Source organism: Camellia sinensis, unplaced genomic scaffold, assembly GCF_055761805.1.
Source record: "Camellia sinensis isolate YWXY unplaced genomic scaffold, ASM5576180v1 Unanchor1, whole genome shotgun sequence".
NCBI classification, from domain to species: domain Eukaryota; kingdom Viridiplantae; phylum Streptophyta; class Magnoliopsida; order Ericales; family Theaceae; genus Camellia; species Camellia sinensis.
This window is the reverse complement of record NW_028128987.1, coordinates 19,086,495-19,158,583: the sequence shown is the minus strand read 5'-3', so window position 1 is coordinate 19,158,583 and position 72,089 is coordinate 19,086,495. Positions and strand designations below refer to the sequence as shown.

General features: G+C 38.1%; 3 protein-coding genes and 2 long non-coding RNA genes across 5 annotated transcripts; all 5 read right to left on the bottom strand.

Moving 5' to 3' along the window:
- Positions 1-29,248: 29,248 nt before the first annotated feature.
- On the bottom strand, positions 29,249-32,454 carry LOC145814119 (zinc finger BED domain-containing protein RICESLEEPER 2-like). Its single transcript, XM_082910648.1, has 4 exons — positions 32,437-32,454; positions 31,128-31,190; positions 30,406-30,531; positions 29,249-30,136 (listed from the first exon to the last, which is right to left on the bottom strand). Exons 1-4 carry the CDS (start codon positions 32,452-32,454, stop codon positions 29,249-29,251), a joined length of 1,095 nt encoding a protein of 364 aa, XP_082766774.1.
- A 3,827-nt stretch (positions 32,455-36,281) lies between these two features.
- LOC114309326 (uncharacterized) lies at positions 36,282-36,879 on the bottom strand. The gene is made up of 2 exons (XR_014357559.1): positions 36,640-36,879; positions 36,282-36,523 (listed from the first exon to the last, which is right to left on the bottom strand). It is a non-coding gene; the product is annotated as an uncharacterized LOC114309326 (long non-coding RNA).
- An 836-nt stretch (positions 36,880-37,715) lies between these two features.
- LOC145814219 (uncharacterized) lies at positions 37,716-38,387 on the bottom strand. The gene is made up of 3 exons (XR_014357558.1): positions 38,296-38,387; positions 38,103-38,198; positions 37,716-37,988 (listed from the first exon to the last, which is right to left on the bottom strand). It is a non-coding gene; the product is annotated as an uncharacterized LOC145814219 (long non-coding RNA).
- Positions 38,388-38,578: 191 nt separating this feature from the next.
- On the bottom strand, positions 38,579-40,573 carry LOC114309336 (uncharacterized). The gene is made up of 4 exons (XM_082910778.1): positions 40,453-40,573; positions 39,175-40,354; positions 38,840-39,084; positions 38,579-38,670 (listed from the first exon to the last, which is right to left on the bottom strand). Exons 1-2 carry the CDS (start codon positions 40,561-40,563, stop codon positions 39,644-39,646), a joined length of 822 nt encoding a protein of 273 aa, XP_082766904.1. The 5' UTR covers positions 40,564-40,573; the 3' UTR covers positions 38,579-38,670; positions 38,840-39,084; positions 39,175-39,643.
- Positions 40,574-40,652: 79 nt separating this feature from the next.
- On the bottom strand, positions 40,653-42,044 carry LOC145814218 (uncharacterized). Its single transcript, XM_082910777.1, has 2 exons — positions 41,072-42,044; positions 40,653-40,962 (listed from the first exon to the last, which is right to left on the bottom strand). The coding sequence occupies exons 1-2, from the start codon at positions 41,926-41,928 to the stop codon at positions 40,653-40,655; spliced, it is 1,167 nt and encodes a 388-aa protein (XP_082766903.1). The 5' UTR covers positions 41,929-42,044.
- Positions 42,045-72,089: the final 30,045 nt, after the last annotated feature.

Sequence of the window (72,089 nt, the reverse complement as noted above, 5' to 3'; positions counted from 1 at the left end):
CGGTCATGAAGACCAGAGATCAGATATGATAACCAACACTATAATAAACAGGAGTTCCATGAAATGCTACTGACATAGATTCTTTGTAATCATATGAACAGGTGCTAGGGTTGCCACATTGAACAACGCAACCAGAGATAGAATCATCATTCATCAATATAAGAAACATATTAGAGCAATGCATAACTTTGAAGCAGAGAAAAGGTAATTTAAATTAAACATATGTTTACAACATTGTTACTCACAATGGGTTCCGTGATGCAGGTGACTGGAACGTGATGTTTGACCTACACAGACAGATACAAGCATAACACACTTAATTTGTCATGCACCCAACTAATTAGTTTCATTTCTTGGGAATTGGTTGGTCTAAATATTGTTTACTCCTTTTAAATGCTTATGCAACCCAAATGGGCATTAATTACGGATGTAAATCATGCTAGTGGAGGCCTGGGAGTGGGGTAAATAAAGCAGAAAAGTGAAATCGAGACTGCCAAACAGCCGCACGTACGGAGCTTCTTGGCTGCACGCGCAGGACCTTCTTCGCACATGCGCTGCACGTGCGCCACCAAGTGCCTTTTACGTAGAATGTCCCCAGCACCTTCCCTATTTTCCGTACGTACTGGCCTACCCGCCGACTTGCGCTAGTACTTCTCGTACGTGCGGGCTCTCCAGCCACACGTGCGGTTCTGGGTATTCCCAAACCAAATTTCTGCTATGTTTTTGGGGTTCCAAATTCCTCAAAATCAAACCCAAAGTCAATTAAATTAAAGGCCAAAAATTAACAACCATAGTATGTAAACAATTTCCAACTTCAAATCAAGGATAGAATCTCAAATTCAAACTCAAGTTCCACAATCTCACAAACAATTTCAAGATTTAAGAGAAACAAAACTCTATGCATATGGAGATTCTATATTACACCAAAACCATGGAAATCTAGCTTAGAGTCATGTAAGACCAAGTAATTCAAGAAAAGACATGGAAGAATTCCTCATTTTAAAGTTTATAACACAACTTACACTACCCAACTCCCCACTCTCTCCTTAAATTCCATGAATTCAAGATGAAAATTAGTCTCATGCAAGAAATTAGGAAGAATTTTTACCTTAATATGTTAATTGATGAAGTTATCTCATATTCTCTCATTCTTCTTGATCACTCACTCAAGCTCAAACCCTAGAACACTCTGTCACTCTCTCTCTCTCTCAGATTATATCTCCCTCTCTCTTTTCTAATTAAGGTCACACATATATATAAATACATCTATAGTTTAATTTAGCTTAATTAAGTGAGAGCCTCTTTACATACATTTACTAGTGAGTTAAATTATTACTTGACCTAATTAAGGTTTATCAACTTACCCACTTAGTCCACTAACTGATTTTATAACTCTACGATTTAATGAATCAGACAGGTCATTTCATAAAGAAACATATCTGGTAACAAACATAATGCACATAAATAATCATATAAGGCACAGATAAATGCATAATTCAGATTAATCATAAAAGTAATAACTAAGAAAAGGTGGGTGTTACAGCTCCACCCGACCAGATAGTTTTGATGATGTAAGGACCAGTCCAATTGGGTTTGAACTTGCCCCCAGGGTCATGGATGGGAGTTCGGTTGTCTTTAAGCACCATATCTCCCTATTTGAGATTCCGGGACTTAACCTTCTTGTTAAAAGCCCTAGCAATCCTACGTTGATAGCCCTGAACATGATACAATACTTTCAGCCTTCTCTCATCGAACAACATCAACTCTTCAAACCTGCTCTGTTGCCAGTCCGCCTCTACTATTTGACATTCAGCCATAACTCGTAGCAACGAGACTTTTATTTTAATAGGTAGAACAACTTCCATCCCATAGATGAGAGAATAAGGAGTTGCCCTTGTGGACGTTCAAATTAAAGTTCTATAGCCCCAGCGTGTGAATGACAATTTATCTGGCCAGTCCCTGTAGGTCTCAACCATCTTTTGAAAAATATGCTTGACATTCTTGTTGACAGCCTCCACAGCTCCGTTGGTTTGCGGCCGGTATGTAGATGACTTATGAAAAGTCACATTGTATTTCTCCAACAAGTCTATCACTTCTTTCTTGAAGTGGGAGCCATTATCTGAAATGATCTCATTTGGGACCCCATAACAGCAAATGATGTTGTTTCTGATGAACTTAGCCACATGCACTACTTTCAACATTGCGTAAGACTGAGCCTCCACCCACTTTGTGAAGTAATCAATTGCCACCAGAATGTATTTATGCCCATTTTGCCCTTTTGGTGTGACTGCGCTGATGACGTCGATTCCCTAAACTGAGAAAGGCCATGGCAAAGTCATAGTGTATAGTTTTGACAGCGGGATGTTCACGCGATTAGCATGGATTTGGCATTTGTGGCATCGTCGAACAAAACCAATCCAATCCTCCTCCATGGTAGACCAGTAATAACCTTGCTTGAGAATCTTTCGGGCTAACATCACTCCGTTCATGTGCACTCCGCACTCTCCTCCATGGATGGCCTCCATCAGGCGCTTTGACTCCTCTTATTCGACACACAACTTGTGCATTCCCAAATGACCCCTCTTATACAATTTACCTCTACAGATGATAAATTGAACGGCCATCTACCATATTGCCCTTTTCTCATTAGCATTTGCCCCTGGTGGATAAATCTCCTTTTCCAAGAAGTTCCAGATATCATAGTACCAAGGGTTTTGATCTTGTGTTTCATCGATTACGGTAATAGTCTCATAGGCCAACATATATCTCTGCTCAATGATGATCGTACGCATCCGGACTCTAAGCGGGATATCTATCATGGAAGATAGAGTTGATAAAGTGTTAGCGAACCTATTGTTCTCTCTCAGTAGATGCGTGAAAGTCAGCTTTTCAAACCTAGGAATCAGAACATCCAAGGCTTGGTGATAAATATTAATCTTTTCTTCCTTAACTTTCCAATCTCCATTTTCTTGAGAAACAACTAGGTTCGAGTCCCCAACAACATCAAACCTTTTTGCCCCTAGTTCCAGGGCGGCTTCCAAACCAGCGATACATGCCTCATATTCTGCTTCGTTATTGGACACCTTGAACTGGAGTTTGAAGAATAAAGGTATATGGGAATTGTCGGGTGTTATCAGCAACACACCTATCCCATAACCATATTAATTAGACATTCCGTCAAAGTACATTGTCCAAGTCTCCTCCTTGACTTGCAGAATGGCTTCATCTGGGAACAGATATTCCACCGCTTCATCCCCTTCTACTGGGTGATCTGCCAGGAACTCCGCTACAGCTCTCCCTTTGACTGACTTGCGAGTAACATACTTGAGATCAAATTCGGAGAGAAGAAGCAACCAACGAGCTAGCCTAACCGTGAGCGCTGGTTTCTCAAAGAGATACTTGATGGGATCCAATCTAGAAACCAGAATTATGGAATGAGCTAACAAGTAGTGTCTCAACTTCCTGGTAGCCCATACCAAGGCTAAGCAAACTTTCTCCAATGGAGTATAGCGGGTCTCGTAATCCAGCATTTTCTTGCTCAAGTAGTAGATGGCTTTCTCTGCCCTATCCTCAGATTCCTGAGCAAGCATGCATCCCATTGTTCTGTCTGTTACTGACAGATACAGAATTAAAGTCTTCCCCGACTTTGGCGGCAATAGCACAGACAGATTCTGAAGGTACTGCTTAATCTTCTCAAAAGCGAATTGACATCGATCATCCCATTGAAATTTCTTTCCTTTTTTTAGGAGACCAAAAAGTGGTTCACAAGTCAAGGTTAATTTGGAAATAAACCGCCTTATGAATTTCACTTTACCTAGAAAGCCTCGTACTTGCTTTTCAGTCCTTGGTGGTGGCATTTCTAGGATGACCTTGATTTTGGAAGGATCTACCTCGAAGCCCCTCTATGTGATGAAGAAGCCTAGCATTTTCCCTATTGTTATGCTGAAGGTGCACTTCTGCGTATTCAACCTCAGTGTATATTCTCTGATCCGTTGAAAGAATTTCTTCAAGGCGGTGTAGTGGTCCTCTCTTTTTTTGGACTTGACAATCATGTCGTCCATATACACCTCGACCTCTTTGTGGATCATATCATGCAAAATAGTGATTACAGCCCTTTGATAGGTAACCCCGGCATTCTTTAACCCAAACGGCATCACCTTGTAACAGTAAGTACCCCACGACGCAGTGAATGTAGTTTTCTCTCTGTCCTCAGGTGCCATTAGAATCTGGTTATACCCAAAAAATCCATCCATGAAGGAAAGCAATGCATGGCCTGCGGTGAAGTCTACCAACTCATCAATATGTGGCAAAGGGAAGTCATCCTTCGAACTAACCTTATTCAGATCCCTGAAGTTGACATAGACTCTGATTCTGTCCTCTTTCTTTGGGACTGGAACAATGTTGGCCAACCACGTTGGATACTCAAACACAAGCAAGAACCTTGCCTCAATTTGTTTGGTAACTTCTTCCCTAATTTTCAAAGCCTAATCCAGACGTATTCTTCGCAACTTCTGCTTGATGGGTCGGGCCTTGGGGTCAAGAGGGATCCAATGCTGTACAATCTCAGGATCGATTTCAGGCATGTCTTCGTAGGACCACGCGAAAACATCTTTGAAATCTTTTAATAAAGCGACTAAGTGCTTGCGCTCCTCCAAAGACACGTGGACCCAATTTCGACCAAACGCAGATCCTTTTCAGTACCCACATTAATAGAAATGATTTCATCTGCGCAGGGTTTTACAAACCTCTCCTCCTCTCGATTAATCAAAATTTTCAAAACTAGAGGAATTCCTTCCTCATCGTTTTCATTAAAATTCTGAAAATTTTGGTCAATGCAATAAACAAACGGCACAGAGAAATACTCAGAATCAGCAACAGCATTCTCATTCATAAAGTCCAGCTCATCAAGCTTTTCGGTTACAATCGACTCAAAAGCAAAAGAAAAAGAGGACCTGGACAAGACCTTGGCATCCGGGTTATCACCCCCAGGAATACCGAACTCAGACTCAGAAGAACCAAAATCTGATTCAAACTCCACAAACTCTGTGGAATCAGATTCTAACTTATTACCCAACTCAGAACTAGACAGGTAGCCCTTCTCCAGCTGCCAGATAGGAGATGGTGCTTCAGATGCATCCAAAATGCTGCTGGATGGGTTCACACCCAGTTGGTCCCCAATCATGAAGATGATCAGATTATCCCCCAAGCTCTTTGAGTCTACCGGAGGATTTGCAATGAGACATGCCAGTGCTACCCTTATTCCAAGCTCGCTGTTGTCCGAATCACTTTCTATGCTTTGTTCAGCTTCAGCACTTGGTCAGTCTTTTCCTTGGCATCACTGTTTTGTAGCTGCAAGTTGAAGAAGATTTCGAAGCCAGGAACACGCTGTTTCATAGAATTCATCAAGGGCTTAGGAAAGTCGCAAAAGGGAAAATCTTCTCCGTCCCAAACAAAGTGACCATTTAGCGTTCCCTAGATTGGCCTGTGAATGAGCTCATAGCGTTTCCCAGCCTGCTTGGCTCTAGCTCTGCCTGTTATCTCTTCTCTTTTTTCTGACCCAATCACCTTTGGTGGGCATATAGCCAAGACCAAAGGCATGCAGATTATGTGGCACATCGGCCAATGTTGTGATGCTTTTTCGGTCACTTCTTTTAAGCCCCATTCTTGGCACGTGTTGGAGTTTGTTCATGAAATAGATTGATTAGGCACTAACATACATGCCCTCATTTGTTGCCAATATGGTTTACTGCCCGGGCCTCAGCTAGAGTAAACCCTGAAAGGAAGACGTCCTCCTCGCCATGAATGATCTCTAACACTGGTGTAGTTATCTCTAGCGGGGGATGAATAGACAAATTGTCGAAAACAATAGCCACTCCCTTTTTGTGAGGGTATTTCAGCATTTGGTGGAGAGTAAAAGAGACTGCTTTCACCAGGCGCAGCCAGGGTCTCCTTAGCAGTAAGTTGAAGGTGGCTGGGACATCCAGGACATGGAACTCGGCATCCTACTGAGCTAGGCTCACTTGAACTCTGATTTGTACTGTGCCCATAACCTTCCTGCTTGTATTATCATATGGTTGAATCACTTGGGCTGTGGGCATGAAGTCTGCTGGTTTAAGGCCGATGGCATAAGCTGTGCGAGAAGGATAGACATTGATAGCTGACCCAGTATCAACCAACACCACTGGCACCCATTTTTCTCCACACTCAACAGATATGTACAGGGGTTTGTTATGTGTTGAGCCTTCTGGAGGCATTTCTTTATCAGAAAGGTTAGGGTTGGCCTGGCACCACCTGGGAAAACTAATCCCACAAGTTGTTCAGGGGTAGTGTCAATGGATAGTTTGGCTTTGTCCATTGTTGATATTGCAGCCTGTCGATGCATGCGGGAGGCCATAAAGAGACCCCAAATTGAGATGTCGGCTTCAATTTTCTTCAGTTGTTTCAATACTGCCTCTTCCTCCAATTGCTTTTCTTTCTATTTTTCAACTTCTCTATCTTTCCCGGAGGCCTCAGCTTGGTCTAAGTGTGGTGGCTTGAAATACTGCCCACTTCTTGTTATGTGGTCAATCTCCTCAACGTACCATGTGTTATCTGGAGGGGTCTCATACTAGTCTTCATCGGTATGAGCCAGATGTAGATCGTCGTCCTTCCACCATACACATCCGGCAACTGACAAAAAATTGTCCGGCTCCGTTCTGATCACTCTCACATCATGAGCATCCCCTCCAAGGTGTTGGGCCATTCTAGCTTTTTGTTTGTCTTCAGCCCTCTCTTGTTCAAACCGCTTCAACACCGCTTCCTGTTTTGTGTCCGTAGTACTCACAACCAATTCCTGAGCTGAATTATTCACGTCGGTGTTCTCCGGAAGTTTCTTTTTTTCATTGGCCATTTCGGCCATTGCAGCAATTCTTGCTTCCTTTTCCTCCGGTTTTGTTTCAGTTCCTTCCTCATCATCGGGTTTATCACTCAACCACCCAGAGTTGTCCGTCGACCCATTCAAATCGAACCAGTCAATCTACATATCCCCTTGATCTTGTTCATCGAAGAACTGCAGGTTGCTTAACTCCTCCTCTAGTTTCGCCAAATCATCCAAACTTTGGCTCGGGTCATCCTCCCTAACCACATTGACCTTCGCTATAGTTGGCAATATCACTTTCGGCTTGACTTAATCAATTGGCACAATGTAGCAGCTTGGATCATACTCCTCCTCAGACAAGTCCGCAGAGCACTCAGGCAACGAACTTGTACTCTCTTCTAGGGTCAACCTCCCTTCTACTGCAACTATTGCCACCACAAGCTTAGGTTGAAGTGCAGACGTGTCCATCATGCACAAATCTGTACTTTCAAGAATGAACACCATCGGTCTAGATAGGTGGGAAGGGGTAATATATGCGCTGGGGTCGTAGAGGATGGCCAGTGTATGGATTAGGTTTAGGTTCCGAGGTGGAGGAACTTGATTGTGGACCAGGAGAGGGTTGGTAGTCACATTTGGTTTTTGGGGTGGAGCGATCACTTTGTTGTCAATGAGGTCTTGAATCTCATGACGTAGCCTGAAGCATTGGTTAGTATCGTGACCGTGCTGTTGGTGAAATGCACAGTACTTGGTTGGGTTGTGTTTAGGTAGGAAAGGATCGGGTAGTAGGCGAGGCTCTAATGGCTTAAGGTGCCCCTTTTTGATCAACACCCTCATGGCTTAAGATAAAGGCATGTAGGGGTAAAGGTCCTCTGGGATCGGGCTGGGTTGTTTGAAGTTTGTGGAGTTTTATTGGCAAAGGGATTGGTGGTCTTGGTTGTGGTAGTGACAACACTCCCGTCAGACGGTCGTGCAGCTGTGCTACCACTAGTGATCGCATTGGAACTACGCACAAAAAGCTTCTTGGCCTGCTCTTTTTCATCGGTTATCAAGCCTTGTTTCATGGCATCTTCAATCTAAACTCCCATCTCATGGAGCTCGGTGAATGTGAACAAGGATAGGACAATCATTTTCTGCAACAACTTCCCCGCGCAGGTTGTGAACTACCATTCTTATTTGATCTTTCTCAGAAGGTCGTGTGGTCATCATTGAAGCTTTGGCCCTCTACCTTGTCACAAATTCTGAGAAGCCTTCCTTTGGCTCCTGGCGCGTTGCTTCGAGATCACGAGTTGTGACCTCGATTTGTATGTTGTAGGAGTACTATGCAATAAAGGCCTTAGCTATTTCCGTCCAACTCTACTTCATAGAATCCTCCAACTTCGCATACCATATTACAGCTATACCAGACAAGGTCTGGCCAAAGATTGAGAGTTTCTGCAATCTGGTTAGGCCTATCGGCCGCTGAATGTCTAAAAACAGCCAAAGATGAACCATGGGGTCTTTAGAGCCATCAAACCGATCGATGTGTGGCATTTTGAACCGATCTGGCAATGTCACTGCAGAGTCAGTATACCTGTCTTCTATGTTGGGAATAGAATTAACACCCTGTGCCCTCTTGAAGAGCTTCTCAAGCTTGTTAACCTTAAGCACAGTCGGGTTAACCTCAAACTCAAATGGAGCCTCGATTTGACACACAGGCATTTTGGAGGCTTGTGGTGGGATCAACTCTACCAGGTTGCCTTGATTTTCAGCTTGGGCATTAGTAGTATGAACTGTGGCTCTGCGTGCTGGGATACCCGTAGAAGGTGCATGAGATGCAGAAGCCGCTGCCAATGGTGGTTGTTGTTGTTGTAGCTTGTTTATTACCTCTGCCTAACTTGCTGTGACCTCGACCTAGCAACACGCATGGTTTCAACTATTTGCTAAAGATGGTGGATTAGGTCCTCCATGCTAACCGGGGGATATTGTGCCATTGGAATGGGCGAATGATCTCGTACTGGACTGGATATAGAAGACTGAGCTTGACCAGATACGGTGATTGCTGGACTGGTGAATTATGCCTAACTCTTCTCCATCTAGTAACTGGTGGGAGTGAAGTAAACACAGGTTGTCCCCTGACAAGATCTCCGGATCTGTAAAGCCTCCTAACACGGGTCCAGAGCACTTGGGGGTATCTGAACTGTTCAAAGCTATGGTGTTATACTACCTAGCAAAAAGAAATAAAGCAAAAAGAAAGCAGTAATCAGAAACCGCATAGCACCTTAGCTCAGATGTTAGCAACAGATAGATGTAATCAAAGCTGTAGAGCTGCCTTCAACACTGAATTCTGTCCCCAAAACTGGTACCCAACTTGCAACTGATACAAACTTTCCTATACAGTTTCACTGTAAAACACATACCAGTTAAGTGAGAACCAAAACACCCCTATGAGGGTGAAGGGTTACCCTGTCCTAGTTTCGTCAGGAACTAGGGTTCACTATTCAAACAAAGTAATTTCACGCAATCCTGTATTCGGGTGAGCATCCTGTCCTAGTTTGGAACAGTCTCTATGGCTTTCGATATGCAACTAGGCTAAATGGTCAAAAAAAGGATATCTCAGCAAGACTACCTAATATACCTCTTACACCTAACACCGAGAAGTGAAAAGAGGATCAAACGGTATAGCGGTAGTCTAGATCCAAGGGTTGTGTTCCCATCATGGAAGAGCACATGACCGGTTAGCCTTTTGGCAAGCTTTTTAGGCAAGCCTTCGGCAAACTGTCCAGGAATAACAGATAGCAAACATAGTGACTTAAGCGCACCAATGCAAATGCAATGCAAAGAAACATATCAGTGTAGATAAAATTTCATATCATGAGTTCGAGTCAAGTTCTCTAATTTCCCCAGTAGAGTCGCCAGAAACTGTAGCTCGACTTTTTCATGCCCCCTTTTCGGAAGTTCGAAAAAAGCCTTACAGTTCAGACTCCCGTGGTTCTGAATCTAATCTCACAAGTGCAATGTGAAATTGATAAACACCAAAGAGTCCAAATTCGACAAATCTTTTGAAAAATTGATTTTGAAGAAAATTGCCAAAAATGGACTGCTTTGCTAGATACAGAGTCGCCACCTAAATATTTTGAAAAATTTAGGAAACCCATGACTCATGCCAAAGGCCACATGTCCGTCATCATCAAGATTGTCTCGGTTCGGGAACTTAGGTACTAAAAGGGAAGGTCATGAATACATTTGAGTACTCCCGCTCACCCGATCAAAGATCGGCCTCTACTAATCATGATATGAATCTTATGTACATTATATACTCTTGTTCCAGTTATTAGGCTCGCATTATTATGTGGTGCGCACACACACACAAGTATAGACTAACTTGCAAGAATTGAAACATTTGATACATGTTCGTTTTGCAAAATTATTTCGAAATATGTACCACTTGAAAAAATTATCGTATATGAACATTGCTCAAATTATTCCAATTCAAGCAATAAGCCTTTATCCACGGGCATTCAAGCACTTTAACACTTAAGCATTTAGCTTCATGGCAAGTATGCTAAACATGGAAAAAATAGCAATCACGCTCATGCAATTATGCTAAAACGAATAAAAACTCACCTAGTACTCCAAGCCAAAGTAAACAAAAGAGTTAGAAAAAATGCATGATTCCTAACTATGCAAGATGACTAATGCAATACATGTGACATGCAATCTAAATAGGCTTGGCTACTTAACATGGCATATGAATTGATTTGATAACATGCGGTTTAAGCACGTATTCAAATAAGCATTGAAACGACAATGCAGTTAGAATGATGCGCCGAGTCTTGGTGCATGCAATACAAATGGATGCAAACATGGAGTATGCTAAACAAAACGCGATGTTCCTAAACTAACCATCATAAGCTAGTAAATAAAAGGCAGAAAGACGTGGGGTTAGAAGGCATACATATTATTACATTATGCTCTCACGAAGAAGAGTCCGAATAAACTAAGCTAATTAACTAACTAATTAAAGCTAAGCTAATTAAGCTAACGATTACAAACCATAACGAATAAACTAGCTAAACTACTTAACTAATTATTACAACACTTGAATTAATTAACTAGTTAACCAACTAATTAAATAATTACAACACAAGTGCAATTCAAATAAGTAATTAAACTAAACAACCAACTATTACAACTCGGGAAACGAGGGATGTTCATGCGCATGCTCCGTTTCCACCAGAATAAACCACCGTTTTGCTTATGAAGGTCTCTGTTGGCACAGTTGAAAGCTTGCTTGTTTTCATTTTTCAGAAAACACTTTTCAGAAAATTCTACTTTTTTATTTTCCGTGTTTTTTTGTTTTTACTTATTTTTTTTATTATTTTAAGCAATTTTTTTTACTTTTTAGAAACACCTAACATAAATGCACCTAAAAAGTAAAAAAAAATAGTAAATTTTTTTTTAAAAAATTCACTAAATACCAAAAATACAAAAAAATACAAGAATTCAGTACATTTTTTTTGTATTTTTATGTATTTATTAATTTTTTAAAATATTTTTTCACAAATTTTTTAATTTTTAGATACATCTAACTAAGGTGCATCTAAAAAAATAAAAAAAATGTTTAAAATTTAAAAAATATTCACTAAAAACAAAAGAATACGAAAACCAAAAAACTCAGTTTTCAAAAAACTTAATTCAGAAAACTCAAACCAAACACACTGAATACTGTTGCCCATTCTGCTTTGCCTTACAAACTTACTGCTTAATTTTGCACCAGTGGCCGACCAACTAGTGATGAGGAATGCTGGCCACTAGTGATGGTCGGCCGGCCATCAAAGGTTTTCTGCCGGCCATGGAAAATGGCCTGCCTGCCACTGCTGCACAGGTTTATCTTGCTGCAACAGAGGACAAATAGAGCATATACAGGGTATTTCAAAAGTTTGTTTGCACAACTCACCCCTCCTTTTCATGAACAAATCCAAGAAGTGGTGAACTTAAGCCACAAACCACCAACTCAAGCAATTTCATTGCATGATGGCTTGTGAGCCAAAGTGTGCAAGTTCAATAAATGCAACAAGAAGAGACACTAAAGACCATCTCCCTAACATGGATGATCAAGGGAAGTGGTGACCTTGGAACCTTGAATCATTTCATCACTAATGAGTATGAAATGGTTCAAGTTCCATGTGTTCAATTAACGTCTGATTGAACACAACCAAATTATTATCTTGCTCACTTTTATGTCCAAGTTTTAGTTACTCCATTTTAGTTACCTTTCCATCCTTTAATCAATTAAGTCCAAAGGGTGAGATTAAGTCTTCTAATGGAAAGAGAACTCAAACCAAAAGTTATTGTAGGCACGAAAGAGACATCATACCATTGGTAATGAATCCCTTAGGGGATTAAACCATTAAGCATGACATCTCAATCTCATGCTTTAAATGAACAAATAGTTTGAACCACTTTCAAAGTAAAATAAAAAGCCAAGAAAGGATAGAGGTTGCAGAGATGATTAAGTGCTGAAAATGAGTGAGAAAAGCATAAATAAATGTTATTAACTCAAAATAGATGGTGTCTAAGGCGTAGAACACCAAACTCATGAGGACTATTACACTATAAGCATGCAAAGCAAAGCTCAAATGCAACTAACAGCCTAAAATAGTGCTAAAACAGGTTAAAAGCAGTCCCAAAACATGTTAGAATTGAGCTAAACATAGCTAGATTAATATTGAAAAATATGGCACCAACTACGCCAGTAAGTATGATAGAATGAGGGGAAGCTAACCCCTTCAAATTTGAACTCCAAAATATGATTTTGGCATTGAAAAAGCTCTGAAAATCAGTGTTTAAAAGCTTGGAAAAAGGTAGTAATAGGATGGGAAACACAAGGGCAAAGGCCTCCAAAACAAGGTACAAAGAAGGGCTATCAACCCCTCAACCTTAAATGGCCATAAACCCAAGCTTCAACCCAAAAAACATAGAGTTTTGACAGCCCAAAACAATGGAAAAACAGTAGGAATAATAATAGAGAAAGCAAGCAAATAGGTAAAGCCTTATACCTCTTGAAGAGTAGAAGCAATTCCAAGCAACAAAACCAAGTAAACACACCCTCTAGAGCTCAAAACAAGCTCAAAAGTACCTCAGCTCAAAGATGGTGAGATTTGGTTAAGGGTGTATAGGCAAAGGTTGAAGATTTATAGGCAAAAGTGTAGAGATTTGGTAAAGAGAGAGGAAAATTTTTGATCTCCAAATTTTCTAACCCTAAAACATGAGAGGGGCCTCCTATATATAGAAAACATGAAATTCCCTTAACGAGATCTAGCCTTACATGTGGGGATAGATGCATGTATCTGTGCAAACAGCTAGCACATCAGACATAAAATATCTGCAAAATATACTAGTGGCCGACCGACCATCAGTGGTGGCCGGCAAGCCACATTAGTGGCCGACAACCCAAAAGTGATGGCCAGTAGCCTCTAAAAGTGGCCGGCAAGCCACCAAAAGCTGTAAGCTTGAAGAACCAAGGCTTGGTCCAAAACTGAGGCACCAAAGGTACAGGGTTTGAAAGGCTCAAAGTTGTAACATTCTGCTGAGGACTTCGAGCACTTGGCGAGCATATAAACTTATCATCGGGTGTACATGCAAGGATGTCCAAGTCGTAAGGGCCGTAAAAAATAGGGTGTCTACAAACCCTAAAAGTAGTAAACAACGCACTTATACTAAATAGAGCCGCGAAGACCATTCAAGCACTCATTTTACTACTCAAGCGGTGTGACAAAAGGCGGTGTCAACTGCTCAAGTGCAACATTTATTGCTCGAGTAGTAAACAATGTTTCCCGAGAGTTTAGAATACCAACAAAAATATTGGATGAACCACTTCACTGCTTAAGCGGTTAATCGACTTTGACTTCTTTCTTGAATTCAGAGGCACTGCCCCTCGACCCTGCCAGGAGCGTTGCCCCCTGGACCCTTGCGAGATGACCAGGCAGCTCGATCCTCGTATTTAATTAGTGGCGTGGCAAATAAGTGTTGGTATTTTTCCATAATAATACAAGAAAAATATATAAAATAAATTAAATAGAAATGACAAAACAATTTTATTTTTTTATTTAAAGAATGAAATACAGAATGAACTACACAACTAAAATTACAAAAATGAATTAGATTACATTACCAATTAAACAAATTATTAACATGGATAACTAAAGATTAGAACTCATCTTTGTAAACTAAATATTGAAAAATTTAAGAACAAATGATAAGAAAAGAAGCAAATCGAAACCTGCACTAGACAGTTTCCTTAAAACAGATTCACTGCCTCCTGACGGATACTGGAGGTACGCCAGCGTCTGTTTCCCAAGATACGACAGTCGAAACCAGCTAATGCATAAGCATCTTCTGAATAGCTTTGACGAACTTGAAAATGGATGCACTTTCTCTAACAAGAACCAAAGAAAGGACTAACAAAAGAAGATAAATTTTTTTTCCTTGGTGTAAAAAGTCATCTTCAACTTTTTTATCTCAAAACACCATCTCCATTTTTCATCAAAAATCTCTCAAAAACTATTCTTCTAAGTTGGAGGGGAAAAGCCGTTTTTATACTTGTAGAGAAGGGGTCATAGCCATGAAAGCTACCATAAAACCTAGCATCAATGGCCATCAACTCTAGCCCTTAGGGCTAAAGTTACAAAGGTTCAAAACTCCCATGGGCACAATATGATCATCAACTCTATCTCAAAAGATGAGAGTTACAAAGGTTGAATAAATAAATAAATATATATATAATGCTATTTAAATAATCCAATTAGATAGGTCGCAAAATGAGTATGGGTGTTGGGTCACAACCCGATCCAAACCTAATCTAAAACATATGCACAAGAAAAGCCCAGTCCGGCATAGTACAATCTAGCCCATGCCCAAGACTAAGTCTAACACATGCACATACACAAACCTAGGCCAGTCCAAACCAAGATCAAAACTAAGTCCAAGTCCAAGCCTAGGCCCAAGCCCAACTTCTATTGATGCTCACTTTATGAGACAAATCTTATTCACAACTCAATTGTTTCGGCCCATCATTTTTATATTGTAATCTTCTCGCTTGAGAGAATACAAAACCGTTTAGACCTACATCAACCGGTGGTTGGGTCTCACTTTAATTTCGAATTAAAGTTGTCGAAAAATCATTATTTTCCAAAGATAAAGAATACTCAAAACAAGATATAGAATGTCAGTACAAATTCCTCTATTCAAACACAACTCAGGTTGGATTCGAATCTAAAGTCTCATAACTCACAGATACAATAGAGCGAATAAAAATATAAGTAGATAGAATTTTGTCCAACGGAATCGCCAACTACCAAAAACCACACTACAACATATAAGAGTTTTAGAGACCAAATTTTTTGGTCTCTAAAAGTGAAAATTTTGTTACAAATGACATTTAGGGACCAATTTCTATCGTCATGAGAATAGTCGTTAAAAGGTCATCCCGAAAAGTTAAAAATAAGGCTTTTAGCAACAAAATTTTGAAAATGTCACTAATAAATAGGCTTTTAGAAACAAAAATAATTTGGTCTCAAAATGATTTATTTTTTGAGGAAAAAATTTTTGTCCCAAAAGGATAATAATTCATCACTAATGTCCAATTTTTGTTGCTAAAAATATAATTACGACACTTTTCGCAACAAAAATATTTGATCTCTAAAAAATAATTTTGTCTCTAAATTTTGATTTTTAAAACCTTAATTTTTTTGTAGTGCTAACAATAACATTTGTGTGGGTGAAAATCTGACCACACTGCCTGCTTAGTGATCAACTGGAGAGCACAGGCAGAATAGATGGCTTCAGCAACCTGAAACAGAAAGAAAAGGTTCCGGCGGTGGTTCTTCCACCCGGGGGCACTCCGACGATCAAGTCAGTATATCTCTCAAAGATAATCAAGTGCAAAACTTAAGACTCAAAACATAAATTGCATACCTTAGATCCACGGGGGTGCCTCTCTTTTATAATATATTCAATCCAAGTCCTACTAGAAGTATGACTTCTATGAACTCCAATTTAGTGCTTACTTTGGACTCTTTAAGAGATAAAGATAAACTCCCTAAGAGCTTTATCCTTATCTTGGTTAAGTCCCCTCTTCGTCTTAGGACTCTTGTTCATTATTCGCTTATCTCGGATTCCGATATCTTCGGAGTTAACCTCGGCCTCGCCGAGAACATCTCGGCGTCACGACCAAGACACGTGGCACCTCGGCTGACACGTCGGCGTCACCATGCCACATGTTGGTATTCAGAAAATATATCCCCACAACTACCCCCTAGGTTCTATTACCTCGGCATTCTGAGGTGATGGAACCTATACCGATATTTCGACGTTTCTTTTCTGAGTAATGGCTCAAAAAATCGTTTAGCCGAGATAATCCACTTCCAGCCAATGTATTCTCTTCGGAGAACAAGGTTTCGAACGTACTCTCCCACGCGCATGAGCTGTCATGCATATCTAACCGTTCTTTTTACGTGTATTGTCTTCATTGGAGCGTGTCTGTGACGCGCCTAAAAGCCGTCTGTCATTTGCCTGCGCCGTCTGACGCGTGCGTTGCTCTAGGCGTAATAAATGCCCTATTTTTGCCGCCGTTTCACGTTTTTGACAAAACTTTTCCTTGCCTCTTTCTTTCTTCACTTTTTCATTCTGATTTCTTGCTCTTTCTCTCTACAAAAGCTCTTTCGAATCTGCCATTGTTCTAACTCGAAGTTCTGCAATTTTTTGTCCCTTCACCTTAGCAAAGTTTCCTCCGTTCCGTTGTGCCTGCAATCGTTACTATTTCTCGGCGTCGTTCTTTCCGACTTCATTTGTTCTGGTAAGGCCCTGTTTCCTTTACTCCCAATTTTTTATGTGTTTTTACCATTACTGCTTTGTTGCTCGATTTCTCTCATATTTTGAACATTTGCACTGTTTCAACATTTTTCTTGCCATAATTCTTGACCTTTATCCCTTTGTATTCTTCGTGTTTCTGATAGTCCATCTTTGTTCTTAAATCTGAAACTTCGTCTTTGTTTTCTCTTTTTGTATCTGCCCCAGATCTGTGCCTTCGATCTTGATCTTTATAGTTCTTAGGCTTGGGATTTGTGTGTAGAACCTTCAAATTTTAAGAAAAACCGAAACAAGCCTTATCAATCCTTTCCTAGGCCTTTGGCGAGGTTTTTGCAATCCTTCTAAGACGCTCATCTTCTGAAACATACTCCTTTTTGTTTAGGCTGACGTAATGGGTATGTGGAGGCATAGGGTAAATACCCCAACAAAACTTGAATACTTTAGGCAGGAATTCTCTATCTCAGCCGATGTTCACCTTAAGCTAGCTGGGGACGATGATACCATCATGCCCACAGACCATACGATGCCCTTTCCTATAGTTGCCTTTACTGAATGTGGACTTCGGCTTCCACTTGATCCCTTGTTTCGTGAAGTTCTTTATTTCTACAAGCTGAACCCCATACAACTTACCATCAACTCCTATAGGGTGATTAACAGTATTATAGCTTTAGCTAGGCAGGAGAATCTTAGGATCACCCTGGCCGACCTTCAGTACTGTTATACAATGTGCCCCCTCAACCTGAAGGAAAGGGGCTTTGTTTATTACCTTAAGCCGAGGTCTACCAAGTACAAAATTGTAGCCGACCTCCCAGACTCCAACAAGGGGGCTGGGGATGACTTTGTTATTGCTTCGGGAAATTGGGAATTTGGCCCAGATGAAGATGTCCACCTCTACCCTCTTCCTCGAACAGTAAAAGAGGGCAAGGGTAAGAGCCCTGAGCCAACACTTAGTTGTTTTTATTTAAGCCTTTAATACTTTCTGTTTCTGACATCTGTTTCTTTGTCCTGCAGATCTTCATCAGCCACCGAAAAAATTCCGTCAATCCTTCTTCCCAGGAACAGATCTGAAAAAACTCCTTGACCTTCCAATCCATAAACGAAAAGCCCCACTGTTACTAAACTTCATCCCTACATATAAATCCACCTTACCCGACATCCCAAAAAGGAAGAAAAAGAGTCTCTCTCCACCTACTGCTACAACTGTAACCGCTTTTTCATCCCGAACAGATCAAGGATCCACCTCTGACCCAGCCGATCTTCCATTCACTTCGACCCCCTACTTAATACCAATTCCAGAACGTAAACGTCGACGAAGACTTGTGAAGACTGCCGAGATGGTTCGTCCAAGGCCTGTCGCCCAAGATCTGCTTGCCGACCTTCCAACCGACGCCGATGTTGTGCCAACGCATGCGATGCCCCCACCAAAACCGAAGAGAGTAAAAAAGGCTCAGCCCAAGGCCAAGGCTACTGATGCCGAGGCTGAGGATGCTTTGCCTATTTCTCAGTTGGCAGAAAGCAAAAAATCAACCTCTACTTCCACCAAGAGGTCTGCTGAAGCCCAACCCTCAGGGTCTTCACAATCAAAAAAGCCGAGGTCATCGTCTGCGACGACCTCGGCGTCCAAGAAGGCCGACCTTCCATGGGCCCCTGAACTAACTCTGGAGGATAGGCCTATTATGGTCAGCGAAAGCGCCGATGATATTAACGTAGGTGTCGCCGTCAGCACTGCTCTTCTCCTTCCGAATGATTTGGAGCGAAATGCTAAGCTCAGTGAGTATGAGAATTACGCTCTCATGCTCCAACACTCCGTTCAGGTAAGTGTTCCTATTTGCACTCGTAATTTTTTTCTTTTCTTTCTTACTCTGAATATTCTCTAACACTTCTGTTTTTTCTTCAGGCCATCCAACACGCCCATTCATTTTCAATGCAATCTTTTGAAAATAGGCAAAGATTGGTTGATATGAAGAGGGAAGCGTCTTCCCTAAAGAAGGAGATCAAATCTCTTGAATCAAAGATGAAAAAACTGGAGGATCAGGCCGAGGCTGCAACTAAAGCCCAAACTTTAGCTCTTGAGAAGGCCGAATCCGCTGAGGCCGTTAAAAAAGTTGCTGAGGCTGAGAAAAGAGAGGCCGAGGCTAAGAAGGCCCAAGCGAAGAAAGAGCTCCAGCAAGCTCTGGCCACCAAAGAGGCCGAAGTCAAAGAGGCCGATGAAAAGGCCTATGCCCAGGGTATGGCCGACGTCACAGAGGATTATAAACTTCAAGTCAGGCAGGCATGCAACAGGGGATTTTCCCTTGGTTGGATGTCCTTGATTAAAAAACTTGATCTTCCTGTTGACTCACCCTTTTGTAATGCCGATGTCATTCCTTTACCATTTCCTCCTCCAAGTCAGACTGAAGACGAATCAGAGACTGAGGCTGATGCTGAGGATGAGGATGAAGAGAAAAATGATGATGAAGCCTTGGTAAGGAAATCCAAGGATGCCGCTGAAGCCAAGTCCCCTCCTCCTGCTGAGCAGGTTATGGACTTAACCTTGGATGAGGAGGGTGATGAGGTTGAGGAGGCAGCCAAGGAAATTGTCACTGGGCAGCTATCGTCCGATCTTCTCTTGGTAGAAAGAAGTGTTGAGAAAACATTAGCAGAGATTGATGCCGAGATACAAGCGGAAAAAGTGGCCGACGAGGTTCCACCAGAATCGTCCGAGGTCCCAGTCCCTGCAGCTGCTAATACTGAAGAGTCTTGATTTAAAATGCCTTTTGTACTTTTTGCTTCTTTTTCTGCACTTTGCACTCTGTACTCTCTTTTAATTTTTGGATAATGTAAAACTCCTTCTTATGGCCGACGTAACTTTTTCAATATGTTACTGCAACTGCACTTTTTATAGATGTTTTTTAATCTTGTGATGTTCCGTTGATTGCTTCTGCGTAATTCTATACTTAGAAATTTTTGCATGCTTTTCCATTTTTCTTCCTTTGTGCAATCTTCTCGAGGTTACATACCTCGGGTATAACTACAAAACTTTTACTTCGGCAAGATACTGACCTGCAAACCTTGCATAAATTTTAACAAGTATAAAGCATATACTACTCAATGTAAACTCTGCAAGCTTTTTCTCAAGTTTCAATTAGTATTAAACAGTGATCTCGGTCTATCCTACTTGTAAATTGCTACAAATTTTAACAAGTAGTAAACAATATACTTAGCCTTTACTTCAACCTGTAAATTTCTGTATACCTCAGTGGGTGATCACATGTCGGTTTAACATAAACTTGTAAATTGCTACAAATTTCAACAAGTGTTAAGCATCTTCTTTAGGTTTAAGTAACCCATATATTGCTATGAGAACTAGAGTTATAACCTCGGCTTAACTTCAACTTGTAAATTGCTACAAATTTCAATAAGTGAAGATAAGGAATCAGCTTAATTCCAACTTGTAAATTGCTACAAATTTCAACAAGTGAATTAAGGAATAATCTCGGCTTTTTCTTTGCCCCCAATGTGAACCTGAGTTTGACTTGGGTTTACATTAATTATGTCTTCAATAAACATCAATGTATAACTTTATCAATCATATGTGTTGAAAGAATTCTGAAAAGACTTTATTGATGATATCGGCCAAAAAATGATGCACATCTAATGATAGAAAAATTTCAAATTACAAGTATTCCAAGGTCTGGGCAATGCTTTTCCCTCATTGTCCTCAAGCCGATAAGCTCCGTTGCCTAATACTGAAGTAATTCTGGAGGGTCCTTCCCAGTTTGGGCCAAGCTTGCCTTCCCTGGGATCCTTCTTGTTCCCGACGACTTTTCTCAGGACTAGGTCGCCGACTTGAAAATATCTTGGATTGACCTTCTTGTTGTAAGCTTTGGCAAGCTGTTGCTGGTATACTGCAAGTTGAATTGCAGCTTTCTCTCTTCGTTCTTCCAACAAATCCAGATTTCGGGCTAAGAGTATGTCATTGGTGCCATTCTTTACTCCCTGGGTTCTAATCCCTGGGATGCCGATCTCCAATGGGATGACCGCTTCTGTGCCATAAGCCATGGCAAAGGGGGATTCTCCTGTTGATCTTCTTGGCGTAGTCCGATATGCCCAAAGTACGTTGGGCAACTCGTCTACCCACTTTCCTTTTGCAGCCTACAGTCTCTTCTTTATTCCATCCAGAATTACTTTGTTGGATGCCTTTGCTTGCCCATTGCTTTGAGGAAAACTTGGTGTTGAGAAATAATTCTTGATTTTGAATTTTGCACAAAAGTTCTTGATGAGTTTGCTGTCAAACTGTGTTCCGTTGTCGGCGATTATTGCTCTTGGAATCCCAAATCTGGTGATAATGTTTCTCCATATAAAATTCTTGACGGCCACATCTCAGATTTTGGCAAGAGGTTCTGCCTCTATCCATTTTGTAAAGTAGTCTGTTGCTACCAGCAAGTATTTTCTCTGCCCAGTTGCCTGGGGAAGTTGTCCGACCAGATCCATGCCCCATTGGACAAACGGCCAAGGGCTGGATACTGGGTTCAGGTCAGCAGCTGGCTGATGTATCAAAGGTGCAAACCTTTGGCATTGTTCACACTTCTTCACGTAGGCTTCGGCATCCTTTTGTATGTAGGGCCACCAATACCCCTGGGTAATGGCCCTGTGGGCTAATGATCTGCCCCCAGCATGGCTTCCACAAATTCCTTCATGAATTTCATAAAGAAAATCTTCAACCTGCAAAGGGTGTACGCACCTTAAGAGCGGACCAGTGAAGGACCTCCTGTAGAGATGGCCTTCTGCTGTTAGATTGAATCTGGCCGACTTCAGCCTGATTTTATGTGCTTCTTTATGGTCTTCTGGCAGCTTCCCCTCCTTTAGGAATGCAATGATTGCATCCATCCAGCTTGGTCCCAAGTCCACGCACATTGCTTCTTGTTCGGTGCTCTGTTTATCTATGCTCGGGGCCGACATGTAGTCGATCATAATTGTCCTTGTTTTTTCGGTTTGAATTGAGCTGGCCAGGTTAGCCAATGCGTCGGCGTGGGTGTTGTCATCTCGGCTAACTTGGAGCAATCTGCAGTTCTGAAATAGGGCTGCCAATCTGATGACTTCCTTTGCATATGCCGACATTCTTTCGTCCCTGGCTGCAAATTCTCCTGTTGACTGGTTAACAATGAGTTGTGAATCACAAAAAACAATTACCTCATCTGCTTCTGCTGCTGCTGCCAGCTTTAGCCCTGCAATTAATGCTTCATATTCTGCCTCATTGTTTGAGGCTTTGAACCCCAAACGGATGGACTGTTCTACTATTTCTCCATCTGGAGATATCAGCAGTACTCCTGCCCCTGCACCCTGGCGGTTTGAACTTCCATCGACGAATAGTCTGAATGTATCGCCGATGTAGATGATGCAGGGTCTGAGCTTTTCCTTCTCTTGCTTTTTTGTCTTTAGCTGGGATTCTTTTTGCTTGTTGGGACAATGCTCATCTTCGCTCGACGGAGCCCAATGTGCGATGGTTTCAGGTGTGAGTTCTGCGACGAAGTCGGCCAAAACTTGACCCTTTATTGCTGTTCTCGGCCTGAACTCTAGGTCAAACTGGCCAAGGGTTACAGCCCATCTTGCTATCCTTCCTGTTAAGTCTCCTTGTTGCAACAAGGATTTCAATAGGTGCTCTGTTAGGACCACAATCTTGTGTGCCTGAAAGTAATGGTTCAACTTCTTTGAAGCCATTACTAAGGCCAGCATTAATTTTTCCAGTGGTAGGTATCTTGTTTCTGCGTCGGCCAAAGTTTTACTTACATAATAAACAGCCTTTTGCTCCCCTTCTTCCTCTCGGATTAGCACTGCACTGATTGCGTGTTCTGAGACTGCTAAGTACAAAAACAGTTCCTCCCCTGGTACTGGGTTGGAAAGAACCGGAGTTGTGGTCAAGTACTTTTTTAGGTCGGTTAAGGCGGCTTCACATTCTTCTGTCCATAGGAAGTATGCGGCTTTTTTCACCAGTTTGAAGAAGGGTCTGCACTTATCTGAGCTTCTGCTGATGAATCTGTTTAGGGCTGCGGCCCTTCCAGTAAGCATTTGAACTTGCTTTGCCGATGTCGGGCTCTGTAGTTCCGTGATGGCCTTGATTTGGTCTGGGCTGGCCTCAATGCCCTTTCTTGTTACCAAATACCCCAAAAATTTACCTGATCCAACTCCAAAGGCGCACTTCGAGGCGTTAAGTCGGAGCCAATATCTTTTGAGTATGTTGAAGACCTCTTTTAGGTCGGCAAGATGACCCCTTGATTCCTTGGTCTTCACGACCATATCGTCGATGTAGACTTCTACTGTTTTGCCAATCAGGTGTTTAAACATCTTTGTCACTAACCTCTGATAGGTTGCTCCTGCGTTTTTCAACCCAAAAGGCATTACCTTGTAACAGTACAGGCCTTTAGGGGTGATGAACGCGGTCTTCTCCTCGTCTGGAGGGCACATGGCGATCTGGTGGTACCCTCTGTATGCATCTAAAAAACTCATCCTTTCATGTCCTGAAGAAGCATCTACCAGTTGGTTGATCTTGGGCAGAGGAAAGCTGTCTTTGGGACAGGCTTTGTTGAGGCTGGTAAAGTCTACGCAAACCCTCCATTTGCCATTCTTCTTTTTTACTACTACTGTGTTGGACAGCCATGTTGGGTACTGAACTTCTCGGATGGCCTTAGCCTCCAGGAGTCTGTCTATCTCTTCTTCTACTGCTTCGACGTGCATCAATGTCGGTCTTCTGGCTTGTTGAATCACAGGTATTGCCGACCTGTCGACATTCAGTCTGTGGCAGGTGACCTCGGGGTCAATGCCAGGCATTTCGTAAGGTGTCCAGGCAAACACCTCTATGTTTGCCCTCAAAAAATCTTCCAGTTCTCTCTATTCTTCTCTAGTTAATCCTGAGCCGAGAAGAAAAAAGCGCTCTTCGTCGCCCTCTTGGATGAAAACTTTTATTAGCGCCTCTTCGCTCTTTTCAGTTGGTTCTTTCTCGACGTCTTCTTGGACCTCCATGTCCTCATCTTCAACTTCTGCTTTCCTTGGCTCCCGTATACTACATGTGGACTTCATTGCTGTCATGGAGCAATTTTTTGCTTGCAGTTGATCCCCTTTGACTTCTTCAATCCCATGCTCTGTTGGGAACCATAGTAGTTGATGCAACGTTGAGGGAACTGCCCCCATTGCATGCAACCACAGCCTTCCCAAGATTATGTTGTATGGTGAGGGCGTGTCAATTACCAGAAATTCTGTCTTGATTTTCTTAGTGCCAGCTTGTACTTCCAAGCTTGTTGCGCCCAGTGGCCATGTCGGCGTTCCATTGAAGCCGACCATCGGGCCATTGGATTGTTCTGAGTCATCAAGGTGAAGGCCCAGCTCCTTGTAACATCTGACATACATGATGTCACAAGAGCTGCCTTGATCTATTAGGATGCGTTTCACTTGGTACTCCCCTACCTGGAGGAATACTACCAAGGCATCATTATGCGGATGTTGGACCAATTCCAGATCGGCTTTCGTAAAGGCTATTATCGGCCCTTGGTGTTCTTCTGGCCGATGTCTCTTCTCCCCGACTTGGTAGACATGCTGTAAATGTCTTACCCTCTGGGTCTCCCCTCTGACTTCGTTTTCGTTGACCCTTGAGTGGATCACATTAACCACCCTCGGTCCTCCTGCTTGTGGTAGTTGTGCTGGGGGAGGCGGTGCTGCTGGTGCTTGAGGCAACCTTGCCTGTTCTTCCCTTGTCCTGGCCTCATCGACCAGGTCCCTCAGAAGGCCTTGTCTTACCAGGTCCTCCAAGTGTGCTTTCAAGGCTCTGCAACCTTGAGTTGGGTGCCCTTCTTCATTGTGGTAGGCACAACGTCTACCAACGTTCCTTCCCATGAATTCCCCTGGTGCTCTTGCCGGAGCCCTGGAATAAGGTTGATTTCGAATTTGATCTAGGACTTTATGGATTGGGATCCGGAATACCGTTGTTACCGCCTGTTTACTTCTCAACTCTGTTTCTTGTTTGGTCGGCCCATTGTTGCCTCGGCTTCGCTTCGGCGAGCCGCTTCCCTTTTCTTGCTTTATCTCTTTGTTTCCCGATGTATCTTCTTCGGCTCTGGCATACTTCTCAATTCTTGCCATGAGTTCTTCCATGCTTTTTGGCAATGTTTTTGCCAAGGACTTCCGTAGCGGGCAGTCATCTTTCAGGCCGTTCTTGAAAGACACGACCGCTACCTCTTGGTTGCATTCGGGTATTCGGTTGAACACCTCGTAGTACCTCTTCGCATAGGCCCTAAGGCCTTCTTCCTTGGTGATTCTTAGAGCCATCAAAGCATCAACCCTCAGGGGTTGTAGCTTGTTGGTCACGAACCTGGCCACAAACATCTCGGCCAGGCCTTCCCATGTCTTTATGCTTCCCTTTGGTAATTTATGGAACCAATCAGATGCAATTTCCCCAAAGGATGAGGGTAATGCTTTGCAGAGCAACGGCTCGTTCCCGCTATATAACGCCATTGAATTCAGGTATAGTCCAACATGAAAGTTTGGATCTGACTTACCATCATAAATTTGAAACCTCGGCATACTGAATCTCTTTGGTGGTTCGAATTTGTCCAGTTCCACCGAGAAGGCTGTCTTCGGTTTTACTGGGGAGTTTACCTCGGCTTCAACATTCTGCTGCCTCCTTTTTAGGTAGTCCCTCAGGTCTTCTTTACTCCTCCCTGGAGCTCGGCTGTCTATGGATTTTAGTCTTTTTGGTACGCTGCTTTCGGCCTCGTGGTGGGCCCGTTTGGATCTTTCTCCATGGGTTGTGTCAAAGCAGAGTGCTTGCCTTTGAACATGCCGATGTTCTTTGGGCTCTGGATTCTTCATGTGGTGCGTCCTTCGAGACTCCTCTTGCCTCGGCTCTTCTCGTCCGACTTCCCTGGAAGGCCGGTGAGAATGTCTTCCGCTCCTGGTATGCTGAGGGACCTCGGGGATTGTTTTTCTTCCGCCCTTCTGGGTGTTGGTTGCTGGCATCGGCGTATCTTGCAGCGGGTATGGTGGCTGCATAACATTATTCTGCATCATGAAGTTGACGACTGACTGAAGGTCTGCCAACTTGTTCGCCAATTCTTTTACTTCCTCATCCCTCCGTAGGCATCTGTCCCTCCATACCTGGAGGTTATCTTCATTGTAGTACTTTCCTTGGTCTGTCCTTTTTGACGTGTCGCCCTCCTGGATGACGTCTTTCTCTCCGTGACCCTGGTCACGGGCTTCTGTATTGTGGTTGTCTCCTTCAATGTCAAGGTCAATTGGTCTGCCACTCCCAGCGAGAGCGTCATCCCCAATATTTTCCTGCTGTCCGTTACTGGCCATATATTCTTCCTTCGTTCCCACAGACGGCGCCAAATTGTGTGGGTGAAAATCTGACCACACTGCCTGCTTAGTGATCAACTGGAGAGCACAGGCAGAATAGATGGCTTCAGCAACCTGAAACAGAAAGAAAAGGTTCCGGCGGTGGTTCTTCCACCCGGGGGCACTCCGACGATCAAGTCAGTATATCTCTCAAAGATAATCAAGTGCAAAACTTAATACTCAAAACATAAATTGCATACCTTAGACCCACGGGGGTGCCTCTCTTTTATAATATATTCAATCCAAGTCCTACTAGAAGTATGACTTCTATGAACTCTAATTTAGTGCTTACTTTGGACTCTTTAAGAGATAAAGATAAACTCCCTAACAGCTTTATCCTTATCTTGGTTAAGTCCCCTCTTCGTCTTAGGACTCTTGTTCATTATTCGCTTATCTCGGATTCCGATATCTTCGGAGTTAACCTCGGCCTCACCGAGAACATCTCGGCGTCACGACCAGGACACGTGGCACCTCGGCTGACACGTCGGCGTCACCATGCCACGTATTGGTATTCAGAAAATATATCCCCACAACATTCTATGAGTTTTAGTTTATGTCCAGAATTAATTTCTTTCAATACAAATATATACATATTTTGTACATAGTTTTTGTTTCTGCACTTTCACCAGCCCTCAACACCTCCTTCTCCCAGCTCCCAACACCATGCCTCTCTTTCTAACCTGAAATCACCTAAAAATTCATTAAATACAAATATATATATATATAAATTTAATATATTTTTGTATTTTATTATATTCAATGAATTTAAAAAAAAAAATTACACAAATTTCATGCTTAAGTGGATCTAAAAACTTGAAAAAAAAAATGATTAAAATATTTTTAAAAAAATTACTAAAACCAAAATATACAAGTTAAAAACTTAAAGGACTATATTTGAAAACTTCAAACCAATTAGTGTATATATATATTTTTTGCTGGTATACATCTCATAAATTGCTACTCGAAAATGACATTGGAGCTTACAATCCTAATAGAAAATAATTTGTGGAATGCGATACTTATTTTAATTGGTAAAATCTACTGATCACGTTTATTAAACAATAAATAAATTTCTTAATTATTAAAATCTTTAGATCATGGTATCAGAGTTCTTTCTGATTTTGTCATAATGCGAGTTTGGGTGGATAAAGAAACTATCCCATGCTATATGACAATACCCCATCTCAATTTTTTCGTTTAAAAATCTTCATATCCCTTAATTTATTTGACATTACCAAATATTTTAATTTATTTTATTTTACTTTTAATGTAATTTATTGACTTGAGTTGTGAGTGGACATATGTTGTCTTTCGGACTAATGTTGACCAATTTATTATACCATTCCTATGAGAGAGACGTGTGGTTGCAGGGGTCGGTGCGAATCAATTGCGGTCACAAATTTTTAATCCATCATTCCTCTGCGAGATTAGTAGATTAGAGAAAATTAATTGAGCGAATTGAGTGGATTGATACGAATCGGTATGGCGGTTTAAAAATTCACAAATTTTCAACATAATTTAATTGTGCACTTCCTGAAAAAAAAAAAAAAAAAAAAAAACTTGGGCATAATATTCAATTATGCATTTCCTAAAAAAAGACAATGCAATATTCACATCTATATCCAGTGGTTCAATAAACAACATGGGCAATGGGCCAATGCAACTTATAAGTTCTATTCACACCTATGGTCATCCATCCAGTGGTTCAACAAACAACCTGGGCAGTGTGGGCAATGCAATTCATAAGTTCTATTCACATCTAATGTGCATCCAGTGGTTCAATAACCTGGGCTATGGTGAATGCAATGCAACATTCACATCTATCATCTATGTTCTAGTGGGCAATGCAAAAAACATAAAACTCATAAAACATAAAATATAAGAAAAATATTGTGCATCCAAGTTACAGTCATCCAAAGCTCCAAAAAAAAAAAAAAAAAAAAAAAAAATTATAGTGGTCCAAATACAAGCAAAAAAGTCATTCATTTTCTTGAGCCAAACCATGAGCCATATAACCTACTTAACAAAAAAATAAAATTATTTAATAAGGAAAACACTAAAAAGTCTTAAACTTAAAAGAAGTAAACATATACTAACAACATTTAACAAAGGGTAAGTATTTTACCAATAATATTAAATTTCAATAAAACTACTCTCCGGACTTGAGCTTAAACATGAACTTGATTTCGAAACAACTACACATAAAACATAACACAATAAAAACATGTGAAGTGAAGATAATGAATTTTGAATAATAAAAAATAAATGAAATAAATCATTGTATATATTACCTGAATCATATTGTTGTTTAAATTCTTTAACATCCTCTACTGATTGTCAAATGCATATTGGAATGCTACTTGAAAGCCAATTTTGTGTACAAACAAGAACCTCCGCCATCTTGGGGGCAAGTGAACTACAGAATGGATCGAGTATACGGCTTTCTATACTAAAAGCAGACTCAGAAGCAACAGTGGAAATAGGCATTATCAACACATGTCATGCTATAAGTGATAATACTTTATATTTTGTTGCATTAACCTTCCACCACTCCAAGGTACGAAATTGAGCATTATTCCCATCTTTCTCAATATCACCCAAGTACTTGTCTAATTCCAACGTACTCTCACTACTAGAAAATTGCTCCTCAAAAAATGAGTTATATTGAGAGTTCACAATAGAGTATGGGTCATTTTCATCTATCACCATATCTACTGATTCATTTATATTAGAGGCATGCACATTTGTTGAATCAAGCGTGGCATAATAATCATACAATTGACTCATACAATTTTTCACCTTGTCTAACATTTCTTTCACCTTCATCACATCTCCACCAAAAATTATTGAAAAACAAAATTGCAAGTATGTCACTTTTTTTCAGAGATCAAGCACAACTACAACATATAAAAAGAGATTGATTTTATCCCCATTTCCCCAATACTTGTGAAACTTCTTTTTCATTTTCTTTGCCATTGAAGACAAAATAGGATCATTGTCTTTGATTAATTGTCCAATCATATTTTCAATGGCAAAAATTTCAGTGTAGAATGTATTTGAAGTAACAAATAAAGACCTAAAAAATCTCTTTGTTGCATTGTAGAATATTTTAAGAAATTTCAAAAACACCCTACAATTATCCCAATCCTCGGTTGTATGTATCTCTCTCCTCTCACCTCATTCATTATCCAAAAAGTAGTGTTTATAATTGTAGTCCTCCTCACCTATTCTTTGAAAAGCACTCTCAAATTTTTTCGCCGCCTCCAACATAAGATATGTGGAATTCCACCATGTTGGCACATCTAGGCACAAGAAACTCTTACTCTCAATTTTCAAGCTTTCCACATACTTTTTAAAAATGTCAAGGTGGTTTGGAGAAGACCTCACATACCTCACTGCATGCCTCACATTCACGATATAAGACTCAAGATCTTTCAATCCATCACTAACAATGAGATTTAGAATATGTGCATAACAACGCATATGTAAAACTTCATGGCCCAAGATAGTTCCATTCCATAGTTTTGTGGTTCGTGTCAAGAATCTAATGGTTAGATTATTCGAACTTGCATTATCAACAGTTAAGGTAAAAAGCCCATCAATGTCCCATTCTTTTAAGAGTGCCTCAATTTTTTTACCAAGAGTTTCTCCTTTATGGTCTTTAACTTGACAAAAATTTATGATCCTCTTTTGTAATTTCCAATCATCATCAATGAAATGTGCAGTTAGACGTATATAACACAAATTTCGTATAGAAGTCCACGTGCTTGTGGTAAAGCAAATTCTACGCCCCTTCACAATTTTCTTCAACCTCTCCCTTTCATTGGTGTATATGTCTACAATGTCCCTAGCAACGGTATATCGAGATGGGATCTTGAACTTGTGTTGCATGACATTACAAAACCTCTTAAAACCAACCCTGTCCACAAATCTAAAGGGCAATTCATCAATTGCTATCATCTCGGCAAGATACCTCCTAGCAACTTTTATAGAAAATGCCGTAGCCACAACATCAACAACACCCTCCTCACCAACTTCTTTAGGTTGAAATCCCAACACTTGTTCCTATATGGATACTTTGGACAATTTTTCAAATGACTTAACAAATTACTTGTTCCATGACTCTTAGACCCTGCCATATATTCTTTCTTATAATACTTGCACATAGCCCTATCTTTTCCATCAATACTCTTAATCTTTTCAAAATGATCCCAAGCCTTTGATGTTGATCTCCTACTACTACTAGTTTTGGCCAAGGGTGGTCTAGGAGGGGGAGCATTAGGTTGGGTAGAGGGGTCAATAGAAGATGATTCGGGCTCAACATTAGGACTTACAAAAAAGGTTTCTTCGCTTAAAGGATCCATGACTAAGAGATTATCAAATATACTGCCAAGAACCAATAAAAAATCATTCAAAATATGCTTTTCAAATCCACAGAAACTAGAAGAATTCTCAATATCCTATAAAGAAGCATTCTTAATACATTAATTTCATAGTGAATGTATTTACCATTTTTATTTTTCTTTCTTAATGCAGATTGACTATGACTTTGTACATGATCCAGTGAGTAAAAAACAATGAATGAGAGAGAGAAAAAAAATGGAATGCTACACGCAGGGCTATTCCTCTACTACTACAAGCTTAAACATAGTTCTGCAACCTAAGAAATAAGGGAAAAAGAACAAAAGGATACCCTTGAATGCTAAAAATAATGTAAAGATAAATGTTCTAACATTGCAGAGAGTCAAAGACTACTAATGGCAACATATAAATTCTTAGAAAAGTCTAAAAATAGAGTGGTAAGCTTTCACCAAGGAACTCAAGGCTTACCTATACATACACACATAATCCTTAACCTTTCTAGGCCTAGTAAATTATCAATTCCACAAGTATATAGCTATTTCAACATCAATAAGCTAGAGCAAGTTTCAGCCTGCATGTTTTTCTTTTAAAATCAATACAATAAAGAAACAAAGTTCCTAAATGAAGAAGCATCAATAATTAGGTAATCTACAAAACTAACCTAGCGAGAAAGGTGAAATTGAGACAATATAACCTCTGCAACTTTCAATGTCTTATCAATATTTTCGTGAGCTCTTCGAATCACCTGTGTTCTGATCTAGAAAATCCAAATTTAAGATTAGTCATAAGATCAAGAAGATGTGTTTTACTAGGAAAAAACTAACCCAGATACGTTTACCTACTAACAAATCATAAAACAAAACTAAATAACCAGATCCAATTACTGAACATGTATTTTCTCGAGAACCAAAGAGAAGGGGAAAGGTAAAAAAATCAAAAACCTAGAAAAGGGAGAGAAGAAGAGAAAAAGAGAAAAAGAGAAGAGAAGAGGAGAAGAAGAGGAAAGAAGAAGGAAGAGAAAGAGAGAGATACCTCAGTGTAGATTGCTGTTTAGTGTAGATTGATCGCCGTTCAGTGTAGATCGTCGGACGATGGGTAGGGTAAAGAGAGAGAGAGAGAGAGAGGGAGAGAGAGAGAGAGAGAGAGAGAGAAGAAAGAGTGTCTGTGTGTGTTGTGTTTGTGTTGTGTCTGTCTGTCAAAGAAATTAGGATAAAATTGAGGCGTATTAGAAAGAAAAGGGGCTGAGGCATAAAAGAAATTAAAAAAAAAAATGTGGCATGGTTGGCTTGGGTTTTCTAGGTAAAATGGCGGATCACCGACCACTCGACCTGAACCCGAAAAAACACAAAAAATTAAACCCGTATACCCCCCCGCCACATGTCACGCATCCATCCGTTACTGCTCGGGTCGGACGGGGTCTGGCTGGTCGATGAATCCACTGCATAGCCTTATGTGGTTGTACCAAATTCTATTTATTAGTTTATTTGTAACTTTTTTTACAATTTTAGGTCCACAATATAAAATTTGAATTTCGCTATCAAAAAATGTACTATATATTTACAAAAATTGAATTTGTATCAAGCATTCTATGTCAAGGTTTCTTATTAGGGAAAATGTTTGAGAGCTGTAGAAAAGGAGCTCTAATAGCTCTAATGTGTGTGTAGGCCTCATCTGATGTGATGTTTTGGTATTATTATTATCATTATTTTTTTTTTTTGGTAATTTTTCACATCACTAGAACTCAATTAGAACTTTAGTTTTAGGGGGATGAATCACTACTGTTCTTATTAGTCATCAATCAAAGCCCATAATCATTATTATCATATATATATATATATATATATTATTAAAAGGGAAAACTACATACATCTGGGAGTTGAGAAAAAAAATTACCGACACAAGGAAGGGTGCGACACTTGCATCTCTACAATATTTCATTTGCACCCCACTACAGACACACTTACACCTCCTATGTGTTTATAATTTTTTTACCTAAATCCCACCTGCATGTAGTTCCCCATTGTTAAAAGTAATGTTTATTCTCAATTTTTCTCTCTTCTATGTGGCACATTTTTTTTCTTTTTTGTATTTATTAAAAAGCCACATCAATATATCCTTTTACCAAATTCATTTTAAAATTTAATTTAAAAGACTTCTACTTAATCTAAAATTACCTATAAACAAAACCTAATAGAATTATGCATACTAAAAATATTTTACCAATTAATTTTATTATACTTTTTTCACTTTTTTAAAATAAAATATTAAAATGATTTCTTATTTTTATGTCTATCTTATTTATAATATTCATTATATTGAATTTCTCAAATAATTAGAATCTCTTAATCTTATAACAATTATTTCTAATATCAAGTTATAATTTAATATCATATAAATTTATTATATATATTTATTTAAGTTACATTTCTTAAGCACGAAAGGTTAAAATTATCAAATGAATATTTATTTTATTGTGTTATAATTTAATATAATTTAAAATCATTACATATTTAATTAATTAATATTTTTATAACATGATAGAGCTAAAATTATTAAGATATACACAAATAATTTATTTAAAATTATTATATGTGTTGAATTAAATACTATTTTTATAAAATGATAGGACTAAGATTATCAAAATAAACAAATAAAAGAATTGTTTGTCTTTAAGTTTTTTCTCTCTCCTATTTGGCGCATCTTGTTTTATATTAAAATTGCATATCAATATACCCTTGTCAAAATTCTTTCTAAAATTTAATATTTAAAAAATTTCCACTTAATCTAAATTACCTATAAACAAAACTTAATAGAATTATGCATACTAAAATATTTTACCAATTAGTTTTCTTCAACTTTTTTTTTTACTTTTTAAAAAAAATTAAATATTAAAAATATTCATTCTTATGAAATATATATATTTATATATATATATTTATGTAACACTACAACAAAAACATACTTTAGTGACACTATACTAGTGGCATATTTTTAGAAAATGTCACAAAAAATGATATTTAGTGGCACGTTTTTGAAAAATGCCACAAAACGACAAACATAAAAGGCTCTAGTGACATTTCAATGAACAAGTGTCACAAAACTACAACAAAAACATACTTTAGTGGCACTACACTAGTGTCATATTTTTAGAAAATGCCACAAAAGTGATATTTAGTGGCATGTTTTTGAAAAATGCCACAACACGATAAACATAAAAGGCTCTAGTGACATTTCAATGAACAAGTGTCACAAAACTATAACAAAAACACACTTTAGTGACACTATACTAGTGGCATGTTTTTAGAAAATGCCATAAAAATAATATTTGGTGACACATTTAGATAAATGCCACAAAGCCACAAACATATAAGGCTCTAGTGGCATTTCAATAAAGAAATGTCACATCAATTTTATGGCATTTTATAAAATAATAACACAAAAAATTATGTTCGTGACATTTACCAACAGATGCCACTAAACTTTAGTAGCAATGGCATTTTTTAAAAAATGCCAGGACACTAGCTAGGTGCAAATTACTTTTTATGACACTTAGGTGAAAAGTTTCATAAACAAATATTTTATAGCATTTTGAGAAATGCCACTAAGTCAAAAATTTCCAAGCTTATAATGACATTTTTTAAAAAACAAAAAAAGCCAATATATTTTTAAAATTTTTACAATGCAGTAAATGATTAAAAATAAATAAATTAAACTCAATATACACTACAGGAAAAAGCATATTCGACGACTAAATTTCCTGACCAAAAAAAATTTGGTCGCTGAAAGTATAGAGGTGTAGTGGGAAGAGTGTGGTGTATAAGGTTTATGGTGCGGGAGATTGGCGGTTCGAGTCTCTGCAAGAGCGGATCAAATTATTCTACAACGAATTATCGTCACAAATGGCACTTGATAGCGTCACGAATAGTGTCTACCATGACATTAAAGTGTCACTGAAAGGTTTTAGTCTTGATGGTATAATGACACTTATAAGTGTCACTAACTGTTTTTTTAATGACACTTGATAGTGCCACAAATAATATCTACCATGACATTAAAATGTCATTGAAAATTTTTAGCCATGATGGTGCAGTGACACTTGCAAGTATCTATCGTGACACTCGTATCTACCGTGGCACTGATAGAAGTGGCATTTGTTCAAAATGCCACAAGACCAAAAAATGTCATTAGAAGAATAGTTTTGTGGCACTTTCAAATGTCACTAAACTAAGAAAATGTTGTAGTGTAAGTTACATTTTTATAACACAATAGAGCTAAAAGTATTAAAATACATATAAATAATTTATTTAAAAGTAGTATATGTGTAGATTTAAGTAATACTTTTATGGAACGATACAATTAATATTATTAAAATAAACAATTAGAATTATTATTTAAATTTTAAATTATTACTTTTTTTCTAATTTAATGATTATTTTCAATATTTTATATATTCAAAAATATAAATAATTTAACTAAGTTTTATAAGAAAAAATTATTTTATAATAAATATGTTTAGCTCGTGTACTGCACAAATTAGCTACTATTAATAACATAAAGTAGAAGAAAGAAAGAAAATAATCTAATCTTAAAGTATTTTTGATACCTGACATAGGTCTTTAAATTTTTTTCAATCTATTTATTTATTTATTTATTTTTTTTGATATAATATATTTGTGGTGGAGTTTCTGTTCAACTACAAGAAGTCACCCAAGTGGTCACCCTCTCTTACTTTTGTTTTCTCCATTTGTCTGTTTTTCTGTTTTTTAAAAAAAAAAATTCTTTTTTTTTTTTGGATAAATTGCAAACACACTTCCTGAGATTTACTTAAATTACAAATTACCTCCTGTGATTTTAAAAATCACATTATGCCCCTTAAGGTTTCTAATTTCATAATAAATAGGTCATTTCATTAATAAATCATCAAGTTAATTAACAGTTTTTAATAATGTTAAAATTTTATTTCAATTAATAATTCTGATAATTTTATTATTGTATAGGTAAACAGTTAGAAATTTCACTTTGTCAATTAATTCTATTAAATAAAAAATTCTGACAGGGAGGTATTTGTAATTTTTCAAACCACAGGAGACAATTTGTATTTTAAGCAAATCTCACACTACAACATTTTCTTAGTTTAGTGACATTTGAAAGTGCCACAAAACTATTCTTCTAATGGCGTTTTTTAGTCTTGTGGCATTTTGAACAAGTGTCACTTCTATCGGTGCCACGGTAGATACGAGTGCCACGGTAGATACTTGCAAGTGTCACTGGACCATCATGACTAAAAACTTTTAATGACATTTTAAAGTTATGGTAGATATTATTTGTGGCACTATCAAGCGCCATTAAAAAAAGAGTTAGTGATACTTACAAGTGCCATTACACCATCAAGACTAAAACCTTTCAATGACACTTTAATGTCGTGGTAGGCACTATTCGTGATGCTATCAAGTGCCATCAAAGAAGACTTGCAATCTAAAAAATGCCATGATATGGATTTTTAATGACGCTTATTATGCCACAATTGATATTTATAACACCTTCATAAATGCCACTAAATCCAATTCATTTGTGCCATTAAATAGATGTAAGTGCCATTGGAACTTATTTTAGTGACACTTTGCAAAGCTACTATCACTACTATAAAATGCCACTTACATATTTTTTTCATTGATACTTTTAAAAGCTACAATTATGCATGCGTAAATACTTGTAAAAATTGAATCAATTTTATAAACAATTAAATATTAATTGCCACATCATATATTAATTTGACATCCATTCATCCTATAATACTTTCATAATAATAAACAAATATTACCACCATAAGATCATCACATCAAAAAAAAAAAAAAAAAACCACAATCAATTATTCATTAAAATCTCAATCCAAAATTATTAAATATTCTACCACACTAACAAAGTTAAAGCAAAAACAATTTAAAAGAAAATTATTCCGACCATAAGTTCTGAAAAGCCATAGTGATATGCATATTCCGGAGAGAAAAATTATCAAAAATAAAATTAGTTCCCAAATTCTCAACCTCACTTGTATAAATATTCTCGACTAGCATCCATAACTTGTGAAATCTGCATCCAAAAGATAAACAATCTGCATCCAAAAGATAAACATATGAAGGTAATTGAAACTATATTAAGTTAATATAAATTTGTTAATAAAATTAGTATTTACGAAAGAAATATACCACAAATGGAGCAGGCCAAGCAACATGAGCTCCAATAACTTGTCCAATTGTTTTGACAAGTCCATATGATCGGATCAAGCTCTCATTAGGTTTGATTGGCAATTGAACATGTACCTCCCAATAGTCAAGTCCTAGTTCTTTCCCTTCTACTTCTTTAGATGTGTCTGTGCTTTTAAGTACTCCGATTGCAACTGTTTCTGTTGGCCTAATGATACTTTTTAGAACAACTATATCTCCCACCTGTAAATCAAGATTTAACTACTTAAGTAATTGTATATTTAAAAAAAAAAAAACTAGTACAAAGTGCTAGAGTGAAGATGATCACAACTGAAAGTGATATGGATTTCTATAGTAGATAAGCAAGCTAAATGCTTTAATCACTTAATTGGTTCACTACACTACAACAAATTATATAAAAGTAACAACCGTAAAACTTTAGACCATATCAAACAATAGCTTCAAAAATCAATAACAACCAAAAGCACTGATCAACGACAATCAAAACCATGTCCATTATCAATATCAGGATCACCTAACCTCAACGATGTAAATCAAATGTAATTGTGAAAAATGACAATCAACTAATTACTTTCAAGCAATATTTTGAGAGAATCAGAAAGAGGCCATGCAGTAATAAATGATGGAGAGATGTCTTGTTAAAGCTTTAGAAGAAAATTACATTAATTTTTTTTAAAAAAAATAGCACAAACTTTGTCATGTCATGATTTAGACTATGTAGCACATATTGTTTAGATTTAAATAATGAAATTTATGTCCGTAATATTCATTCCTTGGTTAATTGTAAAATAAGTGTTGCATGGTATTCTAAAATAAAGTTGGAAATAATGTGATATATATGATTAGCTCTTAGTAGGTACCTGAGTAAGAGAAGCATCTTGTATCGATGACAAAGACCATGCTTGATGTCGAGCAGCCATGTCGAGAGGAGTAGAAGTTATTGTGGCCTAACCAAATTTGAACTATTTAATTTTACAAACACACACGCATAGACATATGTATGCATATATAAGTGTAGGAAAACATTAATAACTTATAAATTCTATTAAAAAAATTACCTGATTAGATGTGTTTGTCAAGTTATTCGGAGCATGCTAAACATGGGAAACTTTGGACCTTAGCTCTGAATTTTCACCTTCCATAACATCCATTGTTGTGTCTTGGTTTGCTTTATGACTAGATGTATCTCTCCATAAATTAGATGGGGAGACACCTAATCCATACATGCAAACTTGTCCATGTTTTTCTTTACCCATCACTTGTCCAAATGCATCATTTGGGCCCTTGTTTGATAAATTTGCATTTAAGATTGTCCTCACATTCATTTCATCCTATAAGATGGCAAAAAACATAACTTAATATATACATTTCAATAACTCAACACTATAATGTGGAAATTTTAGCTAATCTACAAGTTCAAATGGACATAATTATTTGGTACATACTATCATTGCTTTCGTTGCCTCAGGGGTTCCTATCTCCTTTGTATAACATACTTTAAACATGTGAGCACGAGTTGGAGAGTGTCCCAACTTATTTTTCTACAAAATAATATATTCCAAAATATAAATTATATCATTATGTCACATTATGTATACCTTATCATATTAAATATACAACATGAAAAGATGAATTAACCTGCTCCTTTCGAACACGTGGAAAACTTTTTGTTCCAGTAGTATGATTATACTTTCGCTCTGCACGACTTGCTTTGTTTTTATCACTTGTGCCTAAAATTACAAATGCATAAATTAATGGTGTCCAAACTGCAACAAGTAAAATAACATATAATGATCAGATCGAGTATACCTTTACTTCTTCGATGGCCCAATACTTAATAAGGTGTTCCCACTGATCAGCATATACTCTACTATCTTTATAATGCTTTTGTTTGTCAAAACTCAAGTGGTTCTTATAATAATTTTTCTTTATGTTTGCCTTCCAGTCTTTTAACTTCTTACCAGAGCACTTCATAACCCACTTCCTAGCATGACTTGGGAGATCAAACTTTGACTGAAGAGAGAGAGAGAGAGAGAGAGAAGAATACAATAATAAAAAATTAATCTTCCCACATAAAAAATTAAAAATAAACAAAATTATAAAGGGTGTTGTTTTAATCACATTACTCATGTTTACTATTTTTCACATGTGATCATCTTTCGCACAATATTATGTCATTTACCTGTACAAGTGCCCATATGTGATCTTTGTAATGTTCTGGGACTTTGTGCCAATTCTTGTAAGTGAGTGGTGCATTTTTCCCATCACGCACAATAGTTCCAATGAACGATGATAACTTTGTTGCCAATTTGTCATCAGGTTGGCTAAGTTTGTTCCAATTGACTGTTAGGCGCTCATCATCACGAGTACCCCAAATATTACGCATTTGCGTGGGACCTCTAGTTTTCTTTTGTCCACTAGCACCATCTAGTTATAATAAATAAATAAATAATAATACTAATAATAAATTATATACGAAGAAATAGTAACATTTTTATAAGGTTTGAACTTGCATACCTGCATTATCATTAGGTTGACTAGAATTTGGTTGTATCTCAGATGGAGCTGACTCACTAACCTCACCAACATTGCCTGAGCGAAACTGAAGATATGGGTCCATAGGCCTTTTGCTTTATAGATGAATCCTAGTATGATTCAAGTAAAATAGACAAATCAAATTGTAAACTTAGAATGATCCAAATAAATTATTTGCAAATGAACAAAATACTTGAAGAAAATTAACAAAAAAAAAATTGTGAATTCACCTTTATTGCGTTGCTATCTTGGTAGTGACTAAATGTAACATATAGTGAATAAATATTTTGTAGCCACATATGCAAATCACATAGTTAAATTAAAAATGCATTATTCATTCTTCAAACAATCAATTAAATTAACAAAAACAATGATAAAGAAAGAGAACAAAATGAAACTATAGAATTGTTTTCAAATATAAATAACTAGCAATGTTCAATAAGTTTAACAGTCACATAAGATCTAATTCTTCCTCATCTCCATCATCATCTCCATCATCATGAACATTGTTGTCTCTCAACACCTGAGAAAGTGGTGCATCTAAAATTGCAGCAGACATGTTTGTCCGAACCAAATCAAAATTATTGTCCCCATCACCACTTTGTGTATTACATACAACACTCTGCAAGTATGCCTCCACATTGTCCACAGAAGACCCCGCATTCATATCATAAAAATCTCTCGGATTTATCTTGATAGCAACTTGCCAATCTTTGTGTTTCAGGTCTTCTACATACATTACCTGTTCTGCTTGAGAAGCCAACACAAAAGGCTCAACATCTTTCATTAATCGTGCAAAATTGACTAGTGTGCAATCTTTATCTTGTCTTTTCCCTGATTGTGATACCCATTCACCTTTAAATAACACGACCCTCTTCCCAAACAAATAATCTAACTCAATTATATCTGTTAACACGCCATAAAATGTAACATCTCCAGAGACTGGATTTCCATCTCTACCACTTGCAAAGCTTCGTGTTTTTGCCGTGACAATAATCCCACTATTTTGAGTTTTTCTCTTTTGCTCAATATCCTTAGTATGGAACCTAAAACCATTTATCAAGTATCGCTTATATTTTGTGAAAATTCTATTTGGACCATGAGCCAAACATCTAAGCCCTTCAGTTATTTGACTATCCCCTGCATTATGCAATTCCTCAACCTGTTTTCAAACAATTGACGACATAACTTTTGTAAGTGTGGAATGAAATTGAAGTTAATATCAAATCAAATTTTAAAGAACTTTAAAACACTGCTTACATGTTTATCAAACCATGTTGGAAATGTTTCACTGTGAATGCGATCAATGACCATTTCACGAAGACGTGGATTTTGTATGGAAACAAGTCTACGGTGTTGCCTGTATGCCATATAAAAGATTTGTAAGGGTGTGGCAAAAGTATGTATAATAATAATAATAATAATAATAATATTGAAATTGATTACAGATGTCGAGTGTCTTACTCAATAAATTTGTTGACTGTCTCACAATTAAATAGCACATATCGATGTGCTTTTTCTTTTGTGCCATCATCCATTGTGTCTATCATGCCCTTACCTAATGGTCGGCCAGGCATTGAGAAAATAGATAATCTTTCGGTACCATTACCCCTCTCATCATAATTTCGAGACATCCGGTTGAATCGTGTCTTAACACCTTCCATATACCTCGAGCAAAATGTCAAGCATTCATTTGCAAGGTATCCTTTTGCCATACTACCCTCCGGTCGACTTCTATTTCGCACATATGACTTTAATCTACTCAAGTACCTATGTTTTGGTAAGTTCAAAAAATAAAATTTTGAATGATGTTCGATAATAATAAAAGTAAAATATAATAACGATGGTAAAGAAATATGTAATTTAATATAACCTTTACCTCTCAACAGAATACATCCAACGATAATGCACAGGTCCTGCTAATCTAGCCTCAGATGCTAAGTGAACCACCAAATGCACCATAATGTCAAAAACGTTAGGAGGAAATATTTTTTCAAACTTATAAAGTGTTATCGGAATTTGCCTTTCAAGACGCATAAAGTCTTGAGCCAAACCAACTTTAGAACATAACTCTCGAAAGAAATTACTCAACTCAATAAAAGGTGAAGTTACATGTGAACTCAACATTCCTCGAATTGCTAAAGGGAGTAATTGTTGCATCAAAATATGGCAATCATGACTTTTAAGTCCAAAGATTCTACGTTGCTTTAAGTCGATGCATCGTGAAATATTCGTTGCATAACCATCAGGAACTTTAACAGTCTTCAAAAATTTACAGAAAACATCTTTTTCTTGTTTCTTTAATGAGAAACAAGAAGGAGGCAAGATGGTTTTATTTGCTGCATTTTCTTTTGGATAGAGTTCAGGCCTTATACCTTGAAGTTTCAAGTCAAGACGTGCATTTAGATTATCCTTTGTTTTCCCCTCTAAATTCAGTAGTGTTCCAAGCAAGCTCTCACATACATTTTTCTCAATGTGCATCACATCAAGATTGTGATGCACTAGATTATCCTTCCAATATGGTAATTCAGAGAATATGCTTCTTTTCTTCCAATTATATGGTAATTCTGGATTAGTACTCATCTTTCTATAAGTGATATTGAAGCCATGTAACATATCCAATGCCATAGAACCAGTTAAAGGATTGGGTCCAGTTCTTTTTTCTTTAGTACCATCAAAAGATCGCTCATCATCTTGAAATGCATGATGTTTGTCTAAGAATCGACGATGACCCATGTAACAATGTTTTCGGCCATGCTTCAACCACTGGAATCATGTGTCTTCGTGGCATGAAGGGCATGCATACTTCCCCTTAGTACTTCACCCTGACAAATAAGCATAAGCAGGGAAGTCGCTGATAGTCCACATTAATGTTGCACGCAATTGGAAATTTTGTTTAATTGATGCATCATATGTCTCTACTCCATCCACCCATAATTCCTTTAATTCATCTATTAAAGGTTCCAAATACACAACAATATTATTTCCAGGTGCACTACGACCAGGGATAATCAATGATAATACAAAATTGGTCTGCTTCATACACATCCATGGAGGCAAATTATACGATATAAGAATTACAGGCCAGGTGCTATATGTGCTGCTCAATGTTTTGAAAGGGTTCACACCATCACACGCCAACCCAAGTCTGACATTTCTACAATCTGCTGCGAAATCAGGATGTAGGTGGTCAAAAGTCATCCAAGCTGGAGAATCGGCAGGATGCCTCATACAACCATCATTGGTGCGACCTTCTTTATGCCACTTCATAGATGATGCTGTTTTGGATGACATGAATAACCTTTGTAGCCTTGGTATCAAAGGAAAGTAATGTAGAACCTTAGAAGGTGTTTTATAGCTGTCTTTTTTAGAGGATGCCTCGTTGCCTGAATCATTTTGCTCTGTTACATACCTAGATGTATGGCAAACATAACATTCAGTGATTTATTTTATTTTTTCAATAGCCAAAGTTCTCTCTCTACTTGGTATCTTTTAGAAGGTTCTAAACCTCAGTTCAGCAGCATCTGGGAGATAAATACAAAGATATATCTTATTATGCATGCTCTAATAACCCTTACCTACTGTAGTGTTGCTATAGTTTTTATTATTATCTATTATTTAGTTTTTTAGTTTTTTTAGTTTTTTTTTTCTCTTCCCTTCGGTGAAGTATTCTGAATTCTGATTGCATCCATTGCTAGATGCATCTTTGTTAAATTTGATTGTGTCCACTGGTAGATGCACCTATCTTGAATGAAATTCAATTCTTGGTCTAATCAAATACCCAATACTTCACTTATGTACCTCTCTTTAATTTATTCCACTTTTTAATACTTAGTGAAATCATAAAACATGATTATAGTAAAGATTTTAAAAGGAAACTCTATTTAGAAAAGTTGATAGTAAGCAGGCTTTGATTTGCCAAAACCATCCAAAATCTAGGTTGTCGTCCATGTCTCCCTTCACAACAAAATATAATAAAATAAAAAATTTAGGCCTTTTTTCAATCCCAGGAAAAGTTTAAAAAAAAACACCAACAAAAGTCTTCCCACCTTTTTTCCGGTAAAGGGATCAAAATATTCTAAGTTGTGGTAGCACAGAATTTGATAATTGCATTCAGCTTATGGCACAAGTCAAAGTTGGAATAACTTAGTTTACTATTGCAGTATTGTGTTTGCACTATTGATTTCTTAAGTTCTGTAATAACATTATTATCAATGCAAATTCAGAGATGGTTGTTGCCTGCATTTGTATGATATGGTTTAAATTTTGTTATTATTGAAAACTCACTTTTTGGCGAAGTTCATAAGCAATGAAAAACAAGTACTCGTCCACTATTGGATTGAATGCTTATAACATGATGATACATGAAAACATTTTCATCTCTAGGCATGTCTAATAGTGTAAAACTTAGGTTAAGATTAGTTTTTAGGGGATAACATTTCCCCTACTCTGGGGGCCTTTGTTGAGGTGTGTCAGGTCTTGGACGTAAGTTTGATAGCCAATAAGGTGGCGGAGGAATATCAAAGTTTGAAAGAAGGTATCACAGACATGCTTTATATTTATCAGCTCAGATCAATGATGTCCACATTCCTTGCTCAGTTAAACTCCACTGAGAACTCTGATCACAGCTAGAATTCCTAGGCGAAGTATACCATCTGCTATTCAGATTCCAAGATTCAACAATAGCATCAAGTTCACTCTCGGACATATTAAGCTTAATCTTAAGGTTAGTACAATTTGATCTTCAACTCTATTTCACATCATGGATATGGATGTCAGCTACCACATCATGGCATCATAAGCACTGCATTGTTTCCTCCACATTCCATTTGAGTGCCAGGAACTTAAGGGCCACCTAATGGAAAAATCATCAAAATTACTGCTAAGCTGGACAGAAGTTCCTTTCAGAGAAATGAATTCTATAATGTATTTGCTCCTAATGGAAAAGATGACATTGCTAAGCCAGTTCGTACACCATTGTTATGTAGGACGAGTAGAGAGTACATTCCTAGAAGTAGTGAGCCGGGATAAATATACTGGTAGCAACAAACACAGGCTTATAGAGCTGGATTTAGTGGGGTTTTGTGGCCGCAAAAAGTAAAATTATAGGAGTTTAAGAGTTTGTAAAAAGGTAGAATTTTGGGAATGAAAACACAAGTGTTTAGAGGCTATTAGGTGGTTGTTCTAAGCACTATGAACAGTGTCTTGAATACTTTTTGCAGGTTAGCTGCAATCCCGACTTGCAGCCACACACTAGCAGTGTGCAGGCCCCACTTTATTGGAGCTACAAAAATTATTTTGACTTATTTTGCCCACTCTCATGCATTAAATCAATTTTAAATTGCACTTTTATTGAAAAATACTTAATTTCAAATGTTCATAAAAAAATTGGCAATTAAAAATTAGTTAAATGCATGAATGGTCATCTAACTTAATTTTGAAAATAATATTTTTGTTAAAGTTGAAAACATTTTAAAAACTCAGGTTTATTTTTTAATATTAATTCAGAGTCTGTTGAAGTTTTAAGAGCATCATTGTATTAGAAATGTCACTGTTTCATCATTGGAAAACACCCGGGGATGCCGAAGTCCTAGGACTAGTCAAAATGGGTTGTCTACAGTAGTCATTGTCACAACTGAAACCTACAAAAAAAGGGGTAAAATCCATCTTTCCACTCATAGCAACCATCTTTTCTGCTGTTTTCACTGTCCATCTACACCTTTAAAGCATTCTGGACATCTGACTTCACAGATTTACCCTTTTTTTATATAAAGAGAGCTCCTCTCCTCCATTAAGGCATGTTAGTGGGAAAAAAACAAAAGTTACACAAAAACTAGATGCTAAAACCATTTATATTTACTCCTAAGCATACCTAAAGGCTTTAGTTCCTTCTCTGTATTTACTTCCCACCCTAGCTAGCTTCCAAGCCTCTTTTTTAAGCCCAAATGTAGCTCTAACATTCAATTTTCTTCTTTGCAACCACACTACACTACCACTCTCCACCAATAACTCCAATTGTATAACAGCCCCCATCTCGACTAATTTACATTAGTTTTTCCTTCAATCAACGATTTTTAGTAAAAACTAGTGTATTATTACTCATGCGGGATTTAAGAGTTCGAAAGGTTCATATACACTATTGGTCTCGTTTCCTAACAGCTTAACTTTTGTGACAAATGGTGATCTAATATGGAATCAAAGCTTAGGTTAGTTGAGGTCTTGGGTTCAAGTCTTTCTATTTGCATTTGGTTCCCATTTGCATTTTTTTCTTCTTTCATTTGCATTCTTTCCTCTCTGTATGGATATTTGCATCTCTACATGTAAGACATGGTTGCACGTGAGCTAAACTTTTAGGACAAGTAGTGATCTGAAACTCAGCTCTCTCTCTCTCTCCCTGTTCCCTACAGTTTGGTCCAGCAAAGTGGATTTCACAGCTTATTTCAGTTCATTCAAACCTATTATAGCAGAAAACAACCCACTCATCAAGCTTAAAGACACAATGAGCATGCCCTTGGGTCAGCACAATGTCATGAGATTACAATTCAATGAACCTAGATTTCCAAAGGACCCACATACAAAGTTGTACAAGCCGACAGCCCAAGCCCAAAAATCTTACCATCACAAAAAATGTTCATGAAAAATGGAGTATACTAATCTCTTATTAGTTTAAAGCAAGACAAATAAAAATAAAAATAAAAAAGTGAAAGGAAAACAACACTAATTCATAATTGCAAGAACACCACTACCACAACAATCTGGAAGAAAGTTTTGTATAATAATCCCATTGAAGCATTTAAACAAACACTTGCAAGACATTATATACAATCACAACATAAAAACAATAATAGTAAATTACAACTAACCTTTTATATTAAAAGATGAAAATTAATAAATTCATGAGTTACAAAATTAGATTTTCAGATTGTATCAAGTTATATGGCTAAAACAAGAAGATCATAAATAAGTAAGAAAGATAGAGGTATTGTGTGTGTTTGATGAGAATGAGAAAAAGAGAAAGAATACCTAATGAACTCTGATCGTAGAAGATGAAAACACAGGAAATTTGTGGTGTAGATGGTAGATAAGGATGGCATTTGATAAACCCTTGCTTCATGATTTGGCTCCCGCCTCTTTAACCCGCCAAAATCAAAATTACTTTACCAATTTCAGAATTTTTGGACTTCTTTCTCTGTCTCTATGTCAATCTGGTATGTAGATTTTGCTGTATCAAATTTGGTTTGTTTCTTCAGTTTTGTTATTTACTTTGTTGTATAACATTGAAGGGAAAAAAACTTATCTTAAATTAAAAAGTAAATATTTGGTCCTTATATTTTTTATTGAATCACTTGTAACTTGTAATTTTTAATTTTATGTCAATTTAGTATAATTAATAATACTGTTAATATTTTTAATAAAAAATTATTACTGAATTTGTTGTGGTTAACTTAACAAGTTGAGCAAATTTATTATTTTAAAGTATGACATATTTCACTTATATGCATATTTGTCATTTAAAAATATGGGTAAATTACATTGACACCCCTCTGAGGTTTATGTTTATTACAGTTCCCCCTCACTGTTTGGAAATTACACTTCCCTTTGAGATTTAAAGTTTCATTACAGATTCCCTCTCAACAATTTAATTTTTTTAAATACCAATTTTGCCCTCACTAGGTAAATTACATTGACACCCTTCACATTTTAGAAATTATAATCCCCTCCCTAAGGTTTAAAGTAGCATTACCAATTGCCCCCTCGTTTAGTATTAGTTGGAAAAAAAAAATTAATTAGGAAAAAATATATTTGAAAAAAAATTTTGTTAGTAAATTTTTTTAATTTATGTTTAAAAATCAACATAAACTCATTTTTTGAATTTACGTTTTTTTTTCAAATTTACAAACTGAGACAACAATTTATAAACCAAAAAAAAAATATCAAACAAGTTTTTATGACAGTTTTTAAAATTTTTGTAAATATAAATTGAAAACTGAAAATGAAATGGTTACCAAACAGGTCTCAGATGATAAAAATGTCGTAAAATGAACAAATAATTAAATAAGTTACCAACGTAAGAAATGACTTATCAAAAGATTCTTGGGCTACGTATAGTTTGATTTTTAGAAAGAAAATTTAAAAATTAAAAATTATTATTTTTAAGAAATAAAAAATAATTAATTTACCCAACAATTATAAATCTAAATTGTTGGGTAAAATCTAAAATTAAGTGTCAAAAGTGAATCAATTAAAACTATATGGAAGAACAAAGTGTAAGGATTATTGATGTAATTTACCCAACAATTATAAGCAACTGAAAGAAATTGAGATAAATTCGTAATTTCAGAGTGAAAATCGAGTTAATTGAAACTAGAGGGACTAAAATTCATGAAACTTTATCATTGTACAAGAGAGCAATTTGGATTTTTTTTTTTCTTGTTTAGACATATAAAGTCGTTGATCAATTTTATACATGTAACAAGTACAGTTAAAAAAATATGTTATATTGAGTTTAATTTATTTTGTTCATTTTAAATTTTTTGAAAATATATTGTCATTTTTTGTTTTTCCAAAAAATGCCATTATATAGCTTGGAAAATTTTTGGCTTAGTGGCATTTTTCAAAATGCTATAAATATTGTTTATGACACTTTTTGCCTAATGCCATAAAAAGTAACTTGCACCTACCTAGCTTAGTGACATTTTTGAGAAAATGCCATTGCTACCAAAGTTTAGTGACATCTGTTGATAAATGTCACTAAACAAATTTCTTGTGTCATTCCTTTTATAAAATGCCATAAAATTGATATGACATTTCTTTATTGAAATGCCACTAGAGCCTTATATGTTTGTGGTTCAGTGGCATTTTTCTAAATGCGTCACCAAATATTTTTTTCGTGGCATTTTCTAAAAACATGCCACTAATATAGTGTCACTAAAATGTGTTTTTGTTTTAGTTTTGTGACACTTATTTATTGAAATGTCACTAGAGCCTTTTATGTTTGTCGTTTAGTGGCATTTTTTAAAAACGTGCCACCAAATATTATTTTTTATGGCATTTTCTAAAAATATGCCACTAGTGTAGTGTCACTAAAGTATGTTTTTGTTGTAGTGTCAAGAGATGTATTTGTAATTTACTCTTTTTTTTTTCAAGAATTTGATAACAATGTCGTTATTTCTTGTTATACAGGGGATACAATTGTCAATTGACAAGGAATCCCTAATAAAAAGATAAAATTATCTTAAACTAAATATTTATTTCATTTTATTGCATGGGAATAGGGATGTAAAAATGGCCCGTCAACTCGAAACCTGCACAGGCTCACCAACCTAATTACTCCCTGGGTCTAGTTTTTCGAAAAATGGGCTAGGCCAACCCGATTTTTTTGCGGAAGTCCGATAGGCCTAAAGCTAGGCCAAGTCAAATTGACATCCCTACATGAGAATAGCATGAGGTCCAGTTCGGTTAATGTGGGTCCATATTAGGCCTATTTCGACAATATGAATTGTTCATTAGGGTATGTCGAATACATTTATTTACACAAAAAATTAAGTCGATCGGGTATTGGTAGCCATTTAATCATTTGTCTAAAAAAGTAAGATGGACTATCTTCTTTTATTCTATTCAAACAAATAGGGCGATTCTATTTGCATCCAAATTGTAACTTGGTACACCCAATTAAAATTTTGAAACTTTAATTCTTATTATATCCTAATATAAATTTACTAATAAGGACAACATGTATTAAATCCTACATAAAATAATTTTTTTTCCTCATGGTACACCCTAATAACTCATACGTATTCTTCATATTCAAGTCTCTTCATCTTCTTCACCAAGTTTTAATTATTTTCTTTCCATCTTTTTTCTCATTTCAAAACTCTAATCTACCTCACCAAAACTCACTATTGTCATCAATATCATTATTTCTTATTGTGTTGTTACTTGCAAATAGTAGAAAGTTTGAACAAAATCAAATTATGGATGAAAATAATAATCAAAATTATTTTTTGAAGCAATCTATCAAATATAAGACAAATATTCACACAAATATCAAAATATAATTATTGATTTCTTTATTTTTTTTATTTACGAAAAAACACATATTATAGGAATCATACTGCCCATTGTTTGGGAAGATAAAGCCCAGGGCTTTTGGGCTATTTTAGCCCCCCCCCCCCCAAAAAAAAAAAACAAAAACAAAATAGGCTTTTTAACCCAATAAGACAAAACATCACATCAAACTCTTACTCATTACATTTTTTCTCTCACAAAAGTTAAAAAAGCCAAAAAGTCGATTCCAAACGAGGTTTTTTAGCTACAGGATAAAATAGCCAAAAAGTCAAAAAGCCAACCCACATCCCAAACAAACCCCTTACAAAAAAGATATCAAGTAGTCTAGCAAATTTTGTTAAAAGAAAAAAAAAATCCCAAAAAACACAAGCATACCTCCACTAAAGGCATACTCTCTCTCTCTCTCTCTCTCTCTCTCTCTCTCGATATTATATGTACTCATTTATGACTATGTATACGTCATCATTTGCAGCCTAATTTGATTCGAAAGATATGAAAGTTTTGTTGGGTATACCTCTTTATTGGAGTATGAAACTCAATTGGTTTATTAAAAGAATTTATGTTGGTTTAGTGTTGGTTATAATGAGTATTTAATAATCTGTTTGGTAAAAATTAGAGTTTTGATAAAAAGCCCAAGAATCACCAATATTTCTAGGTATTATTTTGGTTTTTTCTAGTGGTGCTGTTCCTAGTATAATACCATATTATTCTTGGTGGCTTCATACAATGCTCTATTTTTAAAGGTTTTGATTGCTTAATCAATCAGTGAGTTGGTCTGTGCTTGGGTAAGGTTTTTTGTCTTACGTGGTGTATGTTTCAAAAGACTGTTTGGGTCACAGATTTGATACAATTTGATTGTCTTCTTCAACTATGTTTCGAAAATTTTTGTTCATCTATTTGATGAGGTATTTCCTCTTGATTATTTATCATTATTTCAAATTCACCTAAGAGTGGTTTTGTGAGACCATTCGTGTCTCGTTAGTAATCATTTGAAAACTTTTTGGTTAATAGTGTAATCGGATTTCGATCCCGTGGACATATCTCACATTAAGGAAACCAAGTCAAATTCTTGTGTCACTGTTGATTTAATTTTTTCGCATTAGTTTTTATTCCTATTGTGGGAAATCATTTATTTTCCTTAACAACTGGTATTAAAGCTTACGATTTTTTTGGGTTTATTTATCTGTGTGAATCAATGGAGGGAAATGTGGGTCGTATGTCTAGCTTCAATAAAACCAATTGGGTAACTTGGAAAACTAAAATGAAGGACCTATTATTTTGTAAAGACTTGTATGGATCCATTGAGGATGATAGTGGTAACCCCGATGGTATGAAAGATGATGAATGGAAGATGCTTAATCGAAAAGTCGTTAGTGTTATTTATCAATGGATCAATGACAGTGTGTTTCAGCATGTTGCTCCTGAAACTTCGGCACCTGATTTATGGAAAAAAAAATTAGATGGTCTTTATGACAGAAAATCAGCTACAAATAAAGCTTTTCTGTTTCAAAACTTGGTTAAGTTAAAATATAAAGATAACAACCCTATTCCGAAACATTTGAATGAAATAAAGAATATTGTTAACCAACTTGCTTCTATGAAAATTATTTTTGATGATGAGTTGCAGACTTTGATGCTACTTAGTTCTTTGCCCTCAGCGCCCGATGGAGTTGTCATAATTAGCCAAGTCACTAGTAGCTTATTGAAAGAAAAAACTAGAAGAAAATCAATGGGTTCTTCTCATTTGAAGGCATTTGTTGTGAGAGGCTAAAACAAAACAAGGAGGAGGAGTAAAACTCCTCATGGTCATGATCAAAGCCGCGACAAATCAAGAGATGGTTCTTTTTCAAAGACAGACATTGAGTGCCATTATTGCGATAAGAATGGGAACATGAAGCGAGAATGCCGAAAGCTCAAGAATAAGGAGAAAAGGCATGACAAAAATGCGGATAAGAAGCAAGAAGACACAACGGCGGTTACTACTGATGATCTCATGGTTGTTTGTGAAGATGATTGTGTCAATTTTGTGGGCCAAGAGAGCAATTGGTAATTGATTTTGGTGCTTATTTTCATGTGACTTCGAGGGTTGATTTTTTCACTACCTACACCAAAGGAGATTATGATTGTGTTCGAATGGGTAATGAAGCTTTGTCCAAGATTATTGGCATGGGTGATGTTTACTTGGAAACAAATTTGGGCTGCAAGTTGTTGCTTAAAGATATGAGGCATGTTTCCGACATTCGCCTCAATTTGATCTCTACTGGGGAGCTAGATGATGAAGGCTACAACAACAAATTCGGTGATAAAATATGAAAGCTCACAAAGGGTTCTTTGGTGATGGCTAAGTGTAAGAAGACTCATACACTTTATTTGATGCCAAGAAAAATTTGTAAAGGTATTGTCAATGCACTTGAAGATGATACTTTTACTGAATTATGGCACAAGCGGCTTGGGCACATGAGTGAAAAGGGGCTACAAGTTTTCTTCAAGAAAGAGTTTCTACCTGGTTTGAAAGATACACATCTTAAAACGTGTGTTCATTGTTTGGCGGGTACATAACATAGAGTTTCTTTTTATAAAAATATTGCTTCTAGAAAAGCAAATGTTTTGGAGTTGATTCATTCGGATGCTTGTTGTCCTTTAAAAGTTAGAACACATAGTGGTGCACTTTATTTTGTTACTTTTATTGATGATTATTCAAGGAAAGTTGGGCTTTTATACTAAAAACTAAAGATCAAGTTCTAGATGTATTTAACAATTTTCAAGCCATGGTTGAAAAAGAAACAGGGTATAAATTGAAGTGCATCTGAACAAACAATGGTGGTGAATACATTGGGTCATTTGATGAGTGTTGTCGCAGCCAAGGTATTTCGTATTAAAAGATAGTTAAGAAGTCTCCTTAACAAAATGGCATTGTCGAGAGAATGAACCTCACCATTGTGAAAAGAACAACGTGTTTGCTTTCACATGCTAAATTGCCAAGATCCTTTTAGGGTGAGCTAATGAGGACAGCGATTGACTTGATTAATTTGTCTCATTCCTATCCTTTGAATGGTAATGGTCCTGAAAGAGATTAGATTGGCAAAGACGTGTCTTATAAGCACTTGAGAGTGTTTGGTTACCAAGCCTTTGTTCACATTCCAAAAGACGAGAGGTCTAAGCTTGATAGCAAGTCAAGAAAATGCATATTTCTTGGCTATGGGCGTGATGAGTTTGGTTATAGACTGTGGATCCGATCGATAAGAAAGTTATTCGAAGTCGTGATGTTGGGTTTTTTGAAGACTAAACAATTGAAGACTTTGACAAAGGTGATCAACTGGAGCCAAAAACTAGTGATCTTATTGACATGGATCCATCTCCTTCATCTTCAGTTGATGAGGAAAATGAGGGAGATGTGCAACCATCTATTGAAGATGTGGAGGATGATGCTAATCCTAATAAAGTTGAGTCTGAAATTAAGGAAGAGCATCTAACTCAAGAACCGCCACCACAACTTGAGTTGAGGAAATCTACAAGGGACTGGCAACCTTAGAGAAAGTATCCTCCTAATGAATTTGTGTTGATTTCCAATCAAGGAGAGCCCGAAAGCTACCAAGAAGCAATTAAGCATGCAAAGAAAGATGATTGAAAAAAGGCTATGAAAGAGGAGATGAATTCCTTACTTGAAAATCACACTTATGATTTAGTGAAGTTGCCTAAGGGGAGGAAAGTTCTGAAAAATAGACAAGAATCTGAGATACAAAGCACGTCTTGTTGTGAAAGGCTTTGGACAAAAGAAAGGTATTGACTTTGATGAGATTTTCTCACCGGTTGTGAAAATACCTTCTATTCGGGTTATACTTGGCATGGCCGCAAGTATGAACCTTGAAGTTGAGCAACTTGATGTGAAGACTACATTTTTTCATGGTATTTACATGGAGCAACTGGAAGGTTTTGTAGAGAAAGGAAAAGAGAAATTTATTTGCAAATTGAAGAAAAGTTTGTATGGCCTCAAGCAAGCCCTGTGGTAATGGTATAAAAAATTTGACTCTTTCATGATGAATAATGGTTTTTTTAAAACCACTTCGGACCATTGTGTGTTTGTGAAAAATTTTTTGGATGACAAATTTATTATTTTTTTGCTTTATATTGATGACATGTTAATTTTGGTTCAAGATTATACTATGATTAACAGGTTGAAATTGGAGTTGAGCAAGTATTTTGCTATGAAAGATTTGGGGCCGACAAAGCAAATAATTAGTATGAAAACTGTTCGTGATTGGAAAAAAGGGTTGATTTGGTTGTTTCAAGAAAACTACACTGAGAAAGTTCTTGCGAGGTTCAACATGGATAAAGCAAAGCCGATTGGTTGTTGTAGACACCTCATTTTTGACCGTCCTCAAGACTTGGTTGTGCTTGCAAGTACATCCAACCACAAGTTCGATTGCTCGTCGAGTACTTGACCTTTCGCAGCGGAATGTCACAGGTTTGAGCTTTTCAAACCCTGTATCCTTTCAGCCCCATTTTTGGACCATGTGTTAGCCATTTCTGCTTGCTTCTTGTGAGGCAATGCCGACCACCTTTTCGCCCTGCCGGCCATGTTTTTGCCCCTGCTTGCTATTGATGAAGCCTACCGGTCATCAATGAGGTATTGCCGGTCACAACTGATGGCTGGCAAAACACTTTGTCTCAGCAGATTTCACTCTAGATCTTTTGAGCCAGCTGGTTTTCACTCATCCCTCCTCCATACACGTGTATGGAAGGATGAGGTCCTTTTCAAGCTTGCTTAAAAAGCTTGGCTTTGCATTCTTCTATATAAGGAGAGGCCCCTCCTCCCTTACAGAGGTTCAGCATTTTTGGAGAAGACATATCTCTCTCCTATCTCTCTCTCTATATATATATGTATATTTCTCATTCTCCCTCTATATTGTTTTTGTTTTGTGGCTTAAAAGTGCATTTTTCTCTCACTTTTGCACTACAACACATAGTGATACACCACCATCTTTGAGCTGAGGTTCTTGGGAGTGTTGTTTGAGCTCTGAAAGTTGGTTTTTGGCCTCAGATATTGCTGGTTTCGAAGTTGTACTTCAAAGGTGAGTGTTTTCCCCATTTAAGCTTTTGTTTGTATACCACTTTGGCCATCCTTGCATATTATTTTAGGCCATGCTTTCAACTGAAAAAAGTTCTATTTTTAAGTGCTTTAGATGGTTGTTTAAGGCCTCTTTGGTGTTGAGGGTGTTCTACCCTCTTGTGTGCCTTGTTTGGCCTTGTTTTGTGCCATGTCTTAAGGCCTTTGAGTTAGTCTTTGTTTGGACTTTTAGCCACTGAAATCCAATGGATTTTCAGTGGTAGGGATGTGATTTTGAGGTCTCAAATCAGAGGGGATGACCCCTTCTTTTTTTTGTTTTGTTTGCTTGAGTTATTGGCCTATCAAATGAGCATGTATCTCTATACTTTTGAGGCTTAGTTCAAGCATTTTTTTGTGACTTTTAGGACCTGCCTTAACTCTGTCCATGGTTGGTTTGGTCACTGTATGCATGCTTCTTGTATGTGTAGTGTAATCCCATTTGTGGCTCATCAAAGTAGCATGTCTTTCTAGCATGCATTGGCTCCATTTCAATAGGTTTTTGATCATCATTTGACATGTCATAACTCTGATTTGGGTTGGCTTGGTAGCCTCTTGCATGCTCCATATACTTGTAGTGAAAATCTTGCTTACTAGCCTTGTATGCATGAGGTATTGGCTCATCATTCTAGCATATTTTGGCTATGCTCCAGCATGATTTTATTCATATTTTGGGCTATATTAGGACTTTTTTGGGCTGCCATGGTCATAAGACTCATGTTTTGTATAGCTATAGTGCAAATGCATTGACTAGTCTTGAGCTTTGAGGCTCCTATCATGCTACACTTGTGATGTTTGCATGCTTTGGCATCATGTAAAATGTTATATCAGTGCTTATTTCATGGTCATACACTTGTGCTTGTCACTCATTCAATGCGTTGGAGGGTTGGTCCCTTTATGTCTTAACATGAACCATTGTGTATGCCTTCATGCCTTAGTTTGCGAGCCATCATTTCAGTGCTTATTTGGGGTTATTTTGCCATAATATAACTCTGATTTTTATTGGTTAGGTCATCCCATGCTTGGTCTTAATAGGTGTAGTGTAATCCACCTTATTTGCCCTGTATGCACCATGCCTTATGCCCTTCATGACAGCTTGTTTTGGTTTCCTTTCATGCATGTTTTAGACTCATTTTGACATGTTCTAGGACTGTTTTGGGTTTCCGTTGCCTTATGCTTCATGCTTTGTATAGCTGTAGTGCAATTGGCCTTGCTAGCTTTGTGTTTTGTTGACTTATGCATGCTATCTTTAAGATATTTAGATGATTTGGCATCATTTAATACTTCATTTCATAGTTTATAGCAATGTTATGTTCCCACTTCATTCATGCTTTAAGTGCCTTTGAGTGTTGTGCATTGTTGCCTAGTTTTTGGCTTGGCTTAGCTTGTATGCTTGCATGCCTAGGTCTTTGAGTCTCCACCTTAGCATGTTTCGGTCATTGTCTTGACCTATCTCAGCTCTGTCCATGGTTGGTTCATGCATGCTTGCCATGTATTGTACGCCTCCTTTGCAGTCCTCTTTATTAGCTTTCATGCTTTAGGGCCTTTGAATGCTATACTTATGATTGATTGAATGGTTTGGCACCATTTAGTACCTTGTTTCAGTGCACTTGTTACACTTCCACATTGGTCACACTTTGAGGACTCTTGAGAGTTGTGCTCTTAGGCCTCTTTGGTGGGCCATTGCATGTGCATGCTTATATATGCTTTTGGTGCCTTCACTTTTGTGTCATGGCCACTGATTTGGGGCATGACTGAGGTCTACCTTTTTGGTTTAAGTCCATTGAGTATGCTATGTATATTGCATTGAGTATGCCATATAGTTCATTGCATGTAGTATGCCATCCTACATTGCATTGTGCATGCCACGTGGTTATTTGCATTGTGTATGCCAAGTTATTTTGCCTTGCATTGAGTATGCATGTCCCTAACATGGCTAATTTGTCCTTGTAGCATTGCATTGTGCATGCATGCATTAGCATTGTTCACATATCATTAGCTTTGTTAAGTTAATCATATCACATTGTATTGAGTATGCCATGTAGTTGCATGTTTGCATGCTTAAATCATATTGTATGTTTGCTATGCTTGTGTTGCATTGTTGTTTGGATTAAGTATTAATCCGAGCACAAGAAATGAGGGATGTTTCATATTTCAAGTGATGAAACGTGCCTCGATTCTCGATCGTTGACGCTCTTGATGACGTATGATAGAGTTTTAGGCTTTATATGTTTATTTGTGCATTCATTTTACATTGAAATTTGCACATGTTGGATCTTTGGCCATCTTGCATCGAGATGCCTGATTGATGGTCTTGGATCCGATTATGCCTCTCCCTTGATGTTTTGAGGTGATATGGAGTGGCATAGTGCATACATATCCTTGGGAGACCCTCCATTTTCTCTATTTTGTGCTCTGCTACAGCTTGGTGTCACAGCACACCAGTGGCCGGCACCCTCTTGTTGTTGGCCGGCAGTACCTGCTCTTGGTCGGCAGGGGGGTCAGCAGAAGCTCCTCATGGCCGGTAGGCCACTGGTGCACTCCTCAGCACTGTTTTGGTAAGATCCAGCAACTAGTTCTCAAGGACACCCTGCAGATAGAGCCTCTTGAGAGCAACCGGAGAGCTTTTCGGGACGGCAACCGAGCATGCATCCTCTTCTCCTTCAACTAGCGCTGGAACAACATTGTTTACATATTTTAATGCTTACTTGTTAGTTAGTATTCGAATTTGTAATTAATTAATTAATTTGTTAATTAATTAAGTTTTGTAATAATTAGTTGTAGCTAGTTATTCATTCGGTTATGTAATAATTAATTAGCTTGTTAGTTAGTTAATTCGCCGGTTTGTATTATTCATTCGGACCCCCCATCGCGAGGGCGAATTTTGTAATAAGTGTGCGTGTGTGTGTGAATGTCTTCCAACCCCACGTCTTTCTCCCTTTTACTTAACCGCTTACGATGGTTAGTTTTAGAGCATGTTTCGATTTGCATTTTTATGTTTGCATGTATGCATCCATTCATTTATTTTGCTTTCACCGGGCTCGGCACATCATACTAACTGCATTGTATTTCAAAACCAAGTTGAATACGTGTATCAATTGTTGCACTTCACATGCCATTTTAGAATAGCTGAGCCTATTTCTATTTGCATTCTCGCATATGTTGCATTAGCCATTTTAACATGAACTAGGATCATGCATGATTACGAACTAGCTTTTGTTTTGGCTCAGAGCACACTATAAGTATTTACGCTTTAGCATACTGCATGTGTGTTATTGATTGCCATGAAAGCATGCTTGCCATGAGGCTAATTGCTTAGTTGATATAACTGTCTGAATGCCTGTGGGTGAAGGTTGGATTATCTGAATTGGAACAATTCATTAAAATCCTCGATTTAGCCTACTTGCGAGTAGCAAACTTCAAACCATTTTCAAACAAATGAATACACAATGTTTTGTTCCAATTTAGGCGATCTAGTCTATACTTGTATGCTGTACGCATCACATAGTAATTCTAGCTAATAACCGGAATAAGAACACATGTGTTTTCAAAACAAAAGATCATGTTAGTAGCGGCCGATCTTTGATCGGGTGAGCGGGGTGCTCATTGCATGACCTTCTCCTCTCGTACCCAAGTTCCCGAGCTGAGGCAATTTTGGTGATGACGGACACATGGCCTTAGGTACGAGTCAGGGTTTCCTAAATTTCCCCTAAAACAAAATATTTAGGTGACGACTCTGTATCTGGCAAAGCAGTCCATGTTTGGCACTTCTTTGCAAAAATCAGTTTTTCAAAACGATTTGTCAGATTTGGACTCTTTAGTGATTTATCGGTCTTGCATTGCACTTTGCAAGATTAGATTCAAAACCGTGACATTGAGTCCGAACTGTAGTAGTCCAATGAACAAAACGGGATTTTCGAGCCATTTCGCGCGCGGAGCCCAGGACGTTCTGGCGCGTCTACAGTTTTTGGCGACTTTACTGGGGATTAAGAGAACTTGACTCGAACTCATGATATCTTGTTTTGATTACACTTATGTGTTTCTTTGCATTGCATGTGCATTGGTGCGCCTAGGACACCGTGTTTGTCGTATGCTATTCCTGAACGGTTTGTCGGAGGACCGCTTTGAGAAGCATGCCATAAGGCTGATCGGTTGCAGGCTTTGCCACGACGAGAACACAAACCTCGATTTTTACCGGGGCATCCTTTTTGAACATTTGACCTAGTGCTTATCGGAAACTGTAGTGCCCATTCCAAACTAGGACAGGTTGCTTACTCGATTATAGGTTGTTTGAAACCGCTCTGTGCGTAGTGAAACCCTAGCTCCTAACAATAGGATAGGGAAACCTTACCCTTCTATAGGGTTGTTTTTGGCTCTCACTTGCTTGTTATGTACTTTTAGAGTTGGCCTCTACATGAATGCACGTATCAGTTTGCAAGTCTGGGTATCAGGCCTGCGGCATCAGCATCAGTATTTTGGGGGAATCAGTTTTACCTGAGGGTATCAGTTTACAGGTAGAATTTTGGGGCAAAATTTAGCAAAGAGTGCCGTCATTCAGCTGTGCTTGTATTTGTTCTGGTGAAATCAGGCTGAGATGCTGTCTGTTTTCTCTTTTGCAAGGTGGTCTTGGAACCGTAGCTTCAGAAGGTTCCAATATCCCCCGAGAACATTGGACTTGTGCTGATAGACTTTGTCAGGTCAGAGATTCAGTTCAAAGCAGCCGATATTTTCCTTTGCTGAGGTAAGGCAGAGAAAGGACAGTCAAGGCTCACCAGTTCATCTGATCTGTTAGTCACCAGTCATATCACCTCTGTTCAATTCAGCAGACTCATGATGACGCAAAGTTTAGAAGAAATTGTGGTGATGGCAACGGCTTTAAACCAGGGAATCACCATGCAGGGTGAGACCAATGCTGAAATGCAATGCCCATCTGGGGTACCTACCACACATCCAATCTGGAAACCCCAATTAGTTCAAACCCGTGAGCCCACTACTTTCGAGCTGATGGGAATGATCAGCGATCTTCAGAGAACCGTGGCTGATCTAGCCTTTGGAATGTCGGCTCCGCCATCGACCACATCATATGCAGGAAATTTCATGCCAGAAGAGTCCCCCGCTATTGGGGCGAATTGTAATTGAACTCAGCCAACCTGAAGCCATCCCATGTTCCGGCAATAACATGTCGACAACAACAGGGCTTCGCACTGATGTAGCAACCCAAACCTTCGACCAAGCTAAGGCGAGTGGTAAGAACAAGGTGGAGGCAGACATTGATCCCTATGAACAACTTCTGTAGGCTGTTGAGGCTTTGAAAGCCAGGAGACTGAACAAACAGCAAATGCTCGCAGTTGCTACAAAAACTGTGGATGACACTTTCATTACTCAGAACAAGGGCAGTTCGAGCCAAGGGAAAAATCGAGAAAAAGGCCGTCGTACCAGAACTATTCCTCCCAACCCTAATTCTACACCCGGGAAAGATCAGCAGACCAAGCCAGCACCTGCTGGCCCCTTTGCTAGTGCATCCAGCAGAAATCCACAAACCTCGAAGTATTTACCTCGAGGTTGCAGGGTCTTCCATGCCCTCTATATGCCTTTGTCCAAGGCTCTTCAAATCCTTGCTGAAAAGGGGCATCTCAAACTCCTTGAGCCTCGGCCTCTCCCTAGTTGTCTTCCACCTAGTCATGACGCTACCCAGTACTGTGTGTACAATCAACAAACTGGTCATAACACCGACAATTGCTTCCGTCTTCACCACGGAGTATAGGATTTGTTTGACAACGGGGTCGTCCTCCCACTAAGTCTTGCAAAGTTTATCGGGATGGGATCGATGAACTTAGGGGATAATGTGATGTGATCGAGGGGATGAACCACCTGCGGATGGCACCCAGTTTACTCCGGATATGGCGTATGGCACGCACTGTTTTGAGCATTTTGTGAATGCTGTTTATTTTATTTTTTGACTTGGGTAATGGGTCAGTTTTATTGTTTTGTATTGAGTCAGTCTTTTTGTACTGAGTCAGTTGCGTCTGTCTCGTTGTATCGAGTCAGTCCTATTGTGTCGGAGTCGCGTGATTTCGGGGGTGTTACCTCGGACATCACTGTCTTTTTGTGTTTGTCTTTTACACTCTTTGAGTCTGTTTCTACCATGGAGCCAGTTACACCAGAAGATCTGAATGAAACAACAGTGATCTTCACACTTTTGTGTTTGCTTCTGCCTAGCGCCAGTTATGCTAGAAATTTGAATGAAACGGCATCGCTTTTCACCTACTTTTCTGCGCCTTTAAATCATTGCATTAACCTAAGTTTTTTCCAAAACTTTTTGAACACTGTGATGAAAACAAAAAGGAAGGAATTCCTCAGGATTTTTAAAAACTTGATCAATTGAGAGAAAGAGATGCGTGCTAAGCCCTTAATGAATGAGATCATGCTTGTTAGTGTGAGTACTGAGAAGGATCCTGGCTTGATCGAGATTGGTTCCGTATTGTCTTCAGCGCGAGTGACTAGTTGTTTTCTTAAAAGATTTCAAAAACTGTTATGCGCGATCCTGCGAAGACCTATATGGAATCGCTCTTGAGATTGTGCAGCTTAGGATCGCTCTCAGCCTCGAGACTCGACCCTTTTTTTTCAAACCCTGAACTTGGATTCAGAATGCTCAACGGTCAACCACGATGAGAGGCCTGTGTGGCCAAATTTGAAGCAACCCTTGAACTAGGGGCAAGAAAGTCAGATCAAGAAGGTCAGACGTCGTCAAAAGAAGCTTGCAAAGCTAGATCAGAAGCACCCCTCAAGCTAGGGGCAAAGATGTCAAATGTACTTGAAGAGTTAAAAATTGGGATGCTTCTCAAACTAACGAAGATCGGCAAGAATGCCAAATCCCAGAAGGGAGGAAAGAAGAAAGTAGTGCTGAAGGATAACCAAGTTCCTATCCACAACACTAGGGGTAAATTCAACCCCTATTGGATGGACTCTTACACCATCAGCGAACAGTAACCACTCTCCTAGATCCAGATCGCTTCGAGATCTAAAAACCATTTGATATGGACAGAGCTACACTTTTACCCTTGAAAGGCTCGCTGGGCCAAAAATCCGGAAGGGCGACCTAGGCAAAAGTTAGAGCAAGAAAAGATGAAGGAAATGAAATGAAAAGAAATAAACAAAGAAATAAAAAGAAAAGAAGAACATAGCTCGCAAGGTTGAAAACCCAGAAAGGGCGGCCTTGACAAAAATTAGAGCGCAAAAGAAGAGGTTAAATACCCGAGTGTACCTTAACCCGGAACTACGTCGGGCTTGATTCCTATCTTTGGGATACGTAGGCAACTTCATTCTGAAGTCCAACCATAAATACTTCCAAACCGACTGTGTCCATGTAATGGTTCTGATCATCTTTGTCTTCTCTGTATCCGAGAGTTCGGTTGTGATCGTCACTATGAGGACTGGGTACAGTATGCTGCGGCGCTATTCAGACAAGGGGCAACCTTCCGTTGCCGTGCAGTGCCATTTAGACAAGGGGCAATTTTCCATTGTCTTAGATTTGAGGTTGTACATCTCAAGAGTAAATTCCGTGTTGGTCGAGGTGTGGCCATTTGCAAAAACAGTTTTTGAGAATTTTTAATGAAGCTGGCTAATTCTCTCGAAAATTATTCCATCTTTTCCAAAACTGGACCATTTCTTGGACCAAAAAAAAAAATTTCAGTGCTCGTAGCCTGACTTACATGATTGTGAATCAAAAAGTTGAACAAGTATGTTAATCTAACTCTCATATTGGTCAAAATTGTTTTAGTAGAAAACCAAAACAAAAAATGGTCAAAATGATGAACTAGGGGCACAGTAAGTTAGGTGTTCTGTCTTTTTCCCATTGTCAACATACTTGCCAGAAAGGGCACTCTACTTGCCAGAAAAGGGCACAATTGAAGCTAACAGCAAAAGGGTTGAAAGCTCTCTCATCCTCCAAGCAGCGAGGTATCAAGCCAAGTGCGAAGCACGAACTGAAATGGATCTAGATATTCTACTCCCTCGCCTGGACACATCTGATCACGTCCAAACTCCCCAGCAGAGCATCGTCAACCGATGTCAGTTGCAAATTTGCTATACACCCAGTTGTAGCGCAACTCCTCTGTGGGAGGAACTCACTAGCTGTGCGCAGAAGAAAAAGAATCTAGCAGAATGCTAGGTGCAAGAGCCCGCAACTTCTTGTTTATCCATCAACCACCCAGGGGAGGGATAAAAAGAAAAAATGAGAGATTGAAGCATAGAGAGATGTGCGCTGAGAGAAAAAGTGAGAAAAGGGCTTTTTCAGAAAACAAGAGATTGAGTGTCAAAGCGATGCGAGAATCACAAATAAGAAAATGGTAGGAAACAATACCCGAAGAAACTGGCTCATCGCGAACCGGGAGGTCTCTTACCATCGGAATACATCTGAGTGTTGTGTGTGTGTTTTTGTTTGTCTCGATTCTTGTTTTGAGTCGTTTTGAGTGTCAATAGATGCGTTTAGGTTGTTTTACCTTTATTTTCCGTTGTTGAGTCATTTTTTCTGTGGTTAGTCGTAGGCTCAATACCCGATCAAAAACTCATTCTCAATTTCAATTTCAAAAAAAATCATTTTGTGCTCAGAGTGCTGTGCCGTTCTCCACATATGTACAAAACAGGATTTGATTCTTTCATAAAACTGTAGGGTTCAACCCAGGTCATGTGACAACAGTAGAACCAGGACTTATTTGAAGCTATATAGGTTCCAGATTGCAAAGTAAAAGAAAATAGGAAAAATTTTGAGCATATGAGTGTGTTCCAACTTTAGCAAATTCTGTGATTATACTCCGGATGTACCTCTTCAGGGCCTTGTCAATGCTCCGAAGTATGAGTGTGCCTCTACCTCAAGCTCAAGTTCAAGCCTGCTTCAAAGCCAGAATGGCGATCAGAAGTGCTCTCCCTGAGTACCATTCCCTGCCAGAGGCATCTTGGCTGTGTTCGCAATGAGTTCCTAGGAGACCAACTGCGACGGTGGAAACTAGAGTTCGAATGGTTGTTGCCTAGAACGCAAAGGTTTGGGATTTCCGAGACTAAAGTCTGGTTTAAATACCCAGGGGTGTATCCCCGGCTTGAAATCTGTATGAAAGCCCCATAGGTTGAGATAGCATGTATGCACCTCAATTCTGGATATTGAACCAACCTAGTCTGTCACCCCGTTGGAGAATAGGGAAAGTTGTGAATATGGTCAGGAAGAAAAGCGGCATCCAAAGTGTTCTACGTGAAGAATCCTTGTCAGCATATCAGAACCTTTATACTATGAGTTGAAGGAAAGAGTTCAAAGAACGCAAGGAAAGAGTTCGAAGAACGCAAGGTAAGAGTTCGAAGAACACAAGGGGAGATCCCCATTAGAGTAGAGCAGTTCATCGCCACTCGCCCCATGAGGTGCTTTCTAAAGCGCCACTTTGTTTGTCTATTGCATTCCCTAGACATCGTGCTCTACATTGCTTGTAACATGTATCATATCATCACACATATTGCATAAATGCAACTTGTACTATACTTATTTTTGTTGTCTCATAGAATATACACGTTACATTGGATGTACGTCGTTGATCCTTTTGCATAGAGTATGAACATTGCATGGAGCACATTTTAGCCTTGCTTGCATAGAATGTGCACTTCTCACCCTGGCATGAAATGCGCATCTTAATGTTGCATGGAGCATACATTTCTTGAACTTGCATTGTTATGCGCGATTCGGTTGCTTTGTTATGCACTTCATGTGCATTGTTATGCACCTTTTCACTTGCATTGTTATGCACTTTTTCACTTGCATTGTTATGCACGTTCCAGTTGCATTGTTATGCATACTTCATTTGTATTATTATGCACACTTCATTTGCATTGTTATGCACACTTCACCTGCATTGTTATGCACACTTCATTTGCATTGTTATGCATGTTACACCAGCATTGTTATGCATACTTCATGTGCATTGTTATGTACCTTTTCAATTGCATTGTTATGCACGTTCCAGTTGCATTGTTATGCACATTTCACCTACATTGTTATACACACGTTACTTGCATTGTCACGCACCTCTTTAACTTGCACTGTCACGCACGTTACCTCCATTGTTTTGCACCTCATTTTTAACTTGCGCTATTACGCATGTTACATGCATTGTTTTGCACCTCATTTTTAACTTGTGCTATTACGCATGTTACATGCAATGTCTTGCACCTCATTTTTAACTTGCACTCTTACGCATGTTACATGCATTGTCTTGCATCTCATTTTTAACTTGTGCTGTTACGCACGTTGCATGCATTGTTTTGCACCTCATTTTTAACTTGAGCTGTTACGCACGTCACTTGCGTTGTTTTGCACACCATCTTTAACTTGCGTTGTTACGCATGTTACATGCATTGTTTTGCACCTCATTTTTAACTTGCGCTATTACGCACGTTACTTGCGTTGTTTCGCACACTATCTTTAACTTGCACCGTTACGCATGTTACTTGTGTTGTTTCGTACACTTTCTCTATCTTTCGCTGTTACGCACGTTACTTGCATTGTTTCGCACACTTTCTTTAACTTGCGTTCTTTTGTATATCTATCTTGCGCTGTCACGCATGTTATTTGCATTGTTTTGCACATCTATCTTGCGCTGTCATGCATGTTATTTGCATTGTTTTGCACTTCATCTATCTTGCGCTGTCACACATGTTATTTGCATTGTTTTGTACTTCATCTATCTTGCGCTGTCATGCATGTTATTTACATTGTTTTGCATATTTATCTTGCGCTGTCACGCATGTTATTTGCATTGTTTTGCACTTCATCTATCTTGCATTGTCACGCATGTTATTTACATTGTTTTGCATATCTATCTTGCGCTATCACGCATGTTATTTACATTGTTTTGCAGTTCATCTATCTTGCACTCTCACGCATGTCATTTGCATTGTTTTGCACTTCATCTATCTTGCGCTGTCACGCAAGTTATTTACATTATTTTACATATCTATCTTGCGCTGTCACGTATGTTATTTATATTGTTTTGCATATTTATCTTGCGCTGTCACGCATGTTATTTGCATTGTTTTGCACTTCATCTATCTTGCGCTGTCACGCATGTTATTTACATTGTTTTGCATATCTATCTTGCGCTGTCACGCATGCTATTTGTATTGTTTTGCACTTCATCTATCTTGCGCTACCACACATGTTATTTGCATTGTTTTGCACATCTATCTTGTGTTGTCATGCATGTTATTTCTATTGTTTTGCACTTTATCTATCTTGCACTGTCACGCCTATTATTCGCATTGTTTTGCATATCTATCTTGCGCTACTACGCGTGTTATTTACATTGTTTTGCACTTCATCTATCTTGTGCTGTCATGCATGTTATTTGTAATGTTTTGCACTTCATCTATCTTGGGCTGTCACGCATGTTATTGGTAATGTTTTGCACTTCATCTATCTTGCACTGTCACGCATGTCATTTACATTGTTTTGCATATTTATCTTGCGCTGTCACGCATGTTATTTGCATTGTTTTGCATTTCATCTATCTTGCGCTGTCACGCTTGTTATTTACATTGTTTTCAATATCTATCTTGTGCTGTCACGCATGTTATTTACATTGTTTTGCATTTCATCTATCTTGCGTTGTCAAGCATGTTATTTGCGCTGTTTTGAACTTCATCTATCTTGCGCTATCACGCATGTTATTTACATTGTTTTGCATATCTATCTTGCCCTGTCACGCATGTTATTTACATTGTTTTGCATATCTATCTTGCGTTGTCACGCATGTTATTTGTATTGTTTTGCACTTCATCTATCTTGTGTTGTCACGCATGTTATTTACATTGTTTTGCATATTTATCTTACGCTGTCACGCTTGTTATTTACATTGTTTTGCATATCTATCTTGCGCTGTCACGCATGTTATTTACATTGGTTTGCACTTCATCTATCTTGTGTTGTCATGCATGTTATTTGCATTGCTTTGAACTTCATCTATCTTGCGCTGTCACGCATGTTATTTACATTGTTTTGCATATTTATCTTGCGCTGTCATGCATGTTACTTGCATTGTCTTGCACCCTTCCACCCGCGTTGTCTCGCACCCTTAGGTTGCATTGTCTTGCACCCTTCCACCCGCGTTGTCTCGCACCCTTAGGTTGCATTGCCTTGTACCCCTCTACTTACGTTGTCACGCACTTTTCACTTGTATTGCTATGCATGTTTCTAACGATATTGTACCTGTTGAGTTTTTTCTTTTGCAAGCACGATATTGTATGTACGGTTCATTTGAGGTTGGCGCGACCAGATGAACCGGATGGTATTGTATCTACTCCGTGTGAGACGTAGTGAGAATTATATAATTCTCTTACATCCTTTCTGCATGTAATGTAGTTTGGACTGAATTCTCTTGTTTAGACTGTTGCATTTATTTTGCATAAATGCTTTATTACAGCTTTCTTTGCATAATCATAAGTTATGCTCTTGCATCGTGCATGTCATTTGTATTTTTCCCCAGCCTGCGGGCGCATCTCTGTATGGTTATATTGATTGTTTGCCTGAGTCTTCGGCCTCGTCAAAAATGGGTCGTCTCTGGGCTTTGACATTCACTCCTGTCACTTTGTGACTTTCGAGTTCTGTCAAAGAAGGGCAACTGTAGAAACCCTATTTTTGACCGTCCTCAAGACTTGGTTATGCTTGTAGGTACATCCGACCACAAGTTCGATTGCTCGTCGAGTACTCGACGTTCGCAGTGGAACGTCACAGGTTTGAGCTTTTCAAACCTTGCATCCTTTCTGCCCCATTTTTTGACCATGTGTTGGCCCTTTCTGCTTGCTTCTTATGAGGCAATGCCGACCACCTTTTGGCCCTGCCGGCCATGTTTTTGCCCCTGCTTGCTATTGATGATGCCTGCCGGCCATCAATGAGGCACTATCGGCCACAACTGATGGTCGGCAGAACACTTCATCTCAGCAGATTTCACTCTAGATCTTTTGAGCCAGCTGGTTTTCACTCATCCCTCCTCCATAGTGTATGGAGGGATGAGGCCCTTTTCAAGCTTGTTTAACAAGCTTGGCTTTGCATTCTTCTATATAAGGAGAGGCCCCTCCTCCCTTACAGAGGTTTAGCATTTTTGGAGAAGACATATCTCCCTCTCTCTATATATATTTCTCATTCTCTCTCTATATTGTGTTTGTTTTGTGCCTTAAAAGTGCATTTTTCTCTCACTTTTGCACTACAACACATAGTGATACACCACCATCTTTGAGCTGAGGTTCTTGGGAGTATTGTTTGAGCTCTAAAAGTTGGTTTTTAGCCTCAGATATTGCTGGTTTCAAAGTTGTACTTCAAGGGTGAGTGTTTTCCCCATTTAAGCTTTTGTTTGTATACCACTTTGGCCATCCTTGCATATTATTTTTGGCCTTGCTTTCAATTGAAAAAAGTTCTATTTTTAAGTGCTTTAGATGGTTATTTAAGGCCTCTTTGGTGCTGAGGGTGTTCTACCCTCTTGTGTGCCTTGTTTGGCCTTGTTTTGTGCCATGTCTTAAGGCCTTTGAGTTAGTCTTTGTTTGGACTTTTAGCCATTGAAATCCAATGGATTTTCAGTGGTAGGGATGTGATTTTGAGGTCTCAAATCAGAGGGGATGACCCCCTCTCTTTTTTGTTTTGTTTGCTTGAGTTATTGGCCTATCAAATGAGCATGTATCTCTATACTTTTGAGGCTTAGTTCAAGCACTTTTTTGTGACTTTTAGAACCTGCCTTAACTCTGTCCATGGCTGGTTTGGTCACCTTATGCATGCTTCTTGTATGTGTAGTGTAATCCCATTTGTGGCTCATCAAAGTAGCATGTCTTTCTAGCATGCATTGCCTCCATTTCAATAGGTTTTTAATCATCATTTGACATGTCATAACTCTGATTTGGGTTGGCTTGGTAGCCTCTTGCATGCTCCATATACTTGTAGTGTAATCTTGCTTACTAGCCTTATATGCATGAGATTTTGGCTCATTATTCTAGCATATTTTGGCTATGCACCAGCATGATTTTATTCATATTTTGGGCTATATTAGGATTTTTTGGGCTACCATGGTCATAAGACTCATGTTTTGTATAGCTATAGTGCAAATGCATTGACTAGTCTTGAGCTTTGAGGCTCCTATCATGCTACACTTGTGATGTTTGCATGCTTTGGAATCATGTAAAATGTTATATCAGTGCTTATTTCATGGTCATACACTTGTGCTTGTCACTCATTCAATGCGTTGGAGGGTTGGCCCCTTTATGCCTTAACATGAACCATTGTGTATGCCTTCATGCCTTAGTTTGCGAGCCATCATTTCAGTGCTTATTTGGGTTTATTTTGCCATAATATAACTCTGATTTTTTTTGGTTAAGTCATCCCATGCTTGGTCTTAATAGGTGTAGTGTAATCCACCTTATTTGCCTTGTATGCACCATGCCTTATGCCCTTCATGATAGCTTGTTTTGGTTTCCTTTCATGCATGTTTTAGACTCATTTTGACATGTTCTAGGACTGTTTTGGGTTTCTGTTGCCATATTCTTCATGCTTTGTATAGCTTGAGTGCAATTGGCCTTGCTAGCTTTGTGTTTTGTTGACATATGCATGCTATCTTTAAGCTATTTAGATGATTTGGCATTTAATACTTCATTTCAGAGCTTAGAGCAATGCCATATTCCCATTTCATTCATGCTTTAAGTGCCTTTGAGTGTTGTGCATTGTTGCCTAGTTTTTGGCTTGGCTTAGCTTGTATGCTTGCATGCCTAGGTCTTTGAGTCTCCACCTTAGCATGTTTCAGTCATTGTCTTGACCTATCTCAGCTCTGTCCATGGATGGTTCATGCGTGCTTGCCATGTATTGTACGCCTCCTTTGCAGTCCTCTTTATTAGCTTTCACGCTTTAGGACCTTTGCATGCTATACTTATGATTGATTGAATGGTTTGGCACCATTTAGTACCTTGTTCCAGTGCACTTAGTGTTGTTACACTTCCACATTGGTCACTCTTTGAGCACTCTTGAGAGTTGTGCTCTTAAGCCTCTTTGATGGGCCATTACATGTGCATGCTTATATATGCTTTTGGTGCCTTCACTTTTGTGCCATGGCCACTGATTTGGGACATGACTGAGGTCTACCATTTTGGTTTAAGTCCATTAAGTATGCTATGTATATTGCATAGAGTATGCCATATTCTTCATTGCATGTAGTATGCCATCCTACATTGCATTGTGCATGCCACGTGGTTATTTGCATTGTGTATGCCAAGTTATTTTGCCTTGCATTGAGTATGCATGTCCCTAACATGGCTAATTTGTCCTTGTAGCATTGCATTGTGCATGCATGCATTAGCATTGTTCGCATATCATTAGCTTTGTTAAGTTAATCATATCACATTGTATTAAGTATGCCATGTAGTTTCATGTTTGCATGCTTAATGCTTGTGTTGCATTGTTGTTTGGATTAAGTATTAATCCGAGAACGAGAAATGAGGGACGTTTCATACTTCAAGTGATGAAATGTGCCTCGATTCTCAGTCGTTGACGCTCTTGATGACGCATGATAGAGTTTTAGGCTTTATATGTTTATTTGTTCATTCATTTTACATTGAAATTTGCACATGTTGGATCTTTGGCCATCTTGCATCGAGATGCCTGATTGATGGCCTTGGATCCGATTATGACTTTCCCTTGATGTTTTGAGGTGATATGGAGTGGCATAATGCATACATATCCTTGGGAGACCCTCCATTTTCTCTATTTTGTGCTCTGCTACAGCTTGGTGTCACAGCACACCAGTGGCCGGCACCCTCTTGTTGTTGGCCAGCAGTCCTTCATTCTTGGCCGGCAGTACCTGTTCTTGGTCGGCAGGGGGGTCAGCAGAAGCTCCTCATGGCCGGCAGGCCACTGGTGCACTCCTCAGCACTGTTTTGGTAAGATCCAACAACTAGTTCTCAAGGACACCCTGCAGACAGAGCCTCTTGAGAGCAACCGGAGAGCTTTTCAGGACGGCAACCGAGCATGCATCCTCTTCTCCTTCAATTAGTGCTGGAACAGCATTGTTTACATATTTTAATGCTTACTTGTTAGTTAGTATTCGAATTTGTAATTAATTAATTAATTTATTAATTAATAAAGTTTTGAAATAATTAGTTGTAGCTAGTTATTCATTCGGTTATGTAATAATTAATTAGCTTGTTAGTTAGTTAATTAGTCGGTTTGTATTATTCATTCGGACCCTCCATCGCGAGAGCGAATTTTGTAATAAGTGTGCATGTGTGTGTGAATGTCTTCCAACCCCACGTCTTTCTCGCTTTTATTTAACCGCTTACGATGGTTAGTTTTAGAGCATGTTTCGATTTGCATCTTTATGTTTGCATGTATGCATCCATTCATTTGTTTTGCATGCACCGGGCTCGGCGCATCATACTAACTGCATTGTATTTCAATACCAAGCTGAATACATGTATCAATTGTTGCATTTCACATGCTATTTTAGAATAGCTGAGCCTATTTCTATTTGCATTCTCGCATATGTTGCATTAGCCATTTTAACATGAACTAGGATCATGCATGATTACGAACTAGCTTTTGTTTTGGCTCGAAGTACACTGTAAGTATTTACGCTTTAGCATACTGCATGTGTGTTATTGATTGCCATGAAAGCATGCTTGCCATGAGGCTAACTGCTTAGTTGATATAACTGCCTGAATACCTGTGGGTGAAGGTTGAATTATCTGAATTGGAACAATTCATTGAAATTCTTGATTTAGCCTACTTGCGAGTAGCAAACTTCAAACCATTTTCAACCAAATGAATATGCAATGTTTTGTTCCAATTTAGGCGATCTAGTCTATACTTGTATGCTGTGCGCATCACATAGTAATTCTAGCTAATAACCGGAATAAGAACACATGTGTTTTCAAAAATAAAATATCATGTTTTTGATAACCCTGTTCCGTAATATGCTAATTGGTCCTTAATATGAGTATGATTATGTGTTTAATATGATTTTGTTAGCCATTATGTGAAAATATGTGATTTTGAATTTCTATCTGTTCACCGTAGGAATATTTGTTTGATTATCTGCTTTGGAAGTTAAATTGAAGGCCTTATCGGCCACAGAACCCGAAATTGATTACGCTATAGTGATTAGTGTAATTTTTAGAGCCTACGGTGAAATTTAATTGGAAATTGATTCGGATCAAATTAATTAGATTAAAATGTTGGCTTAGTGCTCAAATTATTTAAATATTGGTTATATTGGTTAGTGGACTTATACATGAGAGGCCATATACACTCAAGCTCTCTCTTTAATCAACATTGGCTGATTTAACTCAAAGAAAAGAGGAGAGGGTCGGCTTAGAGAGAGAGAGAGAGAGAGAGTGTAGGAGATTGAGGTTTTGGTCTTGAGGCTTGGAGATTTTGGAAGATTACTCAAGAATTTGCTATAGATTGGAAGGATTGAGCCTCTAGGTAAATGAATCCATGAGTTTAATGTGTAATTTTGTGTATTCAAAGTGGATTAATGATCAAGAGTAAGAATTGAAAAGCAATTGAGTTGTTTATGTTGAATTGAAGGTCAATGTATGCATGCAAGTATATAATTGCTATGAAATTGCATAATCTAGCATGTAATGTATGAATTGTGAAGAATTGAGCATTGAAGTATACATGCAAGCATGGTTTTATTGATTTTCATGTTTATGA

Coding starts and splice junctions, on each gene's coding strand:
- LOC145814119 (XM_082910648.1), bottom strand. Junction 30,532..31,127: donor AGACATTGAAAGTTGCAGAG/GTTATATTGTCT, acceptor GCTTCTTTATAG/GATATTGAGAATTCTTCTAG. Junction 30,137..30,405: donor TAAGCGAAGAAACCTTTTTT/GTAAGTCCTAAT, acceptor GTATCCATATAG/GAACAAGTGTTGGGATTTCA.
- LOC114309336 (XM_082910778.1), bottom strand. CDS start 40,563: ATGGCATACAGGCAACACCGTAGACTTGTTTCCATACAAAATCCACGT. Junction 40,355..40,452: donor CAACATGGTTTGATAAACAT/GTAAGCAGTGTT, acceptor GTTTGAAAACAG/GTTGAGGAATTGCATAATGC.
- LOC145814218 (XM_082910777.1), bottom strand. CDS start 41,928: ATGGGTCATCGTCGATTCTTAGACAAACATCATGCATTTCAAGATGAT. Junction 40,963..41,071: donor TGGATGTATTCTGTTGAGAG/GTAAAGGTTATA, acceptor ACCAAAACATAG/GTACTTGAGTAGATTAAAGT.